The sequence below is a fragment of the Rhinopithecus roxellana genome, chromosome 3, assembly GCF_007565055.1.
Source record: "Rhinopithecus roxellana isolate Shanxi Qingling chromosome 3, ASM756505v1, whole genome shotgun sequence".
Taxonomy (NCBI): Eukaryota; Metazoa; Chordata; class Mammalia; order Primates; family Cercopithecidae; genus Rhinopithecus; species Rhinopithecus roxellana.
Genome location: NC_044551.1, coordinates 969166 through 1041254, shown reverse-complemented (window position 1 = coordinate 1041254; position 72089 = coordinate 969166).

Genomic DNA, 72089 nt, shown 5'->3' with positions numbered 1-72089 from the left:
AATATATTAAAACTATTTCTACATTACTGTAAATATTCATCAGTTTAAACTCTGAAATTCAAGGGTTTTTTGGTCATCCTTTATGTGGGGAAGTAGATGCAACTCATGTAGCTGCAGAATGTCAAAGGTAGGATATTTAAGAGTTCACTAGCCTGATCATATTAATTCATTCATTTCTACATTCATTCAACAAATGAAGGCCCACTGTGTGCTCAGTGCTGGCATCACCATGGTGAGTGAAGTAGACCAGCTCCTTCTCTCCAGAGGTGGATGTTGGGTAAAAGTGACATAACCAGATCTGCATTTTGAAAAGCTCAGCCTCATTTACTTTGAAGTTTTATAGATAATTATATAATTCAGGTAAACTACTGGAATAGAAACTTTTGATTCTAGGAAAATTTAAGGAGTGATATGTATTCAGTGATGAACTATAAGTTTCTGAGAAGCTTTCTAATGTTACAATGGGTTATATTGTTGTTGTGTATTGCTGAAGTTAGAAAAGAATGATACTATAGATACTTCCCCCCAACCCACATTCTTTTTCTAGACTTATTTATTGTTCTGCTGAACGTATAAATTCCAAAATTTTTGATGGCTTAATTAATAGTTAAATAATGCATAAGAATTCAAAAACAGTTGAACTTAATCTTTACTTTGGCACCCCATTCTCCTTGGTAGCTGAAAATTTAATCTTCCAGACTCAAGGGAAACAATCCATGTAGTGATGACCCAGTCAAATGATTTAGTCATTTGCAGGGTTCTGCTCTCCTCCCTTTCTTAGGGGTGGCATCTAAGTTTACAGATGGGGAGGGGTTGGTGGCACTTGCAGAATGGGTTTGAGGAATCCTCTGGTTCTCTGGCCCAGGGTTGGCACTCTGCGAGGTGTTTTTGGCCCTCTGTTCTTTAAAGGCTATTGGCCTCAATCCCTCTGGATTGTGCTACTAGGTCCACATGGTCTGACTTAGTCCATTGGGGCTATTGTAAGTAAGCACCCAAAGTGGATGGTCTATAAATAACAGAAATTTATTTCTCAAAGTTCTGGAAGCTGGGAAGTCTAAGACCAAAGTGCTAGCAAATTTGATATCAGGGGAGGGCCCTCTTCCTGGTTCATAGACAGTGACTTCCTGCTGGCTGTGTCCTCACATGGCAGAAGGAAGAGGAAGTCTCTCTTTGGTCTTTTTTTTTTTTTTTTTTGAGACAGAGTCTTGCTCTTGTCACCCAGGCTGGAGTGCAGTGGTGCGATGTCGACTCACTGCAACCTCCGCCGCCTGGGTTCATGTCATTCTCCTGCCTCAGCCTCCCGGGTAGCTGGGATTACAGGCGCCCGGCACCACGCCCGGCTAATTTTGGTATTTTTAGCAGAGATGGGGTTTCATCATGTTGGTCAGGCCAGTCTTGAACTCCTGACCTGAGGTAATATGCCCACCTTGGCCTCCCAAAGTGCCGGGATTACAGATGTGAGCCACTGAGGCTGGCTTTGGGTCTTTTTTTTTTTTTTTTTGGGACTTAATCCCAGTCATGAGAGTTCTATTCTCCTGACTTAATCACCTCTCAGAGGCCCTACCTTCTACTTCCATCACCTTGGGGGTTAGGATTTCAACATAGAAATTTTGAGGCAATACAAGCATTCAGATCATAGCGTCACCTCCACTTACCAGACCCCCACATTCTGCATTCATCTCGTTCCAATCATGAGACCCCTTCACATCTGTGGCCCTTTCTCTGGCTTTCTATAATCCGGTTGTTGGGGGAAGGGCTCTCCACAGACACCTGACTGGCTCTTTCTGTTTCTTCCCGCTGGACCCTGGGGAATGAATTTGCTGCACAGGCCGTACTGCTCTGGGACCCTGGGATCTCCTCACTCAAGTTACCTGGGGCAGGGCATGGGGGTGGGGCATGGGGAATAGAGCAGGTAACTCTACTGCTATCCTGCTTCATTCTCAACACTCTACTCCCACTCAGAAAGATTTGTAATCTCCCCTCTCCCCAGTGGAGAGAAAATGTTTTTTGAAACCATTATTCATGGATAAGCTTTATATAGTGATTCCTTCGGGGCTTTGGCTCTTGATATTCAAATCCAAGGTTTTAGACCTCAGAAAGCCTTTTACTGTTAAAAAGCCTGGTTTTACAAATCAGAGGGTCTTGGTTTTCAAGAGTTTAAACAATTGTTATTTGGAAATGTGGTTGCTTTATTTGTTCTCACGTCTTTTGCCCTCTTCCTAAACATAAATTGCAGCCTCAAAGTACAGTTTTAATGGAGGAAAAATGGGAGGCAGGGGTTGTAGCGAAGGCTGTAAGAGAAGGAAAGTGAATGGGTGGTGATTAGAAAAATTTACAGGCCAGGCGCAGTGGCTCACACCTGTAATCTCAGCACTTTGGGAGGCTAAGGTGGGAGGATGACTTAAGCCCAGCAGTTTGAGACCAGCCTGGGCAACAAAGGGAGGCCCCATCTCTACAAAAAATTTTTCTAAATTTGCTGGGCATGGCTTCAGTGAGCTATGATCACACCACTGCAGTCCAGTCTGGGCAACAGAGCAAGACACGATCTCAAACCAAACCAAACCAAACCAAATGAAAAACCCCCTCAAATCCCATCGATAGCGTTTCCCATTGCCAACTCTGCTGTGCTTAGAGGTGGAGCTACTTACTAGAACTTCTTTATTTTGTATTTATTCAGGGCGTGCCACACTCTTCAGAACCACTGTGATGTGCCAGTTTGTTTTTGTTTACAACTTTCTTAGCAAGGTCTTTATTGAGGTCAGTTCTGTATCTGACCAAAATTTATAACCTAATTTACCCTGAAAACTATTCTTGCTTCTGCTTTCTATGCCTCTACAGTGGTTTTAAAATTTGCCAAGAGTGAGATCTCACCCTAAAGCTTTTTTCTTGAAAGTGATTCCTAACCCTGAGGAGTGGATGATTTAAATGACTCTTTAAAAATAATTACACAAAATGTAGGATGACATGAGACGTGAACTGCCAGCCATGAAGAGGGGAACACAATGCCAGGATTTGTAAAAATGAGACTTTCTTGATTCAAACAAAATAACCATTACCAGATTACCAATGGGGGGCAAATAACCTGTTATCCCTATTGCATTTCAAGTCATTGGACACTCCACTCAGCTCCCTAATAACTCCACTCTAAAGAAAAACCAAATAGCAACCCTGTCTTGAGCATGCCTGGCTCAGAGTGGGTGTTTAGAAGTATCTGTTGACTGTCTGATGGCTTCTCAAAGAGTGAGCAGAGCTCCTGGAGCTGTGAGCTTTCAGTGGGCATCATCCAACCACCTTGTTTTTCAGGGAAGAACCCAGGAGGCACTTGACATAGGAAGCAGGATATGGGATCTTCTTCTGTGAGACTAGTGTTAGCCAAACCTTGGCACCTGGATAATGTTTTGGAGAGTATAGGAGAGAAAGCCCTGCTCTCCTCATTCTGTGGGACAAACTTTTTCTGGTGTCCCCAAGGATACAGAACCCTTCCCCATTACAGAACCCTATACACAGCCTATCCCTTACCCAGACCCCTATACAGAGCCCTTCCCCATTTAGAACAAGCATGGAGACTGAATGACAAGTTACAAAACCAGCTACGGCCCAGGCTTGCAGCACTTGCTGCCTCTTTCGTTGAGAAACAATGCGGTCTAAAAGAGTAACCCTGAGTTCAGATGTTATCTCTGCTGTTTCTGTAGTGTGTTTTAAATAATAATAGTTTCTAAAAATATTTTCCAAATATGTAAAGTTACATGATCATATTGAATATGTTTCTTCAAATTATATGCTCCTTATCATACATTTGTGAGTTGTCCATCCCATGGGGAATCACTGAATTAGAGTTTTATAATGGACCCCTATGCTCATCTGGAGTGGGAGCACATACTGCAAAATATTATAACATAATCAATCTGAATGTCATTACCATTCATTATCTTTAAACGCATATAGAAGACAGCTATATGCTTGGGGCACTGTCTAGATGGATCCACAGCCTTTGATTTCTGGCACCTTGCAAATCAAGATGGTTCTGCAGTAGTCAGGCATGAAGGAACTGGTATATTGGCAAGATCAGATCGCAGTTAAGACCTTTTCATTGTACACAGCATAGGGAAGGAATACTTGGGATCGTATGGAACATATTGAGTAATGCAGAGAATGAGAATTGGGTGTGGAGATGGGTAGAGGTTAGTTAGTCTGGAAATTCTCAAAGGTGGTGATTGGATTTTGGGAGCTGCTCCAGAGAAGGGAAGGACACAGAGAGGGCTGGTCGAGTCAATTAAGGATAAATCCAAGTTGGGATGGAATAATCAGATAAGTCATGATCGTTGGATCATGACTAATTTCAAAGGTTAGAAGAGCTTTGGAGATCTTCTGATCCTACCAATGAATGAAATATTTTGCATCCATTTTGTTCTGGTTCTAGGCTACAATGAGAAATAAGATACTTTCTGCTCTACAGATGCCATCAGTCCAGCATTTGTGTGTCAGAGTAAGTACAGTGCAGAGTGTAGTGTGTTCAGAGGAGGTGCACAGCTAGATGGAGGGGCAGGCCCTTGGGGAAGCTTCACAGAGAAAGAGACATTTACAGATGAGGAAACTGAGGCCCAGAGAGGCAAAATAAATCGTCCAAAAACACACAACAGAGGAGTAACAGAGCTGAGATCACAACCCAAACCCCCCATCCCTGGGCTATCATCCTTCCAGGAAATATTGCTGGTAGCTATGGGTCTGTCTGAGGAAGGAAAAAAATCAGAAGGGAGCAGGGAGCCATGAACCACACAGGGAGTGGCTCTGGGGTTTCCTGACAACAAATCTTGAGGTCGGGGCTTGGCTTAGGACACAGAAGACCTGCATCCTTAGGATCTCTTAGATAAACCTGAGAATGAAGCCCACAATGGAGAGAGTTGAGAAATGAAATCCTGGTGACTTCATTTGACCTTTGAATCCAGCTATGTCTGAAGCCAGTTCATGGTCTGAAGCCAGTTCTACCCATGTGTGATAAGGAAGCTTACAAACCTGAGTGGCCTCACCCTGGGAGACATTTTTGTATAATGATGATGGACTGGACTAATTATTCATGATTGGATGGGATTCCAGGAATGTGCTAGCCAGCATCTTTTGTAGTGGTATATTGTTTTGACTTAACAGATCTCTGTTAAAAAACCAGGGGGTAGACTATGATATTCTGAAATATATATTTGGTCTTTGTCCAATTTCCTGACATACAGACCTTAAAATCCTTGGAATCTCCAGAATAATAGGAGTATCTTTTGCATAGAGTATCTTTTGCTCTCTTATTAGAGAGCTGGTGTCTGGGAGCCCCTAGATGGCTTCAGGATGGGGGCTGGTCACAGGAAAGACCAAGGCATGGTTAGAACATTGGGACTTTCATCTCCATCCCCAACCTCCATGAAAGGGAGATGGGCAGAAGGTTAAGTTGATCACCAATGACCAGTGATTTAATCAACGGTGCCAGTGTAATGAAGCTTCCATAAAAACCCCAAAGAACTGGGTTTGGAGAGCTTCTTGACAGTTGAATCTGTGGAGGTTCTTGGAGGGTGGTGCTCTTGGAAAGGGAAAAGAAGTTCCACATCTCTTCCCCATACCTCACCTTATGCGTCTCTTCTATCTGGCTATTCATCTGTATCCTTTGCAATATCCTTTATCATAAAATGATAAATGTAAGTAAGTGTCTTCCTGAGTTCTAAGAGCTGCTGTAGCAAATTAATCAAACTCAAGAAGGGAGCTGTGGAAACCCCCAATTTATAGGTGGTTGCTCAGAAGTTCAGGTAAAACAACCCAGGGCTTTTGATTGGCATCTGAAGTCGGGGGCAGTCTTGTGGGACTGAGTCCTCAACCTGAGGGATCTGACACCATCTCCAGGTAGACAATGTCAGAATTGAGTTAAATTAGGGGATACCCAGCTGGGATCAGCTGGAGAATTGCTTGGAGGGGAGGAATCCCCACACATTTTGGAGACCAGAGGTTACACAAGCATTCTGTAATGTGAGGGTAAAGTAAGAGAACCTGAGTTTCTTTGTTCTTCTATCGTCAGACCATGGGATTTGGCTCCATTCAGTCTGAGTTTATGACATACTGCTCCAGAATCTTGATTAGTGCAATTGAACAGACGTGGCTGCCTTGACAGTGTTCCTCTTCCTGGCATTTTTCGTGGGCTGGCTGAAAGGACACTGTGGGAAGTTAATAGTCTCCCTGTGGAGACTGTAGATGTAAAGATGGGGAAAGGAGGTTAGCAAGATGCTGAAGAGGATAAGAGCAACAATTGTTTAAATGTGGTTTTTGAAGACTCTCTGGACCAGAGGTAGCCTCAAGGCAGTCTTCTGGCAAAGTACACTTCAGGAAATCTTGAAAAAACAAGTATGTCACCAAAGCGGTGGAAAATACCCACCCTGTGGTTTTAGGATTTGCTGTTCAAATTGTATGATAGCTAAAAATTCAGAGAGAGAATTAGTTAGGAGTCAGGCTGCCCATACATGCTATTCATGTAATTAGATGATGAGAAGAGAATTCTAAAAGCTTCCAATTCAATTTCCTTCATTTAGGATATTCTTATTTAATTATCTGTGATCCTAAGGGAGCAGCCTGAGAAAGTGTTGAAAATATGGGGAACAAAGTGAAATAAGAAAATCTGAAAGTGATTGTAGTTACTCTAATGTATGTACTTTAGGGTTTTAGTCAGAGAGATTCATAGCCCATTGGGTCCCTTCACATTTCCTTGGTACACTAATAGAATCTGATTTCCTAATGTCAGAATGAGAAATTCTGCATAACATCAGAAACACATATGTTTAGAGAAGCTGGAATGTGACCAAGTGTAAGCTGACTGCCCATCTGGCAGCTGGAAAGATGAACTAATACGACTCTTGAGCCCCAAGTTTGATATGAAATAGCAGGAAGAACTGGACTAGAGAACATGCCTATAGAGGGTGCTCTCACAGGATGTCATGGGAGGAAATCACTGGCTCTGTTGATTCTTTCTGAACAACCCAAGAGGCTTTGTTTAGTGTATCAGATGCTTTTAATTGATTTCAGTAGTTTCATCTCATTTCCTGGGTGATCTAACTGCAGAGTGTGAGAGAGCAGAACAGGATGCCATCGTTGAGAAAAGCATTATTCATGTCACTGGAGAGGAGATTTTTAGACAAAGGAACACCTAGAAACATGCTCTTGAGACCATTATCCTGATGGGTTTGTGAAGAAGTCACCAAGTCTGCAAGTCGGAGGACTTCTCTCCTTTAGCCTGAGAAAACTTGACTTCCAGCATTGCCAGCCTGGTAATAATATGGGAGAAGAGTCCATAATTCCCATGCCAGTGAGTGTCCTCCTTGAATCTGAGTGGCCAATTTCATTATACTGACTCATTTTTGAGCAAGAGATTCCTGAATATGTAATGTGGCACTATCCTTCTTTTCTATTATGTTGAGCTGTATGAAAGTGAAGATAGTCAACCTTCTTTTTCTAAGTTCAGAAATGAAATAGTCCAGTCTAATATGTCAGCAAAACTCAGTAGTGGTGTGAAATATAGGGGTGTCTTATTCTTAATGAGACTATTACAGCCTGTTATTTTCACCTTCTGTTGAGCTCTCTGAAATAAGACAAATTGAAGCTCCCTCTTGATTTCACACAGATAGGGCACCAGCTCTGCCCATTCATGCAGCACCATTAGTCTTCAGTGCCTGCCATGGCCCAGGTCCGCTGGACTTGATTTTCTGCTTCTCTGTTTGGGTAGCCAATGTCAGGTTCAGAGATCATGCTTTTGCTGCATGTCTGCTATTATTAACACAGAGAGCTGTCCAGTCATTCCCCACTTGTTTTTAAAGAGATCACCCTGCTTTCCTTTATCTCTTTTCTTGGCAGGGGGTGGGAGGAAGGTTTTTTTTTTTTTTTTTGTACAAAGCTTTTGCTCATATTTTATCTCAGCATCATCAAAAAATTACATGTGAAATACTCATGTAGCTGAATATTTTTTTCTTTCAAACAGATATTTTCTGGCATTGCTGATGCATATATTGGATATTGTATCACAGCAACACAGCAATGCATATTATTTACTACTTATCCTGTAGCATATTAACTTTGTCCCCATATCTATGCCTCTAGGATAAACATTAGGCAAAGTTTTTCTACATTAAAAAAATGTACGTTTACATTTACATTAAACTAGGAGGTGTTACAAATCAACATAGACAATTATTGAACCATATTGCCCCCCACCCCAAAAAAGTATACCTTTCGCCAGTATAAAAATAAGGTTCAAGTGGATTAAAGAGCTAAATATGAAAATCACAACTTAGAAACTTTTAGAGAAAAAAGAGGGAAGATTAACATTTGAAGACTTTGGAACAGAAAGGAATTTCTTAATTGAAACATAAGGAACATATAACAAAGATTTATACACCTGACTACATTAAAATTAGTAAACTTCTGCATGACAAAGCACTGTAAATAGAGCTAAAAATAAAACTCAGACTGGGAAATTTTTCCGTTTCTAAAATTCCACAAACAATAGGTATCAAAAATATATAAGTGATTTCACACTAACAATTTTAAAAATGGGAAAAAGTATAAAGGGGCAGTTCCGCAGAGAGGAAGGGCAAATGGTGAACAACAGTTGCGAAGACACTCACCCTCATGAACGACCAAGGAAATGCAAATGAACTCAGCAGTAGGTACCATTTCATATCCACCAGACGGACAAACTTCAAAAGGCCTGCTAACACCAAGTGTTTGTCAAGGATCTAGGTAAATAGAAACTCATATTCGTTGTTGGTATGAAGGCAGATTTTGCGGTATTCCTTTGTAGAGCAAATTGGTGATACCCAGTAAGTCCTCTATGACTTAGTTATTTCACTTCTAAGTATGGTTATGCATTGCTTAATGATGGGGATACATTCTGAGAAAGGCGTGGTTAGGTTGTGTGAACATCATAGAGTGTACTCACACAAACCTAGACAGTATAGCCTACTGCACACCTAGGCTATATGGTATCGCCTATTGCTCCCAGGCTATAAACCTGGATAGAGTGGTACTGTACTGAACACTGTAGGCAACTGTAACACAACAGTATTTGTGTACCATTCACATCTAAACATTTTTAGAAAAGGTACAGTGTTACAGTAGATATATGGTATTCTTATTAATTTTTTTGTTTGTGACGGAGGAAATATGGTATTATTTTATAGGCCTAACGTCATATATGTGGTTTGTTGTTGACAAAATGTCATTATGTGGTGTATGACTGTATTTACTCTAAGGGTCTATCACAAAAACTAAAGGAATTCTGTTACAGCAAAACAGTGGAACGGACCAAACTCTCTGGTGACTAGAGCAGAGGCTGGGCAAATTAAGCCTCCTGGGGTCAAATCCAGCCAACTCCCTCTTTGCACAGTTTGTGAATAGTTTTTACATTTTTATTGATTGATTGATTGAGACAGAGACTTGCTGTGTCACCCAGGCTGGAGTTCAGTGGCTCGATCTTGGCTCACTGCAACCTCCACCTCTTGGGTTCAAATAATTCTCCTGCCTCAGCCTCCTGAGTAGCTGGAATTACAGGTGTGTGCCACCATGTCCAGCTAAAACTATGAACAAGGCTAGAATCTAATGACAGCCACACTATAAATTTTTTTCTGAAACATAATTTATTTCTCTGTGGTCATCCCCAGTTTTACCAAAGATAGCCAAAGTAGATAAATTCACTTGCAAATTAAGTTTACTCTCATTAAACTTGGCCTGTTTATATACATAAGTGTAGCAAGAGTAGTGACTGACCATGTAGGCTCTGTTAAAGTTTGCTTTGCTGGAGGTTTTCATAAGGAATCTCAGACTAGATTTTTAAAAGTCTTTTGAGGTTAAGAACCTCATCCAAGGACTTGGCCATCAGACTTCTACAATACCTATAGTTTTGTTGAATTCCTCTCTTCTCAAAGTCCTCAAAATCTTCTGATGTTCCTCGGCCTGCCAGGAAGTGACATCCCTTACTCACCTGTAACTATGTAAGGGAACTATTTATAAGAACTATGTATGCGGGTATCAGGTCAGTTTTTTTTCCCCTAAGAGGCTTTATTGGCACCATAAAGTCAACTTCAGTTCCTTAAGTTGTCTGGTCACATGTGAAAATATGACATTCCAGTCAATGCCTTCATAATATAACCAGTGTTTCCAACTGTATCCTGTACAAGGAGAATAGATTTTTATTAAACTTATATAAATAACTATGTTATTTATATAACATAGTTATTTATGTTAGTCATTAAGTGTTATTTATATAATATAGCTATTTATATAAATGTTATTTATATAAAAATATAATCCCTGGTATCTTATAATCCCCTTTAACAATTTTCCAATGTTAACATCTCTGGGATATGACTTACAGTCAAAGACTTTCTAGGGTCAATAAAAATCAAAGACTTTCTAGGTCTTGGCTGAGCTGGTATCTTAAAGCTGTAGTTTTCAACCCTGGCTAATGCTTTCAATGTTAGAATCATCTGGAACATTAAAAACAATCAGATGCCTTGTCCTCACCTCAGAGATTATATTAAATTGATTGAGATGGGAGAATATGCATCTAAATTTAAAAAGCCCCCAAGAGTTGAAACCATTGTTATTTATAGCCTTTAGTGGAATGAAAAATTATAGTAATCAAAGACCAACTAAGGGTGACTCTTAATAATGTTACTGGACAACTTGGCTTCCAATATTTAGAGAAGTTCAACAGGTGTCCTAGTCCTAGAAGAAAAAGCATTTGGCTTGGAATCAAAAGAGCTATTCTGGCTCCAGCAATTTCTAGTTTTATGACCTTAGGCAAGTGATGTTGTCTCTTCCAGACTTGGTTCCTTCCCTTGTTTAATAGCCATATACCTACTTCACAAGGTTGTTGTAAGAAATAAACGTGATAACGTAATAACATACCTACCACATTTCATGACACCTTTTTGGTGCCTATAAGCAGAGGTTTTCTTCCAAATATAAATTAAATTAAAAGTAGATTTATTGAGCCTGGAAGAAAAACAATAGAGCTAAGTGTGGCTTATTTAAACCTTTTGAATATATTTCTAGTGTTTAGGTACCCAGCTCGTTTACATGATAAAAATAGACACAACAAAAGTATGAGGGCCAGTGTCAGCTTAGTTTCTCATTTTTTTTTTCTCGAAAATTACTTAAAGGAATTGAGTGAAAAGAACCTATGCTAAGAAATACAAATTTACATATCCAAAATGTTTCCAAATCCACCCAGCCAGATTTATAGAAGAAAGGGCTGGTTTTCCTTATAGCCAGTGATCACAAATGCTAATATGAAATGTGGGCAAATTTATATGACAGTACGGTAGGCCCCCCTTATCCCTAAGGTACATTCCAAGACCCCCAGAGAATGCCTGAAATCACAGATAGTACCAAACATTATAGCAGCGGTCACCAACCTTTTTGGCACCAGGGACTGGTTTTGTGGAAGATAATTTTTCCATGGATGGTGGAGTGGTTGCTGCGAGGGGTTGGTTTCAGGATGAAACTGTTCCATCTCGTATCATCAGGAGTTACATTCTTACAAGGAGCGTGCAACCTAGATTCCTCACATGTGCAGTTCATAGTAGGGTTCATGCACCTATGAGAATCCAGTACCGCCTGATCTGACAGGAGGTGGAGCTTAGGCAGTAATGCTCACTGTCCCATTGTTCACCTCCTCCTGTGCAGCCCAGTTCCTAACAGGACACAGACTGGTAAGGGTCCCTAGCCCGGGAGTTGGGGACCCCTGCTATATAGGCTATTATTTTTCCCATACATGCATATCTATGATAAAGTTTAACTTATAAAATAGACACAGTAAGAGATTAACAACAATAAAACAATTAAAACAATATATTATAATAAAAACTTTGTGAACGTGTCCTCTCTCAAAATATCTTATTGTACTGTAAACCTGAGCAACCTCAGCACATGATTTTTTTTCTTTCCTTAAGTCAACAGCTTTCACCTTTTCATTTAAAGGAAGCACTTTACAGTTTCTTTTTGGCATGTCAGAATTGCCAGCATCACTACTCCTGGGCTTTGGGCCATTACTAAGTAAAATAAGGGTTCCTTGAACACAGGCTCTGGGATACCACAACAGTCAATTGGACAACCAGTTGGCTACTAAGCGACTGACAGGCAGGGAGTGTCGGCAGCGTGGATCTGTCGGACAAAGGGACAATTCCTGTCTCAGTCAGGATGGAGAGGGACAGCCCTGAGATTTTATCACACTACTCAGAATAGTACACCATTTAAAACTTATAAATTAATTATTTCTGGAATTTTCCATTGAATATCTTTGGACTGTGGTTGGGCATGGGTAACTGAAATTGCAAAAAGCAAAACTGGATGGGGCAGTGGGGTGACGAGGACTTCTGTACCAACATAGACATTATTCTCCATTTTGGGGTTTGGTAAACAGTGTGCTTTAAATTGCATTAAATTTAATTTCTTTATGTATCATAACCGTTTCCTGTGTTTGCTGAAGAGATATGTAATAGTCCAGCCTTTTTCCACTATGAGAAAAAATATTTTCCAGCTGCATTGCATTTCTGGAAATTGAATCAACTGTAACCACTGGCACCAAATATTTAGCAGTCTGGATGCTAGTGGAGAGAAAAAGGGAGGAGTTTGCACTGCTCTCAAATCGTCTTTGCCACAAGGCAGTTACTATAATGTGATATTCCTGTGCTCTGAATAGCCAAGCTTGCAGCGAAAGCCAACATCCCCAGTGCTCAGAGTCAGACCACAACCTGGAATTGTCATGCCCAGGAGGGCCTTCATCTTGGATGGGTAGGGAAAGCCCTTTTCCATGTATAGCCAATGCTTGATGATCTGCTTCTGTGGATAACTCACTTTATGAATTATTCACAGCAAATTTTAGGCCAAGCCCGGATCCTTTTCTCCCAACTGTCTTGCCACCCACTATGATCCTCTAAACTGTCTCCTCTACTCAGCTGATGTGTGCTGAGGAAATCGGTTTTAACGCCACCATGCTTGCATTTGTCAAATGCCTATCATATGCCAGACTTTTCATTAGGTCAAATCTCTATACAATTTTGTAATGTAAGTGGTATTATCTTATTTTCCAGAGAAGGCAACAAGGATTTAGAGAGTTCAACATACTTGTCTAGGGTCACACACACATTTCAAAGCAGAGTAGAATGACTTCTAGGTTAACCACTCACTTTTGATAACTTGAGTCTTAGAAACTTCTCTATGGGTGAGAGGAATCTGACATGACTTTTACCAATTTAGTGTGGTCAGTTTTAAACCAGTCTCTTTATACATGAAAAGCTAAAGGCATTTAGCAAGTAAATCAAATCCAAGCTGTGTAACAGATACTCTATGATTTTATATTGAGGTTTTAAAAAATAAAATCAGTTTGCTTAAGTGTCTTTATTGCTAGATATTATTACAGGGAGGATTACAAAAGTAGTTAATTTTTTTTGGCCAGGTGTGGTGGCTCCCGCCTGTAGTCCCAGCAGTTTGAGAGGCCGAGGCGGGCAGATCGCCTGAGGTCAAGAGTTCGAGACCAGCCTGGCCAACATGGTGAAACCCCGTCTCTACTAAAAATACAAAAATTAGCCAGGCATGGTGGCATGTGCCTGTAATCCCAGTGACTCGGGAGGCTGAGGCAAGAGGATCGCTTGAACCTGGGAGGCAGAGGTTGCAGTAAGCTGAGATTTCATCACTGCACTCCAGCCTGGGTGACAGAGCAAGATGACTCTCTTGTTAATAGCCCGTTACCTTTGCTCCTTGTCCTACTGTACACCCTCATTTCCATAGCAACAAGACAGCATGCAGAGGGGGCAGCCACTGGCTCTCGAGATAATGCAAATGCAGTGGAAAGTTCCACCTTGAAAGACAATATGCAAATCCTTTTAGCATATGATAAACAACAAAGAAAGTGATGCTTTTTTGGGGAGACAGCTTATTTGGTTTTTGGAATGCGCTCATTTTTCTGACAGCTTCTCTGTCTTGTGCTATCTTTCTGGCCTTACTTTGTTGAGACCAAAATAAAATCATTAAAAAACAAAAATCCAACCTGACATTGCATGTGATTTCATGGCAGATGTAGTGATTTGTGCTTCCAGAGATAGATCTTGAGCAGAACATTTCCAAAGCCTTTTAATTGTGCAATGAATTTGACTCTTTATTAAGTAAACTTGTTACCAGGATATAGCTGAAGAGTGAGTTATTCCTCTGAAATAAAATTTCCTGAGTTTTTTTTTTTTTTCTATTGAGGACCTCTGCTATTATTTTTCCTTGTATCTTGCTAAAAGATTTTTAATATACTCAAATGCTTAAGAGTATGTACTATTAGCCCATATGGCCTTAACTTAGGGAAATAAGATTTCCTTTATAGAATATTAGAAATAATGTGAATCTTTTTGGATCCACATTACTATTTTTGAGTACTTCAAAATTGAGTTTCCCAAGAGGGATATCACTGCTGGAATATTCTGTTTTGAGATAGTCAACTGAATAGAATGAACAACATAGGCGTTTATTTTATATTTTAAAAATTCTAGGCCTGTTTTAAGTATCCACTCTTTGTATAACACAAAGCACAATGTAAACATCATGTATATCTTGTAGGAGTAAAAAGAATACAGAAATGGTGCTCCTGTAAAGTTGGGGGAAATATCAGCTCACTTTGTGGCCAAATATAGTCACTCTTCACACCTATTCATTGCTATCATTTATAGGGATTGTTCTTAGATATCTTTCCACTGTTTCAAAATTTCAAGTGATCAAGGATCATAGAATCCATCTTTAAAATTGTCTAAAGGTAAGAATTAGACACCGTAACACCTCCTTTTAGGCATGCATATAGTGTAGCTGTCACATGTCAGCTGATTGCTCTCGAGTAACACCCTTCTCTTCGAGTGTTTTCGCATACAGCCTCCGTGGAATCATGCTTGCACGTGGGATTTTCACTCATAAGGCCCTGAGCCTTCTCCTCGAAGTCACTCACTGCATGCTTTGCTCTACTGAATGAGGCCAATGGCCAGAAGATCTCAAGCTGTGGGTCTCTGGCCACTGCAGCAGAATAACCTGGAGTACCTGGTACCTGTTAAAAATGCAGAGCCTCAAATCCAGGCCTATGGACCCATTTCTGGGGAGGAGGCATGATAATCTGAATTTTTGGTAGGCTCCCTAATTATTATTGTTATTCCTGATGCTTAAGAAAGTTTGAGAACTGGCTCTCAGCTAAGGAATGTTGAGGGTGGGGGCTGTCTGGTACTAAGAAAGCCTTCAGGTCCCCATATGCACAAGCAGCCATTAACACCTGCTCTTCTGTCTTCCCTGGTCACTGCGCCAACCCCTGTGTGGCCCCTGCACCTGAACCCATCATCTCCCTCCTCACCAGGTCTTAAACCCTTCTGGTTTCTTCTTGTAAGTGTTTTCCTTAAGTGTATAGAGAAATGATGTAATGTGTGAAGCAAATTAAATTGTGCATTACAAATTAAATCATTCCTTGACTTAGGAATGGGTGTGTGTGTTGGGGGACAAGCTGATGTGAGGGAGTGGGAGAGTTTTGTGCTTTCGTGCCAGGGCTCTGCCCTCATAGGATGACCTTGATCACACTGGTTCTTCCTGAATGGTGGGGGTGAAGGTGGGAGTGCAACAGCCAGGGATATTCCATGCAGGTGCTGATATGAAAACATTTCCATTTCCGTTCTTCATTTCATAGCTTTCATTTTGCACAGTTTGCAGCTAGAATCACACATGATGAAGAGTTTTTCTGGTTATGAAAAAACAGAAAAAAAGTGAGATGCACACTTAACTGGATATGATTTCAGGGCAGTATGGTTATCTCTCTAGTGGTTTGGTTCAGATCTATAAAAACCGTAGCTTGCATTTCCTGAGAATAAACCAAGTTGTGGCTATGGAAAAGTGACCCAGAACCATTGATGGATATATGGAGAAACCTATTTGGGTAAAAATAAATTCACCGACAATCCACAAGTGGATAATTTTGAGCTGATCTGATTTCTATGTAACCAACTAATGTATCTGAGGTAACATGAGATAAATAAAAGGGAAAACAATGGATATGCTGCTGGCAGGAAGTTCCAAACTGAGGCCTGTCTCTGAGAATCACAGGTGAGACATTGTTACAGAGTTCCCTGAGGTCCGGGAATGTAGAGAGTCACACTGAGTGTGTGATATGGATGTATGGTAGTCACCTTTATTTTCTCTAGGTCTAGGCTGGTCCTGGATTCCCAGGCCTGGTACCTAGAGTGATATCGAGTAAGTCAGCACCCTCACCAGCCCAGGTTTGAAAACTGACAAAAGCTCTACCTTCACTTCTGTGCATTCCTAGCCATCCTGTGCCAGAATTGAAATTGCTCTGGAAAATTCAGGGTCTCTAATAAGTGATTGGCAAGGCAGCACTTTTTCTGATACCACAGGGAATAAGGGCTTCCCAGATTGACCAGTTAACACATAGCAGAGCTCACACCTTGTAAGAAGGGAAATTAGCAGGGAAATATTACTGATACTTAGGGGACAGGCAAGACCCAGGATGCAGGACTGATGGCAGCTAAATCCAGGTAGGGGAGGAGACAGCTAAATCCAGGTAGGGGAGGAGACAGTGGGAGAGCACCGGGTCTCTGTAGATGGGGAGGGCCATATGGAAAATGTGGAAAGTAAAAATGAGGGCAAGAAATGATAGTAGTAATCTTGTTATTTGCAAATGATGTATGGCTTTTCATAGCCATATGTTCTTTTGATCATTCTGATATGGTAGGGGGGCAGGGAAGTGATGGGTAGAGAAAGGCGGGGTCCCTGAGGAGGGCTCCACCCTGGGGCCTGTGCCCACAGACCTAAGTGAGAACAGGCACTCCTGTGTTCACGCCCAAATGTTGCATTTTCCAAGACCACTCTGGCCCGTCATGCCCTGCGTCCTGTGTCCATATAAACCTGAGACCTTAGTGGGCAGAAAAACAAGCGGCTGGACATTGAGAGGAGCAGAGGAACAGAGAGGCAGAGAGTGGCGGAGAGTGGCGGGGCGGCACAGCAGAGAAAGAGAGAAGAGGAGGGACGTCTGGACACCAAGAGGAGTTCAGCTGGGCAGTCAGAGAAGAGTTCGGCTACTGGGGACTTGACTCCAGGGGAAGATCACCTTCCCACTCTATCCTCTCCTTCCTTCTCCCCATCCATTTCGCTGAGAGCCACCTCCATTACTCAATAAGACCTTGCACTCATCCTTCCAGCCCACGTGTGATCCAATTCTTCTGATACAATGGGCAAGAACTCAGGCTGTCACACTGGTCCCCTGCCCTAGCAATAAGGCAGAGGGTCTATTGAGCTGATTAACACAAGCTGTCTGCAGATGGCAAAGCTGAAAGAGCACACTGTAACACACGCTCACGTGACACTTGGGCTTCGGGAGTCGCAGACACCCACCCCTAGATGCAGCCATGGGGCCAGAGCCCAAAAACACTCCCCGTGGCCTCTGCACCTGCCATCTGCATGTTTCCCCTACGGTGTTTTTTTTTTTTTTATACTTTAAGTTCTAGGGTACATGTGCACAATGTGCAGGTTTGTTACATGTGTATACATGTGCCATGTTGGTGTGCTGCACCCATCAACTCGTCGTTTACATTAGGTATATCTCCTAATGCTATCCCTCCCCCCTCCCCCCTACCCACAATATGCCCTGGTGTGTGATGTTCCCCTTCCTGTGTCCAAGTGATCTCATTGTTCAATTCCCACCTATGAGTGAGAACATGCGGTATTTGGTTTTCTGTTCTTGCGATAATTTGCTGAGAATGATGGTTTCCAGCTACATCCATGTCCCTACAAAGGACATGAACTCATCCTTTTTTATGGCTGCATAGTATTCCATGGTGTATATGTGTCACTCCCCTAGGGGTTTGAGTGGTGGGGCAGTGAGCCACACCTCTGTCTAACGTCCTGTGATGGGGATAAGGGAACCTTTCAATTCCAGGAGCCCTCAAAGTTTGAGAGTGGTTGTTATCCCCATTTTACAGCTGAAGATACTGAGCCCCAGAGAGGTAGTGACTAGCTAGGACTAGGACGCGTATTTTTGTTTCTTGTTCCATTCTTAAATCTATATCTGTGTCTTCCACTCTGTGATTTTGACTAATAGACTGAAAATAACCTCAAACTAACTCTACCTACTTTATAATTTTGCCCATGATTAGCCTGATCAGGGAATGAGAGGTTAGAGAAGGAGGCATACTTAACAGACTGGACATTTTGCCTAGGTTGACTTCTGCTAAATGATGTTCATGACTGATGGTGTTTTGTTAGGCTAAACTGCATAATGGTTCTTTAATGTGGGTTAGACAAGACCACCCAATTCACTTTTAACTGATGAAGCTGAAACCAAATCTTTAGAAATGAAAGGCATATGCATTAGCCTTGATAATAGATTTCCAGATGGCTGGAGTCATACCTCTGTCTCTGTCTTTGGCCAGTGATATTGACCAATAAACTGCTTTATGTCATTAGATCATGAGATACAGTGAGAGTGAATGTTACATGTAGATAATAGCCTTTATTCAGGATCTTTTATGAAACCATTTAATGTATAATCTTTGCTTAAAGCTCCCAGAGGGGAAATGTTCTGAGAAACCTTTCTAGGGTGAAAGTTTTTTACGTGATTTTTTTTGAGAGGATAACACATACTAAAATTAAGCAAGGTGTACTTAGAAGAAGGAAAAAGGTGAAGGCATTTGTGAGTGGTTTTGAACAATGCTTGTAGCAAACAGCACTGCCTTTCCAAGCATCCTCTCCACAGATGTAATTTTGAAAGCAGTGTTATGAGTGACACACAAAAAGTAGAAGAATATCCTTATGTAACTGTCATTTGCTCGTGGAGAAGCATGATTATTTTCAACTCTGCTTTATGTAATGTAAATGTGTGTCTCCGAGAAGGTTATTCTCTCCTGTGAATTAATGTAGTCCATCTCAGAAGGGGTGATGAGTTGCCTGCAAGTAAATTTTGACATCCTGGGATGTTTCTTTGACATTGAATTTCGGGAGATTGATCTGGTTAAGGCTGGTAATTGTGCCTCCTTCCTTGTGGGCTGTGTGCATATTTGCATGGGAGGGAAATGAATGCAAAGGCAGATGCAGAGTGCTCGCAGCACTTGGGAGTTGGCAGATGAACTCTTTTAGTGGTTGTTTTTTAAAAGTTGCTTTGAGTGGTCTGGGGAATACATTAATTTAATATCCTCTTCATATTCAGAATATGTAACACTGTTGTGAGAAATAAAACCCCAAGGTGAACAAGATTGAAAGTGAAGGCAGCACTCTAAGGAGGAAGCAAGCTGACTTGAATGGTGATGTAAACAGCCTTGGAGGCAGGAAAATGAAAAGTGCATCCCAGATATTTGTGTGTCTGTCACACTGGTGCTAGCAAGGGTGCAGAGATGTAAGAGATTTTACATCTTTACTGAGTCTGCAGCAAGAATCAGAATTGAAGGGCAAATGTGAGCAATGAGACAGTTTGTGGGTTTCCAAGAAAGATAGGGTGACAAAAATTGCCTATCACTCCCATTTCAATACTTGTCATGCTGATCTGAAGAATAACATAACTGATCTAAAATTAGGACAAAGTAAAAAATTTTGATAATGCATGGCTCTTGATTTCACAGCTTTCTCTTGCACAGTTTGTAGCTAGAATCATACATCATGAAGACTTTTTCTGGTTATAAGATAATAGCATCGAAATATTACAAATAACTGTGCGAACTTTCTTTTAAATTTTGTTATCCATATAATTTAGACATGGATAAGTTTATGTAGTCATGGATGTTCTCTTAACCTCTCTTGTTTAATGGTTTTTATTTACAATATGGACAAAGCATCATTCATTCCTTCAACTCAATAAATATTCATTGAGTGCTTACTATGTGCAATGCTCTGTTCTGAGTGCTTTTTCAGGCTTATTTCCTCTAATTCACACAAGCCTTAGGTCAATTCTCCAGAAATCAGACACTGAGGTGGAGACATATGATGTACATGCACAAAGTTTGTTGGTGAATGCCTTTGTGATCAACACCTGTGGGGAGTAAAGGCAGTGAGACTGGGAGGCAGTGGGAGAGGAAGGAATTACACTAAGATGTCACTGAAGCAAAGGTCTCAGCAGATCCCACTGGGTGCTTGAGCTGGGAAGGCCTTCGAGAGATGTATCTTCTTTTAATTTATCTTTTTTTTTTTTTTTTGAGACTGAGTCTTGCTCGGTTGCCCAGGGTGGAGTACAGTGGCACAATCTTGGCTCACTGCAACCTTTGCCTCCCAGGTTCAAGCAATTCTGATGCCTCAGCCTCCGGAGTAGCTGGGATTACAGGTGTGCGCCACCACGCCTGGCTAAGTTTTGCATTTTTAGTAGAGATGGGGTTTCACCATGTTGGCCAGGCTGGCCTCAAACTCCTGAACTCATGATCTGCCCACCTCAGCCTCCCAAAGTGCTGGGATTACAGGCATGAGCCACCTCACCCACCTGAGAGTTGTATCTTCCTGAGGCAAAGAGAGTAGGCTTTTATACATCCCCATTCCCCACCCACACACCCCATCAATGGTCATTAGATATAGATGCCCCCAGCAGAAGGTGTTACCCTGGGGAAGACAATTTCTCATCAGCTGAGGGCCATCACCTGTCAATATTTCTAGCAGTTGGGGATAGATGCAACAGCACTGAAGTGGGACTGTCTGGGCAGCCCCCCATAGCATTCAAGAAGCCCAAGGTCACACAGGTAGTAAGTTGAGGTGTCATGATGAACCCCAGGCAGTCTGATGACTCTCATGCATCTGTGTTGTACTCATAAGAGTAGACTAATATCCTGTAACCAAGACCCTCTACACACACACACTGAAATCCAGGTGCTTAAAGAATAAGAAGTTGATTTTTAATGGCTCACATTTTGAGCTGCTGTTTTGTCTCCTCCAAATCGCTGCAAACCAGATAAACTAGTACACAAAAAAGATAATTTTGAAGAGAGAAAAGTGCTCTGAAGAAAATGAAATGTATTAATGTTGAGTTAATATATTGATGGCACTTTCACTTTCTGCCACCACCAGCTATCACACACACCATGTGTGTATGGTGGAGACCACTAGTTCTCCCATTCTCCTACCTGGGCACACAGCTGATGTCCTTACCCAGTTTCACTTGTAGTGATATGGGCCATTTCCCAGCCTGGCAAACAGAGCCTCTATACGTCCTTCTCCATGCTCCTTCCTTATGCCTGTGGGCTTTAGTGGCCAGAGTAGTCTCGGAAGCTGGTACAGAGTTATGGCTGCTGTGGTCCTGGCTCTCTCAGTGATTCCATGGAGCAGAGAGCCCTTGACCTAGAGTCTTCACCCTGGACTGCTACATGAGATAATAAATGTATTCTTTAAGCCCCTGGATTTTAGTGTGTCTGTGTAGCGGTATTTGTTATAGGATCTTAGTTTAGTCTCATGAGTACTGTGTAGGAATTTATTTAAAATACTTTAGTATAAGCTGTATAAGGTATGAGTAGTTATTACTAGGGTGGCATGATAATTTTATTTGTTGTCAACTTGGCTGGGACACAGTACACAGATATTGACTGAACATTGTTCTGGATGTTTCTGTAAAGGTGTTTCTGAATGAGATTAAAGTTTTAAAAGGTGGATTTTGAGTAAAGCAGATTAGTATACATAATGTGGATGGACTCCATCCACTCAGTTGAAGGCCTTCAGAGAACAAAGACTGACATCTTCCATCCAAGAAAGAATTTTGCTGGCAGATTGCCTTTGAGCTGCGTCTGTAACATCATCTCTTCCTGGTTCATCAGCAGACTGCTTTTGGACTTGAACTCTAGCTCTTTCTTGAGTCTCCAGCCTGCTGGCCTACCCCATCAGATTTTGAACTCTCCAAGCTTCTGCAATTACATGAGCCAATTCTTTAAAATAAACCTCTCTCTGTCTCTCCGCATACATGGCACACATGCGCATGCCTCTTGGTTCTGTTTCTCTGGTAATCTCTGACTAATACAGGTAGTTGTTATCATTCAAAGCACCCAAGTGAGGGCTTTCTACTTCAGAGACAGATACAGCATCTTCATAAGATGTTATAGAAATCTATTCAAAAAGGTTTATTAATTAGCATAAAGAATAATATAAATACTTTTTAAAATTGGTGATACAGAGTATATTAAAAAATGCTTGGCTGGCTAAAGAGATTTTTCAGACACCATTGCCCTTATCAGTATGACTTACGAGAATCTGTGAGGCACAATAGCATTAGTCAGAGCTCTATTGGGCCAGGCCACATGTCCCCCTGCCCCACAGAGGACTCTACTGAGCCTGATCCAACTAGGAGTCTAGCTGATTCTTCTGTTAGAGTTTCCTTGTGCCTACCTCTGAGTGAACCTCTCATGCAAGGAGTGTGATGATGAGCCTGAGGACAAAGAAGAGAGACCTTACCCAGCTTTAAGGGACTGGCTGTACTGGCTATTTTTTTGTGTTTGTTAACTAATCAATATCATATAGGTGGCCCAATTTGATGTGAAAGTTGCTTTCATTCTAACCTAATGTATCTTTTTTCACTTTTCCTCTCTGAAGGCTGTCACTGTTTACCTAAAGAACTGACCATTGTTGAGTGACGAGCTTGACTTAGATCAGTTTCCCCAGGAAGGAATTGAAGGAATTAAGGTAGCGTAGAGCAGCATGGGCAAGAACATGGACGGTGGCTTTAAAGGACCTGGATTTGGGTCCCAGATCTGCTGCTTGTTAGTTGTATAGTCTTGGTCAACACCTTCTTCCTTCTCACAGTTTCTTTATCAAGTAGAGTCATCCTTCAGTTTCCACACGGGATTGGTTCCAGGACCCTCATGGATACCAAAATATGTGGATACTCAAGTCCCTTATATAAAATAGTATTTGCATATAACCTACATATATCCTCCTATATATTTTAAATAATCTCTAGATTATTTATGATACCTAATACAATGTAAATAACATGTAAATGGTTGCTATATTGTATTTTTAATTTGTATTATGTTTACTGTTGTATTATTTTTAATTATTATTTTTTCCAAATATTTTTGATTTGCTCTTGATTGAATCTGTAGATGTGCAGCTTACAGATGTGAAGGATTGATTGTATGTATCTGTTGCCAGGGGCTGTTGGGAAGATCACATGAGCTAGTGTCCATGACATTCTTAACATAGTGCCTAAATAAGTGTCCACAATAAGCACGAATATTACTACTGTTAAAGAGTGGTTCTGTATATTGGAGGCTTTTAGATAAATGAAGTTAAATCTTTTAAGCATTGCTACAAAAAGTAAACAGTTTTCATAGATACATTTCTTGCTTGGCTTCTTAATAAAGAGAGTGAACATTGAGAAAACAATCCTATTCTACGTTTATATAAATGTTTACATATTCTATGTAAAAGTCCAGGTGTTTACTCCTAGGTATGAAGAGACAGCAATAAGCTAATTCTTTGAATTACCTTGAACAACATTTTCTGAGCTGTTTTGAGAGTTGTCACTGGCTGGGTGCAGTGGCTTACACCTGTAATCCCAGCACTTTGAGAGGCCGAGGCGGGTAAATCACTTGATGTCAGGAGTTTGAGACCAGCCTGGTCAATATGATGAAACCCCATCTCTACTAAAAATACAAAAATTAGCTGGACATGGTGGTGCGCACCTGTAATTCCAGCTACTAGGGAGGCTAAGGCAGAAGAATTGCTTGAACCTGGGGGGTGGAGGTTGCAGTGAGCCAAGATCATGCCACTGCTCTCTAGCCTGGGCAACAGAGTGAGACTGCCTCAAAAAAAAAAAAAAAAAAAAAAAAAAAAGAGAGAGAGAGAATTGTTACTACGATTTTGGCGACCTGAGTGTTCTGTGTTCAAATAAGTTTGAGAAATACTGGCGTATTCATCTGTTTAGGCTGCCACAAGAGAAACACTGTCTGGGTGGCTTAAACAATATAAATTTATTTTATTTATTTTTTATCTGAAAAATTCAAGATCAAGGTACAGGCAGGGTTGGTTTCTGGTGAGGCCTCTTTTCCTGGCTTGAAGATGGCCACCTTCTTGCTGTGTCCTCGCGTGGCCTTTCCTCTGTGTGTGCACACTCCTGGTGTCTCTTCTTCTTATATGGACTCCAGTCCTGTTGGATTAGAGCCTTACCCTTAAGACCTTACTTAACCATTATTAGCCTCCTTAAGGGCCCTATCTACAAATAGTCACATTGAGGGTTAGGACTTCAACCAATACACTTTGGGAAGATGCAATTCAGTCCATGACAAGTGAGTATGAAACAAAGATAAATGTTTGTTACAGGATTTTATTGTCCTAAAGAGACTCTCCAAGAGGACATATGTTATATAGTGTTTCCCAAAGGTATTTTTCTTTGAGATTGCATTTTAATGTTTAAGAGTCACTTATTACAGATTTGGGAAAAACTAAACTATTGTGCTAATCCTGAGTGTGTGCCTTGGTGTGTGCTCAGAGAAGGTTGGGGCAGGCAGGACTGTTGGTTTCTGTGCAAAATATCCTAGTTTATCCTCACCTTCCAGTATTGGTTTTGATACTGGTTTTTATAGCCATCCCCACCAGGGCAGTGAGATGCCACTTTCTTTGCAATAGTGAGTATGTTGATCACAGCCTATCTTCTGTCATCTTGGCTGTTTTGGTTGCTACTCATGGTCAGATGCCTTTCATGGCTCCCCTGGAAAGCTGAGGGTGTACGACATCTAAATATTAATAAACGGTACACCATTGTATTTAGAAAGCAGTTCTTTCTCTCCCTGAAAAAAATGGTAATACTAAAATATTATGCTCTTGGATTGACATTGCTGTAATGTGATGTGCTCATTTGTATTCATGCAGAGCTTCAAAACAACTATCCTAGCCTGCAGATTCTCCTAATTAAATAGCTGGAAAAAGCATCTACCATTATCTCATTTGAACTTACTGTAATTGCTTATTTCCTCCACTGCTGCTTCTTTTTAATGTATAAATAAAGCTTTAGGATTTTAATTTCCCTGTGACTCTTCTTTACCCATAAATACTACCCTTCTTGACATTTTTTTCATCAGTTCATGTAAAATAAAAGTTTATTGCATTATCTTTTAGATGCAATGTCAAAAGGCAAATTGCTGTAATTCCCCATTATTAAGGAATTATTATTAATAAATATTGTGATTCATTGCTACAAAACATTAAAGCATATAATTTTCTCCTCTGTTAAGCTTCATTATTTAATACATGTGAAGCTTCCATATTATTTGGTGGTAGTATTTAGAAACACCATTCTCTGGAGGCAGGATATGTTTTAGAAATGTGGCCTCTGTAGTTGTAAAAACCACTTATTAGCTGTCAGAACTTGCATGATTTATTGAAATCTAAAGGTATCATTTTATGGATCTATAACATGAGGCTATCTTATAATTTTTTTTGGATTTGTGTAGTTGCAAGGATGATAAACTCATTCAAAGGAGTCTTAAAGGGAGGTTTTCTCCAAGAACGTAGTATCCATTGATCATTAATTGACTGAATGATTGATTCATTCAAAAATCTTGAGCACCCAATATATACCACAAGTACTGTTCTAGACACTGGAACTAGTGTCATGAACGAAAACAGGCAAAGTGCCTGCTCTCTCAGCGCTTAGCAGACGGGAGATGGATGGCATCTGCCAGGTGGTGATGAGCACTACAAAGATAATGAGGCAGGGTATGGGCAGGGCTGCTGCTACCCTTCATAACATTTTTGTGCAAATTAGGTACTTTACTGCTGAAAGATGTCTTAATTAATACACAAATCTTTGATGACTATGATGTGAATGGTGCCCCTGGAGTTGTGCGGTGCATATCCTGAAAGCCACATGGCAGCCCTTCAAGTGACAGAACCACTGCAGCAAAAGTATTATTTTGCATAATGTAGTCAGGGAAGCCTTCTCTCATAGGGTGATATTTGAATAGGGATTTGAATGAATTAGAGAAAGAGCCTTAGAGACATTTAGGGGACAAGCATCCCAGGTGGAAGAAACAATAAGTTCAAAGACCCTAAGGTGGGTGTGTGATTGGTGTGTTCAAGGAGCAGTGAGGGCACCCAGGGTAGCTGGATGTGAGTACGCAGCAGGGACTGGTATGAAATGAGAGCTGAGAGCTGAGGGTGGGAAGGGGAGTGGGAGAGGGGTGGGCAGTGGGGCCACATCCTGTAGGGCCTCATAAGCCAAGATAAGAACTTGATATTCTGAGGGAGATCAAAAGCAATGAGACGGTTTTAAGCAGAAATGACGCGATCTGATTTGTGTTGGAGGCAAGCAGGGAGGCTAATTAGCAGATCATCCATGTAAATCAAGTGAGAGACATTATGGCCATGGTTTAGACTGGAGGGGTAGTAGTGCAGGTGGTGAAAAAGTAGTGGGACTTTGTATGTATTTCATAGCTAAAAGCCAACAGAGTTTGCCAACAAATAAAATAGGAGCATGCGTGACAGAGGAGTTTGGAAAGACACCCATGTTTTTGATCTGAGTGACTGCTAGGAAGGGTGGCCATTTACTGAATGGGGAAGACGTCAAGAGGAGCAGGCTTAAGTGGAAGATCAAGAGTCTGGTTTCCAACACATAGAAACGCCTGTTGGAAATCCAGATGGAGACCATGAACAGATGGTTAGATGTAGGGGTCTGCAGATCAGGGAAGAAGACATTGGAACTAATGGAAACCAGGAACAACACAATACTGAGAGGGGCTCCACGGGACGAGAGTTGAAGGTTTACTCTATAGTTAAATCTACTTTCGGGACTTCAGGGGCAGAAGTGTTTTTCACACTGGGGCTCCCACACCACTAGGATCCAGTATGCTGATGTGTCATCTCTCTTCCCAAAGCAGCTGAAGCTTTCTTTTTAAACTTTTAGCTCAAATTTCTAAGAGAGGAATTCTATGGAGCCCAGCTTATCTTTTACCCTTAGGACACAAATTGCTGACTGGTCATGGATCTGCTGCCTTTTGCTGAGGAGCCCATTCCCTGTCCAGTGAGCCGTGACTGCTGTTGCAACTGAGATCACAGGGTAGAAATATGGCTGCCTAGAAATATGGTGTGGACTGGGCAGTAATTCTTAGGAAGGGAGTGGCTGATAGGCAGGAAATGGCTGAGATCTCCTGAATAAATTCTGTGTTACAGAGCTGTTATGAGACTAGAAGGGAATAACATGAGAAAATGCCTTGCTGAGTTTCAAACATTTTAATTCATGACTAGAGGGAAAACAGTGAAGCAAAAGTGACACACGTTTTCATGCTTGAGGTATACCATCTATGATTAGGTTGTAATTTGGGGGGAAGAGGCACTTAGAGTTCTGCCTGGCATCCCATTTGCTGTTTATCTTGCAAACATTTCATTCTTGAAATTCAGTTCAGAAGCGACCTTCCCAGGAAGGCTTTCCTGAGCACTCCATTAGCTGACACTATTTCTGGGTCATAAGTACCTCCTCCCCACACCAGAGGGTTTATAATGTTTTAAAAATTAAAAATGTATTTTTCAGGCCAGGCGTGGTGGCTCATGCCTGTAATCCTAGCACTTTGGGAGGCCTAGGTGGGCAGATTGCTTGAGCCTAGGCGTTCAAGACCAACCTGTACAACACTGGTGAAACCTTGTCTCTATTAAAAAAAAAAAAAAGTATTTTCAGCTTATAAAAGGACTCATGTTCATTGTATTAATTTGGAAAATACAGACAAATATAAAGAAGTAAAAAGAAAAAAGGTACCCATAATCCCATTACCCAGAGATGGCAACTGTGTGACATTGTACACTACTTCTCCCACTCTTCCAAAGGAGATAGAGAAATCACTCACGTCTGCACAGACTTACAGGGCCATATCTTACTGCTATTCTAAACTTTATTTAACCATTTGTCTATTTGGAGTGTTTAAATTGTTTCCAGTTTTTGCAATGATAAATTATGCTACGATGAACTTTTTGTATATAAACCTATTCACATTTGTGATTATTTCATTAGAGAAGATTTCTTGATGTAAAAATTGCTGAGTTAAAGTGTATGTACTTAAACGTTTAAACATATATTTCAAAATTGTTTTCCAGAAAGACAACCCAATTTACCTTACTAAGCAGCAGTTTATGAAAGTAGACATCTCTCTACACTTTTACTAGTACTTAATAGTGGTATCTCATTGTAGTTTTAATTTGCATACCTATGATAATTAGTAACTGGTAATTAGTAAGGTTATTTTCTAATGTTTATTAACCAGATGTATTTTCTCGAGAATTATCTAATTGCATATCTCTATCTTGCATTGGTTGCTACTGTTTTTCCCATTAATTTATAGCAACTCTTTACATATTAAGAATATTAAACCTTTATCACCTTGTTTGAAAATTGATTTTCCTCTATTGTTTGATTTTAATTTTACCTAGAATATTTTCTGGTAGACAGATGTTTACATCATTTTATGTGCTCAAATGCAAATATCTACTTGTTAAATATGGGTGTTAAATATGTGAGTGTTTATGATACAACTCTTCATAAATAAAACAAATTTTAAGTCACACCTGCTCATTAAAGGTTTCTTTCATTTATACTTAGAAAGCTATTGCATTTTCCCACTATTTCATGAAAAATTCATTTCTTTTCTCTTAGTTTGCTTCATATAGTGCTGTAATTAACACGTCTATTTTCCTACTAGACTATGAATTAGAACTTTGAATCTCTGAATCCATAATGTCTAGTAGATCCCATTAAATGCTTATTGTATAAATGAAAAAATAATCTCTTGGGGAGGAAGGATCATAAGAAGGATATGTGAGGTTGCAACCTGAGTGTTGGCTACATCCTCATCCTGAGGCTGTGGGAATGATACAACTTAAAAATAGAACTTCTCAGCAGGCATGACTTGACACAGATTTCATGGTAGACTTACTGAATCAGTCAGAATATTTGAGACCCCACAGTGAATATATACCAATCCCTTCCTTAAATGCATCCCTTTCCCAGGGTTAAATAGCATGAGCACCTTTGTTGATGATGCTGCCAAACAAATCAACCGTAAGGAAGACAAATATCACAGTGGACACTCCCATTGCCAAACTCCCACGTTACTTAAGAATGGAAGCTAATTGTTTGACATGACATCTTATCTTGCATCAATAAAGACTTGTGGGATTAGGCTTGTCTTCTGAAAAGAGGGTGAATTCCTTAAGGGACCTGGCCATGTTAATTTTACCCTATTATCTACAGTGTCCAGCAAATTGCTGAATGCATCATAGATGCTCTATAAATACCAAGGGATTATAATTGTCTTTCTTTAGTAGATTGCTATTCTTAGCAATTTTGCATAAAACAGGAGGACTTTTAAAAAATGTTTTCAGTGAAAAAATGATATATGTATATTTTTAGACTTGGGGTCTTGCTGTGTTTCCCAGGCTAAAGTGCATCAGCTATTCACATTTGCAATCATAGTGTACTACAGGCTCAAGCAATCCTCCTGCCTCAGCCTCCTGAGTAGCTGTTACTACAGGCGTCTACCACCTCACCAAGTGAAATGGGGAAACCACTGAGCCTGTCAAAGGTCATACTGAGCAGATGATAACAGCACCATGAAAAGCACCCAGCCCTTGGTAAGTTCACAAACCTTCATTCCATATCCCGTGTTGAACTGCCTGCCCTGCCTACCTCTGTGCCTGGCTTTTTTATTTAACCTAATGCTTTTTTTATATTCAGTTGAGAGTACATTTTCTAAATATAATGTTAAATCTCAATGGAATACACAAGCTATTTTTAAAGCCTCATTTTGAATTCTTTTTTTTTTTTTTTTTTTTGAGACAGAGTCTCACCCTGTCGCCCAGGCTGGAGTACAATGGTGTGATCTTGGCTCACTGCAACCTCTGCCTCCCAGGTTCAAGGGATTCTCGTGCCTCAGCCTTCTGAGTAGCTAGGATTACAGGGGTGTGCCACCACACCCGGCCAATTTTTGTATTTTTAGTAGAGAGGGGGTTTCACTATGTTGCCAGACTGATCTCAAACTCCTGACCTCAGGTGATCCACCTGCCTCGGCCTCCCAAAGTGCTGGGATTATAGGTGTGAACCACTATACTTGGCCTCATTTTGAATTCTTATTTTAAAATACTGTCTATAAACATTTGGAATTTTATTTTTTAAAAAACAACCATGACTCTCTTGGTTCTTCACAACTGATACCAAGCATGCTTACGAGGTGGCCCTGGGGGCCCCTGGACCTTTGATGGAACAGATGAGAGGAAGAAGAGGCAGACAGCAATTCATGTTGCAGCTTACCTTGCTACTTTGTGTCACAGATAAGATAGCTGTGTCTCCCTTAAATCTGTAAAACAGCTTTTTTTGGGTAAGCACTGCATCTTGCTATCTTTTTCTGCTCCAGGCTGGAGACAGATAACAGAACATTACAACAGACTGGAAAAATTAGGCAACACAGTGTGAGTAAAGCAATTTGGCAAAGCTAAGTAAAATGAGAAGGAAAGCTCTGTGATCTGGCAGTGTTGAGTGACTGGCTGTTGTACGAAAGAGGTCTGACTTCCATGGGTCAGAAAAAGTCCCGGACAGCACTATGTAGCTGCTTGAAAAGAGATTTTACTGTGAAATTAACAACTAGCTTTGTTGGATGATTATACAAAAAAAAAAAAAAAGAAAGCAAGTAATATATGCTTACCTACTAGCATGAGGTCCCAATAGAGAGCACTGAGATATTCCTTGTTGACATCCTGTGCAGTTATTTACTTTTCCCAACAGCTGTTGTTTTCTTCGCTTTTCTATTTTCAGCCACAGGTGTAACTTTTTATGACCTTTTCTTCCATTTTTTATTTTTATTTTTTATTGTGGTAAAATACACATGATCTAAAATTTACCATTCTGATGATTTTTTTTTTTTTTTTTTTAGATAAGAGTCTCGCTCTGTCACCCAGGCTGGAGTGCAGTGGTGCATTCTCGGCTCACTGCAACCTCTGCCTCCTGGGTTCAAGTGATTCTCCTGCCTCAGCCTCCCAAGTAGCTGGGATCACAGGCACCGGCACAACACCTGGCTAATTTTGTATTTTTAGTAGAGACGGGGTTTTGCCACGCTGGCCAGGCTAGGTCTCGAACTCCTGACCACAGATGATCCACCTGCCTCGTTTTAAGTGTCCTGTTCAGTGATATTGAGTATGGTAAGTCCTCACTTAACGTTGTTGATAGGTTCTTGGAAACTATGACTTTAAGTGAAATGACCTATAATGTAGCCAGTTTAACATAAGTTAATTGATATAAACAAGAGTTAAGTTTCTAAATCATATTTCTGGTCACAAAAACATCACCAAACTTCTAATATTAAACACTTCTAATAGTAAATGTTGAAACAAATGTGAGCTATACATACATTTAAGAAAGAAAGATTAAAAGCAAGCAAAAATTATATATCCAATTTTTGGTGAATTGGTGAGTGATGGCAGTCGGAGCGATGGTGGGTTACATCAAGGTATAAATGTTTGCAAATCAAAAATTGTCTGGAGTACCTCCTATCACCACGCAGTTCAAAAACAAGAACAAATAAGGCAGGCTTGCTGAATGCTTTTGTACAGCATTGTTTATTGTAGTTCATTTGTATGATTATCATATAAATTATAATTTTCTATTTTATAATAATTTGTAATCATTCATTCATTCATTCTTTCTCCAACCTGATTATTTCAGTTCAGGATCACGGGTGGCCGGAGCCTATCCCAGCAGCTCAGGGCACAGGGCGGGAACTGACCTTGGACAGGATGCCCTCCCATTGCGGGGTGCACTCACACCCACACCCACTCATGCTGGGATCATTTAGACATACCAATAAACCTAACGTGCATATTTTCTGGACATGGGGAGGAGGCTGGAGTACCTGAGAAAACCCACACAGGTGCATGTGCAGACTCCACAGACAGTGGCCGTAGCCAGTAATCAATATTTTCCTCATCAACATTATAAGGAAATGACTTTGATCAAAATGATATTATTCAAGAACCTCCTGAATTATATCAGTCAGATTTCTCCAGAGAGACAGAACCAGTAGAAGATCTGGAAGGGGCTTATTAGGGGGAACTGACTCGTAACAATCACAGAGGGTGAGAAGTTCCACCACAGGCCGAATGCAAACTGGAGAACCAGAGAAGCCGGCAGCATGGCTCCACCCAAGTCCAAAGCCTCAGAACTGGGGAAGCCGATGGTGCAGCTCCAAGTCAGTCCTGACGGCCCTGGGAGACTGCTGGTCAGTCCCAGAGTGCAAAGATGGAGGAACCTGAGTGTGATGTCCAAGGGCAGGAGAAAAAGCGTCTTACTCCTGAAGGGAGTGAAAAAGCAGACAGGATGACTTCCCTGTCCTCTGCCTCTTGGTTCCAGCCAGGCCCCCAGCCAAAGTTATGGTAGGCAGGTCTTCCTCTCAGTCCAAACCCTCCCACTTCAATCTCCTCTGGAAACATCCTCACAGGCGCCCTAGAAGCAACACTTCACCCGCCACCTGGGCATCCTTCAATCCAGTCCAGGTGAAACCTAAAATTTACCCTCACAAGTACATTCACGGTTTAGCTGGATATTCTGACACTAGAGTTTTCTCCTCAAGATTTTTTGTTGTAGGCCCGTGAGGCAACTGGAGAGTGAACAGATTGGCACTTGGCATTGTATAAATTAGCCTGAAACTTATATTTGTGTTTAAAAATTTTGGACTAACTCAATTTGGATTTTATTTTTAAAGGGTATTGTTGTTGGTGTTGGTGTTGGTGGTGGTGGTGACAGTTGTACAGCCAAAAATCAAACCTGGCTTTGTTATCAAATATGATGTTAAGGGAACTTCATTCATGTGACAATTCAGTTAAAACATCTTTGGAACCTCAGGAATCAAATGTTTGTCAGAAAATAAAGCTGGTTTTCCAAATTGGTGTTCGTTCCTGGGCTGGGATCAATTTCCTGCTCATCTGATGTGTCTCCTAAAAACAGTGAGTGAAAACACATTGTCCTCCTATACCTCCCATGTTGGTCCTGGGGACCAGTCACAGGATTTTAGGAAAGTTATATTCTGTCCTGTACCATGGTTCCTTCTGCAGATAATAGTAGCATTTTTCACATTACTGAAGAGCTGAAAGGAATCATGAGATCTATGAGACTGGCACAATAGAATTTTTAAAATTTCATGTGTGCTAAACCTGCTTTGTTCTTATAAAGTATCTTGTACACCAAGAGTTTCCAATACTTTCTGGATGGGGTGTGTGTGTGTGTGAGTGTGTGTGTAAGGTTTTTGTGAATGTATGTCATTGCTTTAACGATCCATTTTCCCCTGTTTACTTAACTCCTAGTAGGAACACAGGTATTAAAACAAATGAAGCTGATATTCTTCACTGCTTGCTTGGTAGGAATTCTGTCCTGCCCTATGTGAATGATTATTTGCAAAACAATCTTACAGTTGAGAAATAAAAAGAAGAGCCAGGTAAGCCCCTGGACAGAGCTGTTTGTTGTTTCAGCAAGACATTTCAGAAGGTGTAGATTTCATTTTCCTGTCTCCCATTCTTGTTACTTTCCCCTTTCCTCTCTTCCTTCTTTCCTCCTTTCTTTCTCTGGTGTGGAACATCCTGCCTAGTTAATGTTGTCTTTCTTTGGTTAAGTATCAATCTACTTTTTGGTTACACCAATCACACAGGTAACCGTTTCCTTGATTGGAGGTGTATTTATGGGTAAGATCTGAAAAGGGCTGCTCTGTTGGATGCTCTGTTTATTACATTTGCTGAGCTATAGCTAATACATGGAATTCTGCTTTTTGCATCTTGTTTAAATATTGCAGTTTGTGCTCCATAATATCCTGCACTTAAAGAACATGATTACTGCTAATTATCATTTAGAAAATTGTTTTTGCTTGATTAGAGATCTTAGCTATGTGTACTGAAATCTAGTGGGTCTTCATTACGTACAGTATTTTCTATTCTATGCTTGCTTAAATATTAATATATGGAAATTTAGCTTCATCTGTCCTACCTTTTGATGTCAGAAGCATAATCAGCATAATTGGCTTAGATTGTTTTTTCTCCTGTTTGTATTTCATATTACCTAATGTCATTAGTGAGTTGACTACTGAGTGGGTAATCTGCATTTCAGAACTGCTTCTAGAGCACATTATTACCATTGATTTTGATTATTTTAATTCCCATTCACCCCAGGCAGGCCCTCAAGCTGTGCCATATTATTCAAAGAACTGCTTTCTTCCATTCTGGGAGCAAGCCTGCTTCTGAAAGCCCATCAGCATTCTTATAAATACTGATGTTTTTGCTTTGTCTAGGGGGCAACTTGATTTTCATAATATATGGGTGAGGATGGGTAGGTAGCTCAGAACTTGTGTGCCTTTATTCTGAATGGCAGGTAACATGGTAGTCCCTGTTATGTATTTAGGATCTTGTATGGTAGAAAATAGAGTTAAACATGGAGGAGATTCTAAGTTCTTCACATAGAAACATTCTGATCCATGCCATCTAAGAGTAAAATACTAACACTTTCATGGTAATGTTGAGCTGGTGCCCATGAGGAAGCAGTGCCTGATCCTGCCTGCTTTCAGAGACTGAGCTGGATAACTGACCAGGTTCCACAGGGAGCCTGGCCCCTGGGCTCCCCATCCCTAGGACTCCTGTGTAATCTAACTGCTGGTACACAACAACTGCACCTCTCCTTCTCTTCCTAAGGCTTGCAGGTCTGCCTTTTGCCCCTGGAAAATAACGGCTGGACTGACTTAGGGATTGGGATCCAACTTCCTTTTGGTTTTTGAGTGTATTCCAAAACTAACTGTAAAAAGAACCCCACATTAAAGTCTAAGTTTGGCTATGGTCAGCCACAGATTCTGCTAACCCTCTGGCTGGGATACATACACTCAGTTTTCCTGGTGGTGGTGATTAAAGTCATTTGTAGTTGTACAGAATCTTGAATGTTATGGCTATAAGAGAATTTAACAGCACCAGTATTCTACTTCTGTCTTTTTATAGACAAGAAAACAGAGGCCTGGAGAGGTGAATAATTGGCTGAGGTCACACAGCTACCAAGTGGCAGAGCTGAGTGGTAAAGAGTTCCCTCTGTTCAGACAGAGCTCTTTACTTCTTAATGGTACCTTGTTACTAGATGACATAGTGTAACAGCATATTGTACATACCTGCTGACCACCACGGTCAGTGTGGGTGATTGACAGCTTTATATGTGTATATGTAGCCCAATGTGTTTTTCAGGCCAGAGACTTTTATGAGGGAAATGAGAATACAAAAATAATATAATTAAAAGCACTTGTATATGTGTCTACACACAAGTGTATGTTAAGGGGATCAGCAGGGTTTTAAACCTGCTAAATTCTAATTCTGCCTGAATGTGACCTGAATCAGCAAATTAAAAAGTTGTGTTATGGTTTTCCAAAAGAAGTAGAACCAATAGGAGATATATATATATACACACACACACACACACACACATATATATACACACACACATATATATATATATCTCCTAAATATATGTATATGTTTATAGAAAAAAAGATTTATTATGAGGGATTAACTCATGCAATTATGGGGGCTGGGAAGATCTGCTGTCTGGAAGCTGGAGGGCCAGGAAAGCCAGTGGCGTAGTTTCAGTACCAATCCAAAGGCCTGAGAATGAGGGGTACCAGTGCTATAACTTCCAGACCGAGTCTAAAGGCCCAGAACCCAGAGTGCCAAGGTCTACAGACAGGAGCGGATGGATGTCCCAGCCCAGGCAAAGAGAGTAAATTTGCCCATCCTCTGCGTTTTTGTTCTACTCAGACCCTCAACAGACTGGATGATGTCCACCCACCTTGGTGAGGGCAATCTTATTTACCCAGTCTACTGGTTCAAATGCCAATCTCTTCCAAAAACCCCCTCACAGACACACCCGGATATAATATTTTACCAGCTATCTGGGCACCTCTTAGCCTCGTCAAGTTGACACATACAATTCACCATCACAAGAGTCTCCCTTCTCTTTCTCCTGTTAGGACAAGCTCTTGGTTCCTGTCGTGCTGGAGAAACACAGTAGACTGGTGCTCCTAGAAGGGACCACATGAGTGAGATCCAACCCCTGGTTAGCACTTTTCTTCACTAATTTGAACCAAGGATTTGGAAGGGGAGGCAGCTTTCTTGGGGAGACCGGAGGGGGGAGAATTGGGTAGGACTTTTCTGTTTGAAGTTTCTGTAGTGATTAGTTTAGAACCTACCAAGGTGTAATTCCTGATGAATATTATTACTGAAGAGATTCTTAATTATCAAAGAGGTTTTAAAATGTTTTAACCAAGAAGCCTCCAGGGTGAATATTTTAGAATATGTGACATTAGTTAGCGTCCCTAACCAGCAGTTCTTCTAACAGTTGCTTTAAGTTAATTTGGCCTCGTCAAAGGAGGCAAATAAAATTGAACCCGACAATATTTTACTGCACGTGTCTAGAAACAAAAATCTTAATCCTAAACAATTATTTCCTGATGTTTCCTTTTTGGGTCAGGACTCTCCTTGTTCTAATTTGTTGGTTTCTGGTATAGGGATGTGGGCTAATAACTTCCCTTCACAATTGTGTGTGAGAACCAGGTCCTCTGGTACACCTAAAATACACCCGCATCACACCACCTTCCTTTACGATTAGTTGAAAATGCAAGGCAAGTGGCTCAGTTGGCACTGAGTAAATCTTGGACCAGCTGGACATTTGGAGACTGAATTTTTGTGTGAGTTGCCATGAGAACTTTCAAACTGAGTGGACTTGGATACTTAACAGACTAATTTACTTAAATGAAAAGGTCCAAAGGATAGACTTGGCTAGCATTTTCTTGATTTTTGAATTTCACTGACTGATAAAATTTCTAAAGTGATTTTGGAGACCAGCATAGGATTATTAACATTTGTTCTTTGCCAAATAAGAGCATTTACAAAGTACCAAAGCACCACCTACTATGAACAACTTACTATGGTGTCCTATTTTCATTTCACCAAAGACTGATAAAAACTGGCATTTGACAAATACTGAGCCAAGTGACCTTGCAAAGTTCCCTCTAGCTATAGCATTGGCTTGCATTTAACTTATAATCCACTGTGACCCAAAGATCCTTTTCTTCCTTATTCATTTTTTCCCCTTCTAAGTAACTCCTTTTTTGCTTGAATCATCTTTCTTTCCCCCTGTCACCTGTCCCACCTGCTCCTGCTGGCTCTTCCTCCTCTCTTGTTCTCCATTGTTTCCCAGGAACTTTCTCAAGGGTTGTGTCTCACCACACTGGGGTATCCCTGTTTAAGGGGCTGGTTTCCCTGTCTACTGGGCAGTGTTCTCAAACCTAGTGAGCATGCTTTTCTGTAAAATATTTATGCCATAGATTAAAATGGAAAATATCTTTGTTTTGCTGACATTGACCTATTCGTAGCTACTTCTTGGATATAATTCTCCAACTACCTATGTACCTACCAATAGTTTTGTGTTCTGAATATTTTTCTTATTAGTTACTCTTGTGTTATGCAAGACTTAATCAAAAAAATCTTTTTTGAATCAAGATCTATTATGTCATTTGCTTCTCTTCAATCTACTGGGCCTATTACTCTGTCATAGAAATAGATTAATGAGCTGAAAATTTCACCAGAGCTTGTTTTCTCATGAAATTTGCTGATCTGTCTGCTTTTGTTTGGGCCAAAATTTACAGTAACTGTAACTCTGGTTGTTTTTCAACATTTGGCTTTCCAGTTTCAATAAAATATTTCCAAAGTGTGCAAGAGTGAAAGGAAATAAAAACTATTTTCATAAATTATACAAATAAACCTGTTTTTGATACTCATAAAATCAGCTGGTTTGGCTTTTGGATAAAGGTTAAGTTAGTGCATTCCTCATTCAAATGACTTCTAGGGAACTATTTTATACAGTTAATATGAAACAAAACACACTTCTTTAGTGAGTTATAGTCTTATATTCCAATCATCATGAAATATAAAGTATAGCAGGTATATAGTGGCATTTCAACTTAATTTATTTGCCCAGGTTTGAATGAGAAGACTAGATATCTTTTGGCTAATGAAAAAGAATACTAGGCCAGGAACAGTGGCTCATGCCTGTAATCCCAGCAGTTTGGGAGGCTGAGTTGGCAGATCACTTGAGTCCAGGAGTTAGAAACCAGCCTGGGTAACATGGGAGAAACCCTGTCACTACAACAACAACAAAAAAATACACACACAAAAAATTAGCCAGGTGTGGTAGCACATGCCTGTAGTTCTAGCTAGTTGGGAGGCTGAGGTAGGAGGATCATTTGAGCCTGGCCGTAAGCCAAGATCACACCACTATGCTCCAGCCTGGGTGACAGATCATGTCTCAAGGAAACAAACAAACAAATCACAAAAAAACTACACAAATTCTTTAAACTTCAGATAGATATTTCTTTTATTCTGTCTGTAAAAAATGTCATAAAAGCCTCAGTTCATCAGGCACCATCATTTCTTAAAAACATTCTGACAGACATTTTTTCAGAGATATCTTTGCTATCTATGGAGTATTTAGGATCTTGTATGGTAGAAAATAGAGTTAAACATGGAGGAGATTCTTAGTTCTTCACATAGAAACATTCTGATCCATGTCCATCCAAGAGTAAAATACCAACACTTTCATGGTAATGTTGAGCTCCTGGCTTAGCAGTTTGGATCTGAGCAGCAGGAGTTCCAGGAGAGCATGCTGATTTTTTAAGTTCATATGGGTTATGTGTTTAAAGCATTGAGTGTGTATTGGCTGCTGTGTATGGCTCTGCCCTACCTCAGCAGTAGTGTAGTGGACGAAGTCCTTGTTATGGTTTGGATTTGTGTCCCCACCCAAATCTCATGTCGAGTTGTAATCCCCACATGTCAGGGGAGGAACCTGGTGGGAGGTGATTGGATCATAGGGGTGAATTTCCCCATTGATGTTTTCTGTGATATTGAGTGGGTTCTCATGAGATCTGGTTGTTTAAAAGTGTGTGGCATTTCCCTTTCTCTCTCTCTCTCTCTCTCTCTCTCTCTCTCTCTCTCTCTCTCTCTTGCTCCCCCATGTAAGACACGCTTACTCAGTCTTAGGTAGTTCTTTATAGAAGTGTGAGAATGGACTAATACAGCACTGAATTTGCAATCCCTGGGTTCAAGTCCTGACAGCTCCTTACTAACTACTGACTTAAGAAGGTTCCTCTCTGAGCTATGGTCCCTTCATCAGGAGAATGGCAATACTTTATTCAAAGGGTTATCATGAAGATTAAATGACATAATGTGGATGAAAATATTTGATAAACTGTGGAGTTCTATATAATATCACATATTACAGTTGTGTTAACCCTGTTAGAAGCAGGTGTGGCTAAGAATTGATAGGGTTTAACTACACACATTCCTACCCTCGACATTCTCACCTATCAATGTATGGCAAGTCTGCCCCACCCCTCCTTTTCTGCCCTGCTAAGTTGAATTGATAGCAGTTACAGGGCATCAGTCTTATCATGAAATCATATTAGGTCTTGTAATGTCACCGAAGGGACTCCAAGTCAGGATAGGTACAGGCCTAGGGTTCCAGAGGGTTGATAATTATTTTTACTCCAAATTGTGAGCTGATATATTTTTCAAGAACCAGAGGTAAGAAAGACTCAAAAGCAAGAACATGTCACCTGGTTGAAGGTGGAAGAGAGAAAATAACACCCTTGCGGCATCTGAGCATGAAGCCCTGACAGAATGGGGGGCATGTGAAGACCTATGCTTTGTTCTTGGCACTAAAGAGCCAGTCTCTTGGGCTCCTTGGCAGGAATGAACTGTAGCATCTGTTGGAGCAGAGAGAATATTTAAATGGAGTTAGTTTCAATTTCTCAGTTTCTTGTCACTAGGGCTGGGTAAGCCAGTAGTGCTCTATGTTTTCAGAAAGCTTTGACTTATTTTTCAAGCATTTTGGGTTTGGCTAAATTTTACATTTGTTTTGTCAGCTTTCTTTTCTTAATTATTAATATTAAACCCATGTGCATGAATCTGAATGGAAATTTAATAGCCATTTTTATATTTGTTTACACTTAGTTCATCCAAAAACTGTGTTGACTAAAAACTGTTATATCTTATAAGAATTCCTTGAAATTCATGAGAATTTCTCTTTATTTATTTATTTTAATTATTATTATACTTTAAGTTCTAGGGTACATGTGCATAACATGCAGGTTTGTTACATATGTATACCTGTGCCATGTTGGTGTGCTGCACCCATCAACTCGTCAGCACCCATCAACTCGTCATTTACATCAGGTATAACTCCCAATGCAATCCCTCCCCACTCCCCCCTCCCCATGATAGGCCCCAGTGTGTGATGTTCCCCTTCCCGAGTCCAAGTGATCTCATTGTTCAGTTCCCACCTATGAGTGAGAACATGCGGTGTTTGGTTTTCTGTTCTTGCGATAGTTTGCTGAGAATGATGGTTTCCAGCTGCATCCATGTCCCTACAAAGGACACAAACTCATCCTTTTTTATGGCTGCATAGTATTCCATGGTGTATATGTGCCACATTTTCCCAATCCAGTCTGTCACTGATGGACATTTGCGTTGATTCCAAGTCTTTGCTATTGTGAATAGTGCCGCAATAAACATACGTGTGCATGTGTCTTTATAGCAGCATGATTTATAATCCTTTGGGTATATACCCAGTAATGGGATGGCTGGGTCATATGGTACTTCTAGTTCTAGATCCTTGAGGAATCGCCATACTGTTTTCCATAATGGCTGAACTAGTTTACAATCCCACCAACAGTGTAAAAGTGTCCCTATTTCTCCACATCCTCTCCAGCACCTGTTGTTTCCTGACTTTTTAATGATTGCCATTCTAACTGGTGTGAGATGGTATCTCATCGTGGTTTTGATTTGCATTTCTCTGATGGCCAGTGATGATGAGCATTTTTTCATGTCTCTGTTGGCTGTATGCATGTCTTCTTTTGAGAAATGTCTGTTCATATCCTTTGCCCACTTTTTGATGGGGTTGTTTTTTTCTTGTAAATTTGTTTGAGTTCTTTGTAGGTTCTGGATATTAGCCCTTTGACAGATGAGTAGATTGCAAAAATTTTCTCCCATTCTGTAGGTTGCCTGTTCACTCTGATGGTAGTTTCTTTTGCTGTGCAGAAGCTCTTTAGTTTAATTAGATCCCATTTGTCAATTTTGGCTTTTGTTGCTGTCGCTTTTGGTGTTTTAGACATGAGGTCCTTGCCCATGCCTATGTCCTGTATGGTATTACCTAGGTTTTCTTCTAGGGTTTTAGACCAATAGCAGGCTCTGAAATTGAGGCAACAATTAATAGCCTACCAACCAAAAAAAGTCCAGGACCAGATGGATTCACAGCTGAATTCTACCAGAGGTACAAGGAGGAGCTGGTACCATTCTTTCTGAAACTATTCCAATCAATTGAAAAAGAGGGAATCCTCCCTAACTCATTTTATGAGGCCAACATCATCCTGATACCAAAGCAGAGACACAACAAAAAAAGAGAATTTTAGACCAATATCCCTGATGAACATCCATGCAAAAATCCTCAATAAAATACTGGCAAACCGGATCCAGCAGCACATCAAAAAGCTTATCCACCATGATCAAGTGGGCTTCATCCCTGGGATGCAAGGCTGGTTCAACATACACAAATCAATAAACGTAATCCAGCATATAAACAGAACCAAAAACAAAAACCACATGATTATCTCAATAGATGCAGAAAAGGCCTTTGACAAAATTCAACAGCCCTTCATGCTAAAAATGCTCAATAAATTCGGTATTGATGAAACATATCTCAAAATAATAAGAGCTATTTATGACAAACCCACAGCCAATATCATACTGAATGGGCAAAAAGTGGAAAAATTCCCTTTGAAAACTGGCACAAGACAGGGATGCCCTCTCTCACCATTCCTATTCAACATAGTGTTGGAAGTTCTGGCTAGGGCAATCAGGCAAGAGAAAGAAATCAAGGGTATTCAGTTAGGAAAAGAAGAAGTCAAATTGTCCCTGTTTGCAGATGACATGATTGTGTATTTAGAAAACCCCATTGTCTCAGCCCAAAATCTCCTTAAGCTGATAAGAAACTTCAGCAAAGTCTCAGGATACAAAATTAATGTGCAAAAATCACAAGCATTCTTATACACCAGTAACAGACAAACAGAAAGCCAAATCATAAATGAAATTCCATTCACAATTGCTTCAAAGAGAATAAAATACCTAGGAATCCAACTTACAAGGGATGTAAAGGACCTCTTCAAGGAGAACTACAAACCACTGCTCAGTGAAATCAAACAGGACACAAACAAATGGAAGAGCATACCATGCTCATGGATAGGAAGAATCAATATTGTGAAAATGGCCATACTGCCCAAGGTAATTTATAGATTCAATGCCATCCCCATCAAGCTACCAATGAGTTTCTTCACAGAATTGGAAAAAACTGCTTTAAAGTTCATATGGAACCAAAAAAGAGCCCGCATTGCCAAGACAATCCTACGTCAAAAGAACAAAGCTGGAGGCATCACGCTACCTGACTTCAAACTATACTACAAGGCTACAGTAACCAAAACAGCATGGTACTGGTACCAAAACAGAGCTATAGACCAATGGAACAGAACAGAGTCCTCAGAAATAATACCACACATCTACAGCCATCTGATCTTTGACAAATCTGAGAAAAACAAGAAATGGGGAAAGGATTCCCTATTTAATAAATGGTGCTGGGAAAACTGGCTAGCCATAAGTAGAAAGCTGAAACTGGATCCTTTCCTTACTCCTTATATGAAAATTAATTCAAGATGGATTAGAGACTTAAATGTTAGATAATTTCTTTTTATAATATGTCACACTAATTAGACTCCTTATGTCCTCACTCCCTATACACAAAAAATTGGATTTGGGGATGGTTATGATGGAATCCCAACTCCAAATCCGTGATTCTTGTGACAGGGTCTGAACAATAAAAGTGAGTTTTCACCATCTTTTTCACAGTTGACTTTGAGGCAGTTGTTTTGGTAAACCCCCAAATGAATTTTTTTCTTTTATTTTCTTTGTAAGACAAGGTCTCACTTTGTCACCCAGGCTGAGGTGCAGTGGTGCGATCACACCTCACTGCAGCCTTGACCTCTCCGGCTCAAGCAATCCTCCCATGTCAGCCACCCAAATAGCTGGGACAACAGGTGCACACCATCATGCCCTGCTAATTTTTGTATTTTTTTTTTCTTTTTTTTTTGAGACAGAGTCTCACTCTGTCACCCAGGCTTGGAGTGCAATGGCATGATCTCGGCTCACTGCAACCTCCGCCTCCTGGGTTCAAGCGATTCTTCTGCCTCAGTCTCCTGAGTAGCTGGGATTACAGGTGCGCGCCACCATGCCCAGCTAATTTTTGTGTTTTTAGTAGAGACGGGGTTTCACCATTTTGGTCAGGCTGGTCTCGAACTCCTGACCTCATGATCTGCCTGCCTCAGCCTCCCAAAGTGCTAGGATTACAGGTGTGAGCCACTGTGCCTGGCTAATTTTTGTATTTTTTGTAGAGATGGTGTTTCACCATATTGTTCAGTCTGCTCTCAAACTCCTGGGCTCAAACCACCTGCCTGCCTCAGCCTCCCAAAGTGCTAGGATTACAGGCATGAGCCACTGCACCCGGCCTCCAAATGAACTTTTGACAAAGCACATGCTCTTTTAGAAAACGTTATTCCCCATCCCTAGGTCTTTCACACAGTTGTCAGACCTATGAAAAAGTAATTTCCGTGACCCAGCATGTTTCCCCCAAGTACAGCACACAAATTGGCTCTGGGGAGTAGGAGATGAGTAAAAAGTAACGGTAATTTCCAAATAATTCTTATCTTCTCCTTGCCCAGTAACCCATCTGTGTCTTTCTTAGGTTTTCTATGGTACTAACTACACCAGCAATGTTGATATAAAGGAAAATGCATTATTTTGTTAATGATAGAATCATGGTGTTATTTTGTTATGGTCACAAGGTACTATTCTATTCATAACAGTTTGTTCTTAGATGACAGCTGGAGTTGGACCTGGAGTTACTAATATTAGAGGTGGGGGTGGGAGAGGAAGGAGGTTTAGTGATTGTCCAGTTCTGGGCAGAGAGACCTTTATTACCAGAAGGTCTAAAATAATAAATGAAACAAATATAAACCTGGCCATATGGTAGATATGTAAATGAATTTGAATTAATAAATTTAACCTTAAAGATTAAGCATTTTTATGCCTAAAGAATTATAAGCATTAAATTGAATTAAATAGCCAGAAAAATAGTACAGTTGTTTATTCTTAGGTTTTTCTCTCCTGCCCTTTGTCCACAGAACAGAACTGTGTCTCCTTGAACTGAGAATTAATTTTGCACTTTATCTCAGTTAATACAATTTTAAATGTAAATATTGTACTTTAATGAGCATAAGATTGGAGGGTGGAAAAGGGATCCAAAATCATTAGATAGTTGGTCATAATTTATGAAGTTGTTTGCCTTAGAAGGTGCACTGTTTACTTTTTTATTTTTCTTTTGATAGAGGGAGGGTCTCACTATGTTGTTCAGGCTGGTCTCGAACTCCTAGCCTTAGCAGATCCTCCCCCTTGGCCTCATAAAGTGCTGGGATTACAGGTGTGAGCCACTGCATCCAACCTGTTTTTATTTTGTAATTAAACCTTCTATTTTGAGATAATAATAGATTTACATGCAGTTGTAATAAATAATAACAGAAAGAAAGGGCATTATCAAGGTGGCTGACCAGAGGCACCCAGCACTCATCTCCTCCAAAGGCAAAACAACACATAGATAACTGCATATCAAATAGACTGTCTAGGGGAGAACAGTGGAATTCAGCAATGAAGTGACAAACACCCTCCCTGTGGCTCTTAATATCATCTGTTTCTTTACTGTGTCTTTCTATTTTCTTCACAAAACTTTTATGTTTCATTTGCTTCAACTGTGTTTGTAATTGCTCATTGACGCATTTTATGATGGCTGCCTTAAAAATCTTTGTCAGATAAAGCTCTTTGACAGAGGTGTTCGATATCTCTGTCTACCCAGTGTTGGCATCTTTTTATTGTCTTTTTAAATTCAGTTTAAGAACTTCCTGATTCTTGGTATCATGAGTGATTTTTGATGGAAACCTGGACATGTTGGGTCTTATGCTATGAGACTGTGAATTTTAAACCTTGTGTTTTGTCTGGCTTCCTCTGCCACCACTCAAACAGGGAGAGGAGAAGAAGCACCTCATTATCAGTCAATGGGAAGAGAAGTTGCTATAGTTTGGATGTTTGTTTCCCCAAACTTCATGTTGAAATTTGACCTGAATGCTGGAGGTGGTTTCCCTACTGGGAAGTGTTTGGGTCATGGGGGTGGATCCCTCATGAATAGACTGATGCTCTCCGCAGGATGGGGAGGTGAGTGAGTTCTCCCTCTGTTAGTTCCTGAGAGAGTTGTTTGTTAAAAATAGCCTGACACTTCTCTCCTCTCTTTCACTTCCTCTCTCACCATGGGATCTCTGCACATGTTGACTCTACTTTGCCTCCTACCATGAGTGGAAGCAGCCTGAGGCTCTCAGCAGAAACAGATGCTGGCATCATGCTTCCTGTACAGCCTGCATAATCATGAGGCAAATAAACCTCTTTTCTGTATGAATTACCCAGCTTCAGGTAATTTTTTATAGAAACACAAACACACTAAGACAGAAGTCTGGGTTCCTCACAGGCGTCTATTAACACTTGTAGGGGGTCTCCTTGTGTTAGTCCATTTTGCATTGCTATAAAGGAATACCTGAGGCTGGGTAATTTATTAAGAAAAAGAGTTTATTTGGCTCATGGTTCTGCGGGTTGTACGAGCATGGTGCTGGTATCTGCTCAGCTTCTAGTGAGGCTTCAGGAAGCTTTTACTCATCACGGAAGGTGAAGGGGGAGCAGGCATGTCACATGGCGAGACAGGGAGTCAGAGAGAGAGGGGAGGAGATGCCAGGCTCTTTTTGACAACCAGCTCTCGAATGAACTAATAGAGGTGACAGCTCACTCATATCCACAGGGGTGGCACCAAGCCATTCATGAAGGATCCACCCCCATGATCCAATACCTCCAACTAGGCTCCACCTCCAACACTGGGGATCACATTTCAACATGAGATTTAGAGGGGGCAAACATCTAAGCCATATCCCTCCTCATAACGGCTGGGCAGGGCTGGGAGCTCCAGCACCCCACCTGGCTTCTCTGACACTGCCTGGCTGGGAGGGGTAGTAGGCATGCTTTGTTATTCCTCCCTATGTGCCTTCCACTGACAGCACAGGAGGGGAGGTAGCCTTGTTACCACTTGTGACAATGGTAATGATGAGCATCTTGCCTCTCCACCAGGTCTACGACAGTAGTCTATCGGGGAAAGAGGAATGCCTTACTGTTGCCGAGTGAGGGTAGTAGTTCAAGTTCTCCATGTGGTCTCTATATTTTGGAGTAAGGGAGGGACATGTTAAAAATCAGCAGGGAAGAAAGTCCTGGCTCCCTTCTTAGTGCATGCTTGTTCTTAGTCTGCTTTGTGTTGCTATAACAGAATATACAGACTGGGTAATTTATAAAGAAAATAAATTTATTTTTCACAATTTTAGGGGCTGGGAAATCCTCATAGGGGACCTTGAGTGGCCAGCATCTGGTGAGGGTTTCCTTATTAAACCATCCCATGATGGGAGGGCAAAGAGAGAGCAAAGAAAAGCAAGACCAGGAACTTGCAGCTTCAAGCCCATTGATAATCAGCATTAATCTATTTGTGAGGTTGGAGCTCTCATGACCTAGACGCCTCCCATTGGGCCCCAACTCCCAATACTGTTGGATTGGGGATTAAATTTCCCACACCACCTGGAATGTGTGGATTCAAGCTATAGCAGCACCGCATAACAGCCTCCAGAGGGTAAAAATCTAGGCTTTCCCTAAGCCTTTGTTGGCATGGCTGAAGCGGGGGACATACTTTTTCTGTGGTTTTATCAGGGCAGTTATTGTCTAAAAGTCTTCTGTCTTACAAGGCTGTCTGATTCCTAGTCTTTTGGCTAAAGTGAGCAAGCTTTTGTTGGGGTTTTGTTTTTGCTTTTGTTTTTTGCCTGTGATCAATGGCATTTATGGTTGCCAGCTTTTTTATCTCCAAGTCTTGGATATATGAGGCAAAAAGACATCCACGGAAACTTCCCACCATTTTGTTTTTTCAGTCTCCCAACAGTTCCTGACAGTTCTGTCTTCTTTTCACCTTTTAGAGTCTTCTGTTTGTTTTATATGTAACGGCCAGGCTTTTTTGTTGTACTTAGTGGGAGGAATAGGGAAAAGTATATCTACTCCACCTTCCCATGTTTACATTTTAAACAGAAAGGGAGAGATGAAATTGATGTCAGGGAAAAAAGTATGGTTTTCTTCCTCTTGATTGGGAAACACAAGTTTTGTTTGTTTTTAACTGTCATTATTGAGTCAAACATTTAATAAAACTGTTATTGCCTTCCAAACTCCCTCTACAGCTACAAAAGCTTGCATGTTTTGTTTTGCACCAAGGTTGGTCATTTGTAGCTTTGCACATTTCAGCCAGCGCTAGCAGAGGAAAACACTGGAAGATATTGTCATAGCCTTTGGGAAGGCTCATATTTTCTGACAGCTCCCATTTCTTCTGCCGTCTGTGTCTTCACCCTTCATAGACATTGTAGTTTATCAGCAATTTTGTTTTATCTCCCAGCACAGGAAAAGATTTTACTTGGCAACACATTTATCATGAATAACCTTTCAGGTCCATTAAAAATGATTATTATCGCCAAAGCTCTATTTTGAAGACCGTTTTTTAACTCTGCTATTAGGTTTGCCTTGAAAACTTGCATTTACACATTCACACACACATACACACATGTGGAGGCTCCAATGTAAAAACTGGCTGTTAGCATTCACATTTTATTGAACCAATAAATTGTGAGTTTAACATTTTAGTCAAATTGAATGCCAAGTGTTTCATTTCAGGCTCTAGTGTCCATATTGACAGGACTTTAAATCTACTACGTGTGCATCTGGAGCTTGTTAGATGTTTATAGTTTGAATGGAGCCAAATGTCAATGGCACCTTTGGTCTATGGAGAGACCCAGTGGAGCAGGCAGTTACTCTGCCTCTGTGAGGTAGGAACAGGCACCAAAGGGCCAGCTCCTCGTGGATTCACAGTGTGCAAGAAAGGCCTTGGCCAATAGGAGATTGGTTGGGTTTATAGTTACATGTTTCCTCATAATTCATCACCGAGGCACAAGAAATATGCTCACAGAGACATGCATGAGAGGTTCTACGATGGGAAGACAAGCATAGTCTCCCTGGATAACACTGTCTAATAGAATTTAATATGATGATGGAGTGTTCTGTATCTGTGCTGTTCAATATGCAGCCACTAACCACGTGTGGCTACTGAGTATCTGAAATGTACCTAGTGAAATTTGTACCTAGTGCAATGGAATTTTTATTTATTTAATTTTAACTAGTTAAAAATTTAATTTTAACAGGCATATGTGACTATTGGTTGCTGTTTTGAACAACCTAACCATAAAGCCAAGCAGATGTGAAGAAATACTAGAATTAAGTATTTTTTTTGTACCCATAATTACTCAGAGTGATGATATTTTATTCCATCCATCCGTCCACCTCTGAAGTGTACATTAAGCATTTCTATGGCAAGGCATCATGATAACTGTGGAAGACACACAGACACTCACTATTCTAAGCCCTCTTCCTGTTTCAAAATGTCCTATTCAAATAAATTTCTCTAGACCCAGAACAACTCATCATGGAAACACACAACTGTGGCATTGGCATACCCATTTACATTTCACAGATGAGGGAATTAAGGTCCAGAGAGGTTAAGTGTGTGTGATGATTTTCTAACAAAGACATATATTTGGAATACCTCCTGATACATTTCTCCTTAGTATTCTGTTTCTCCTCCTTCACCCATAGCCTTTCTTCTTTTAAAGTTGAGTGTGAGTTTTGTTGGCCTGGGAGGGAGATGAAGGGGACAGCCTGGAATACAGGGATTTAGTGCATCTCCTGGGTTCCGTCCTGGCAGTGGCACCTTCCAAGGTAAATAATGTCCACTGCTCACTTTCCCAGCCTCCTTCGTAGCTTGACATGGGCAGGACAGTCAGTTCAGACCAAAGTGACCTGAGGACACATTGCTGAGAGCTTTTGTGAAATAGGTCCTTCCTGATGAAAAGAGGGTCTCATGAGCAGAAACTTCTTTTTTTTTTTTTCTATCCTTATTTGGATACTGAAAAGGGAGGCCTTGCTGCCACAGCCACTCTGTAGCCATTGATGAATCTCAGATCTATTATGCCAAGTCGAAGAAGCCAAGGCTACATAATGGATGATTCCATGTATCTGTCATTCTTGCACAGGCAGACCCTAGGAAAGCTTGAGGAGGACTGGCCTACGCAACAGTTTCCTTTAACTGCTGCCCTGAGTTCTATTCCCACTTAGATTTATAGCCAAGACGTCCCAATGTCCTTCGTGGGAGCCATCACTACTCACCTTTCACTAAAAGGACTCCCAGGCTGCATTAGGAAGGCAGAATGAGCTCATACCTGATTAATCAAAGAATAACTTTTTAGCTCTCTCTCTATGGTAAATAAAAAGCATTCTCAGAAATTTAATACAAAGCTTTCTTTCTTTTTTTTAAATCTTTGAACAATCGAGCTTGTAATTTTTCTTCCCAATATGTTCCAAATCTCTCTGACTGCTGGAGAAATTGGATAACGATTCCCTTCTCTCCTCATTTTATCACATATTGTTTTGTTCCAAATAGTTGGAAACAGCTGGATTTTTCATTAATCTGTGGGAAACTTGGAAATTGCCAAAGGCTGGCGACCAGCTTAGATGTGTGAAATGCGACATTGAGTTCCGGAAGAGACAGCACTGCAGCTCACACGGTATTGGTTCACAGCCTCCTGCGGAGGGATGTTTGGCAGGAGGGGGTATCGTGTTTATCGGGGTGGTCATGCTCTCATTTCTGGGAGAGAAAGTGAGGTCTCAGCTCCCATGCTGGCACCTGAATAATTAGGCCAATCTTCATGTTGGCGTGAGAATAACTAACCCATGTTGACATCGTAACCTAGTACTGGTGGGAAGGACTCAATATTGTTGGAAAGTACATTTCATCACAGGGAGAATAATCAGTTATTCTTGGCACTGCTGAGTTTGTTCTGAAATTGAGGCTAACTCACAAGGAAGATAAGTACACTTCTCCACCCCCTCCTTCTTCTGTAATGCTTTACGCTCTACGAATTTATCAGCTCATGACACGGTATGGTCATGATTACTAGGTATATTGATTTGAGAGTCTATGTGATCCTGTTGAGTTGTCTGGAAATTCAGTAATTCTATTATCTAAGAATATTTCCAAAGATGACAAGAGGCTACACAATCTATTTTAAATGTAGGTGACCATTTTCCTGCTCTATCAAGAAAGGATAATAGTGTAAAGTTGAGAAATCAGACAGAAACGGTTAATTGAATGTTCCCCTGTCTTTGAGGTGGTATTCAAACAAACTCTAACCAAGGCCCCATACCTTTCTGTCCCTATCTTTTTTTTTTTTTTTTTTTTTTTTTTCCTGAGACGGAGTCTTACTCACTGTTGCTCAGGCTGGAGTGCAGTGGCGTGATCTGGGCTCACTGCAACTTCTGCCTCCCAGGTTCAAGCGATTCTTCTGTCTCAGCCTCCTGAGTAGCTGGGTTTATAAGCATGCACCATTATGCCCGGCTAATTTTTGTATTTTTCGTTGAGATGGGGTTTCACCATGTTACCTGGGCTGGTGTTGAACTCCTGACCTCAAGTGATCCTCCTGCCTTGGCCTCCCAAAGTGCTGAGATTACAGGCGTGAGCAACCGTGCCGGGCCACTATCATAGATATGAATTTGTTTCTTTTTTTTTCTTTTCTGAAATTCAAGCCACTTTTAAAAAGATAGGAATTTATTAGAAAGATATGGCATATATCATAGAAGCTGGGGGCAAGCATCTGGAGGGACATGTACAGTTGGATAATTACTCTGTCTCACTGGGGCCACGTTTTCTCTCATCTCTGACTCTCCCTGCTGGCCTATTCCTTCTGCCTCTTACCAGAAAACTCCCCTTTATTTTCTTCTGAACTCACATGGTTGCCCCAACTGCAACTTTATATCATTTCCCAGTTTCAGCATGCAAGAGAGATGGGCAAGACCCCTAAAGCCCCTTAAGACACCCTCTATTTCCAAGTGCAGTTTTTTTGGGGCCTAGGCTTGACTTGGTTGCTCACTTCTGATTTAAATGACATGACTTGAGGCCAGAGTCCCAGGGCCTGCTGTTCAATCAGAGGGGTAGGGTGATCACACTGTCTAAAAGAGACATGGCAGGCAGGCAAATTGACCACCAGCAAACTCGCTACACTTCCCTGTAAATATTACAGTTACCAATATAAAGTACTAAATGAAAAGAATATTAAACACTGTTCAGAAGGAAAAATAGATTCTAATACAGCTTTGCTTTCTACCCCAGCAGCCGAAACAGACTGAGTGAATCAGGAGGGATCTGCATGACTGCATCAGGTGACCCCAGAAAGAAGGGACCCCGGAGTCTGTCTCTATCATCATTGACTCTGCATTCACTCACAAAGTTGAATTCATCAAATAAGCTAAACCCGTTTAGTATGGCCATGGTATTCCTGATGATCAGGGTCTGTAGTGCTTGGGAAATTATTATCACCTAAGTTCAGGTGACTAACTGGCAGTCAATGTGCTGCTTTTAAGCTAGCATGGACCTTCCGTAAACTGACAAGGAGCGTCTCCTTGTACAGAAAGGGAATGGAGACAGACTTAAGAAAGCTGTTTTACAACTTAGAATCTGTCCGAGTGAACTTGCCTCTTTCAATAAATTTGTTGAAATAGCCTCGTTGTTTCTTTTCATTTCAAAACATTAGCCTCTTCATTCATATGTTTTCTTTTCCATTTGCACCTTTTCCCTGTTTTGAATCTGTATCATGCATTTGACAGAATAGGGGCTGCCTTTCCTTAACAGGTGTCCTTATTTGTCTGTCTATCTGCTCACATAGGTTGCTGTATCACCAAGGAGGTAAATTTTGTTCTCCCACCTTTCTCTAGAGACAGAATGGGGTTAAGAATCAGCCCATCCAGAGAGGCCAGATCCATCCAGCTGAGTGACAGAAGTTTGATGGTGGTAGGAAAGAATGTCACCGGTCAAGGGGAGAAGTTGGAGTTCAAGGATGGCAACGTGTGTAGGAAGCAGCAGTGGTGCAGTTTTGGGGAGAATAAGTGGAAACAGACTGAGTAGACTCAAGGAGGAGATTTAGAAGACAAAAATTAGATAGAACAGGTGTTCCCTAACCAGGGAAGGGTCCCTGACGTAGAGCAGGGTGCTTCTAGGGAATGTATAGGCTGCGTATAATCGCCTAATGCAGAATCCACCCTTTTAACCTTTTGGTTTTCCTTCTATGTGTTATGAATTTATTAAAGGAGTGTTCTCTGGAGGAACTGGTATGGGAGTGGGAGAAGTGTGATAGGGAAGAGGAAGACAGGAAAGAGTGCAATTTCAGGAAAATTTCCTTGGAGAGTGACTTCAACCTGATCATGAAAGGAACTTGCAGGTCAGTTTGTTCAGCCCAAGTTGACCCAGAGCGTTGGGCCTAGAGTGTGCCCAACCCAAGGCCAGGAATTCAGGCGTCCATACTCCTAACCCCTCCGTCATTGGCTAAGGGCTTTCCTTATAAAGTTCTAGTTTTTTTTTTTTTTTTTTTTGACAGAGTCTTGCTCTGTTGCCCAGGCTGGAATACAGTGGCACGATCTTGGCTCACTGCAACTTTCACCTCCTGGGTTCAAGTGATTCTTCTGCCTCAGTCCCCTGAGTGGCTGGGACTACAGTTGCACACCACCACGCCCTGCTAATTTTTATATTTTTGGTAGAGATGGAGTTTCACCATATTGGCCAGACTGGTCTTGAACTCCTGACCTTGTGATCCATCTGCTTCGGCCTCCCAAAGTGTTGGGATTACAGATATGAGCCATTGCGCCCAGCCTCTAGCTTGTTTTTAAGTCCACTGTAGAATCAGAGAGAACTGTCTATGAAAAAGCCACTTTGTCCAAGTAAGTGCTTTGGTCCTTAAAACCTGTTGACACAGGTTACATGGTTATTTCCTATGACTGGCCAATTCATTCATTCATTCAGCAAACTTCCATGGAGTGCCTGCTATGCATGAGAATTGTGCCAGGCACTGGTGATACAAAAACAAATCAATATTGTCTCTTTTCCAAGTACCTGAGTAGTCAAAGAAATCCCAAATTCTTATAATCACGGAGTTGTGAGAGCAAGATTCCCTTCTTATTATAGAAGTGCAGCTTTCTTGCCCACTGATTAAATTGTCACACAAAATCATCAGAGAACTGAATTGTCTCTTTTCTAGACTGTTTTTTAAATAGAGTGATATTTTCTTAGCCATCTTAATATACTTAAATTAACCTCAGACCTGAAGGACAAGTTCTCTAAAAATATCAAGCTTTGGCTGGGCGCGATGGCTCACGTCTGTAATCCCAGCACTTTGGGAGGGTGAGGTAGGCTGATCACTTGAGGTCAGGAGTTTGAGACCAGCCTGGGCAACATGGTGAAACCCCAGCTCTACTAAAAATACAAAAATCATCCGGGCATTGTAGCACACTGCCTATAGTCCCAGCTACTCGGGAGGCTGAGGCAGGAGAATCACTTGAACCCAGGAGGTGGAGGTTGTAGTGAGCCAAGATTGTGCCACTGCACTCCAGCCTTGGTGACAGAGTGAGAAAAAGAAAAAAAAAATCAAGCTTTGGGGAAAAAAAGAAGATATTAATTCTATATTTTGTTTAGTATAGCAATTCTCATAAAGTAATCTTTTTTTTTGATTGTTTTGAAGAATGGAATTTTTCTGCTGGATATTTCTGAATTGCCCTAATGTCTAATTTAAATAGGTATATTGGTAGATCAGTAGACAAAGAAATACATACTTAGTGAGCACTTACTATACATCAGGTACTATACTGGATACCAAGGACGTATTTAACGCTACAGAAGACCCCCTGGAGGGTCCTTGTTAAGATTAGATTTGGAAAAAGGCTTGTGAAAGTTTCCAGCTAATTTTAAAAAATGAAGTGTGTGTGTGTGTGTGTGTGTGTGTGTGTGTGAAAACCTATCAACAAAGCTGCTTTTGGGCTCTGTGTGTCTTCTACTGTCTTATCCCCACTATGAATTCCTTTCAGTTGCAAACTCACAGTTGCTAATGCTATCAGCACACCACTCGGATCCCTTCACTCTGACCACTCCTGTGCACATCTGCCCAAATTCCAGCCTGCCAGCCTCAGGGTTTCTTTACCTAAGAGTGTTGCTACTGGGGACTATGGGGCGGTAAGAATGAGATGCTAGTAAGAGTTGTATCGTATCCATACCAAGGCACAAGGAACGCTGGCATTCCTCACCACAAGACTCTAAAGCAGAAAGGATTCTTAAAGTGCAGCTAGCAGATGGTGGCTGTAGATAGGGCAGGGCACTCCTTCCTTCTTCTGGGCTCCAAAAGAACATTTTCCATAATATCATGTGAAGGTCCAGGGTAGGGAAGAGAGACGACTGCTGAAAATACTGACAAATTCATTCTATACCCAATGTCATAAAAAAATAAGAGAAAGCAGAATAAATTTTGCTTTGGACAACAGACAGAAGGTTACTAAAATCAAGCCTGCACATACTTTATTGAGTTTTTCAGGGCAAGGTGTGGTGAGAGAGATTGTGAAAAATTGGTGCTAAGCTATTTTTAAGATTGTAACCAGCCCTTTAATCTTTAAAAGATACTAATGATTATGGAAATGCCAAGAACAGCCCGAAAGAAAATGCTGACCACTAGGCACAGTGTCTTTGGGTCCCTTCCAGGCCAAACCTGAGGGCACTGAAGGGGGTTGAGGGAATGGCATCTTAATATACTTAAAATAACTATTATCCTGAACTTGGTGTCTTCAAATCGAATAAAGATGAGTACAGCAAGGGAATAAACAATCAGATTAGTCAAGCAACCTAGATACAGTCTTTGCCTCTGACTATGAGACACAGAAACCTCTGTGTATTGTGGGTGAAATCAATCAGAGTCTGGTGGCATTGTCAGCTGGAGTCAGCTCTGTGTCCAAACTTAGACTGTATGTCTAGAATCTGTGTCTTAATGTAAATTGGCTTATGGCTCCGTCTCCCTCGGGCATAAGCTTCCATCGTCCAGATGGCAGGGTGACCCCGGTGGAAATAAACATATGGTAGGCTCTATCTGTCGCTCACAGAGGAAGAATAAATACACTGTTTGTAAGAGCCAATTAAACAGGAGTCAGTGCCACAAACAGTGGACATCGCTGACAATAGATTAACAGGAAAGTAAAACTTTGGAGTAAGGGCTATCGATAACTGGGGAGGAAAAAGCCTATCATTGGGATGCTGCATGTTAGTAGAAGGTGGGGGGAAAGGAGGGATGTAACAGGCGGTATCAAGGACTGGATATGAATTGTGCTTCGAAATTCTTCTATGGGAGAATTGTTGGCAATTGTTGACAATTCCCCCATAGAAGACAGAATAGCTACTTGTCTTGTGGCTTTCGGTCAACTTCCGTATTATTTGGAGAGTGATTGGCTTAGTTGGGGCTTCCCCAGGAGAAGATGCTAAGTCAAAGATCAAAGTGCAAAGAGTTAATTTAGGGAACAACGGTCGGTCGGAGAGTGGGGAAGTGAGACAGGAAAGTGAGAAGGTAGGCATTAAGGAGAGTGTCATCAAGCCAGCTACCACCCTGAGGGACTGGGAGTCAATCCCTCTGGGGAAGATCTGGCAGTCAGTGTGGAAAACACTCACTCAAAGTCATCCCACCTGAGGGGCAAGGGAGCACCAACTCTTTTTAGTCATGAGTTGAAGACTATTCATGAGGACATTAATTCCACAATACTTTGCTTGTCTCCAAAGCAGCAGAGTGGGCTTAGGCAAAAAGAAAACACTCTTAAGTAAAGAAAGACTCATGCTGGCAGTTGAAATTTTGGTAGATGTGCTCAGAAATTTGGGTAGATGTGGTCAGGGCAAGTGGATACGGGTGGTGTGCTGATAGCATTAGCAACTCTGGTTTTGCAACTGAAAGGAATTTATGGTGGGGATAGGACAGCAGAGGACATACACTCATATATTTATATATATATAATGTATATATGCATTTATTTGTTGCGGAAATGATACCTGAATGGTTGGAAATTGGCACAGAGAAGAATAGGAAAAGGTTACGGTTCTGTTTAAGAAAAAATAAGTAGTACTTAAGACGAAATAAGTTTCTTTCTTCCTGTTTCATCTGTACTGCTTTCACCCTTTTGGAAATGGGATGTAGCACATGGAAGATGTTGTTCTTATGACTAAATATTATTTGAAGATAAAAATGCTAACAGGAATTATTTGGCAACGTGGAACTTGCTCTAAGCCTACCTGAAACTTGTGATACATTTTGTGATAACATCATAGGCCACAAAAATCATGAAACCATGCCCATGAACTAGAGGTCATGCCTATTATAGTTTTATTAGGCAACTTGCTACACTGAATTATAAAGAAGAATATTTATTTATTGGGTTTACTTTATGAGCCATTTGCTATAAAGGAGAGTCTAACGAGCATCTTCCCTTGGTGTTGATTGTGTTCTTCTTTTCCCCACAACATAAATGAGCATAAAACAACGTATTTTCCAATCTCACAGTAGGCAGAAAGCGAGGCAGAGAGGGCTGCACGGAGCAGAGTATCTTCAATTGTTTTATTAGGGGCTATGGAAATATTCATTCCATTAGGAGGTGTGTTTGAGTCAATGCCTCATTTCCCTTCTGTGAGGAACAGAAATACAATGGTGCCATGTCGTAGTGCAGGGCCCCGGTCAGTGGCCAGTGAGATATTCCTTGCTACAAGGAAGATTAACTGTGTCACAAATATATTAATCCATTTAAAAATACGGATGCAAATAGGAGAAAAGGAAACGCATAGGAGATAAAAATCTGAAAAAATTGAGGGCCACATAAACTATTGTTGATATAACAAGAACTAAAGGTATGCTTGGGTGACCAAGACTTATGTAAAGACCAAAGCTGGTGACCAGCACTGCTCACAAAGATGAGTGCTTAGCTCTGAATGGCACTTTCAGGCTGGTTCTATCCATTATGAAATAAAATATGTGGCATTATTTTGTAAATTTAGAATATATAGAATGCAATTTTATAATCAAGAATCAAATAGTTTGAATGGGAAAACTGTTAAAAATTTTAACTTTATGCCAGTGGCATCTTGGAAAGGCAGCCTGGGAAAGTGGCTCTGCAGCTCCATAACCTCTTCGTCCTTCTGTTTCCTTCTCTGTAAGGTGGAGATATCATAGAGCTATTTGTAAAATATTTAACAATGTCTGTCACATAGTAAACCCTACAAGTACTTGTAGAATACAATACAAAAACCTTGATGGAAGCCCTTTTATTATGCTCCTTCTGTATCTCGGAGAGTTTTCCAAACATTTAAATTTAACAAGTATGTATTGAGCACTCACCTGGACTGGACATGCGCCAGGTACTGGTCAGAATGAATTTTCATGGTCTCTGCCCTTCTGGGCACTCATGAGCTAGCTCACAGCCTTTTCTTTTGTTACTTAGATTTTTAAAATACTTTGCAACAGTGATAAACGTATGAAAAAGTATGAAGTGCAATAGAAATAAAGTTTTTTTCTTGACACATGTGAGAGTAAGTTGTCATGGAATGCCCATCGTTCCAGAGTACTTTAGAGTGTCCTTCCTACAGATAAAAATATTCTCCTCCATAACCACAGTACAATCTCTAAAATCATGACAGTCACAGGGGCACATTATTACCATCTAATCTTCCAACTCCATTCAAGTTTCAACACCTGTCCTTGCAACGTTTTCTATAGTGAAAGGGTCCAGGTTGAGATTACATGTTGAATTATGTTGTGATATCTCTTGAGTCTCATTGAGTCTAGACTACCACATCCTCAGTCTTCCCTTGATTTTCATGACCTTCACAAGTTTGAAATACTGGCCAGATATTTTGTAGAATGTGCTTCAATTTGGGTTTGTCTGATGTTCTTTCGTGATTAGATTCAGATTGTGCCTTTTTTTGGCAGAAATAAGAGAGGAGTGATTCTGTGTTCTATTCATTGTGTCTTATCAGATAGCACAAGATTTTACATTGTTCTCGGTTGATGATGGTCATTGTGATCACTTGATTAGGATAGTGTCTGCCAGGCTTTCCCACTGCAAAGCTATTCTTTTCTCTTTGTAATTTATAAGCATTTTGTTGGGGAGGTATTTTGAAACTATGTAAATACTCTGTTCCTCATCAAGCTTTCAATTTGTTTGTTTATTCATTTCAGAATAGACTATTTTATTCAATGGGTTATAATCTGTTGCTATTATAATTTTTTGATGCTCAAATTATCCCTGATTTGGCCAGTGGAGACTAGTGAAGTGGGTCTCTGTGTCCCTTTGGCATTTCTACCTCACTCTTGTTTATTTTATTTTTTTTTTCTTAAAAATTACACTTTAAGTTCTGAGAAACATGTGCAGAACATGCAGGTTTGTTACATAGGTATACGTGTGCCATGGTGGTTTGCTGCACCCATCAACCCATCATCTACATTAGGTATTTCTCCTAATTCTATCCATCCCCTAACCCCCTACTCCCCAATAGGCCCTGGTGTGTGATGTTCCCCTCCCTGTGTCCATGTGTTTTCATTGTTCAGCTCCCACTTATGAGTGAGAATATGTGGTGTTTGGTTTTCTGTTCCTGTGTTAGTTTGCTGAAAATGATGGCTTCCAGCTTCATCCTTTGTCCCTGCAAAGGACATGAACTCATCCTTTTCTTATGGCTGCATAGTATTCCACGATGTATATGTGCCACATTTTCTTCATCCAGTCTATCATCGATGGGCATTTGGGTTTGTTCCAAGTCTTTCCTATTGTTAATAGTGCTACAATAAACATACATATATATGTCTTTATAGTAGAATGATTTATAATCCTTTATATATACCCAGTAATGGGATTGCTGGGTCAAATGGTATTTATGGTTCTAGATTCTTAAGGAATTGCCACACTGTCTTCCACAATAGTTGAACTAATTTACACTCCCACCAACAGTGTAAAAGCCTTCCTATTTCTTCACATCTTCTTCAGCATCTGTTGTTTCCTGATTTTTTAGTGATTATCATTCTAACTGGCATGGGATGGTATCTCATTGTGGTTTTGATTTGCATTTCTCTAATGAAGAGTGATTATGAGCTTTCTTTCATGTTTGCGGGCTGCATAAATGTCTTCTTTTGAGAAGTGTCTGTTCATATCCTTCACCCACTTTTTGATGGGGCTGTTTTTTTCTTGTAAATTTGTTTAAGTTCTTTGTAGATTCTGGATATTAGCCCTTTGTCAGATGAATAGATGGCAAAATTTTTCTCCCATCCTGTAGGTTGCCTATTCACTCTGATGGTAGTTTCTATTGCTATGCAGAAGCTCTTTAGTTTAATTAGATCCCATTTGTCAATTTTGGCTTTTGTTGCCATTGTTTTTGGTGTTTTAGTAATGGAGTCTTTGCCCATGCCTATGTCCTGAATGGTGTTGCCCAGATTTTCTCCTAGGGTTTTCATGGTTTTAGGTTTTACATTTAAGTCTTCAATCCATCTTGAATTAATTTTTGTATAAGGTGTAAGGAAGGGGTCCAGTTTCAGTTTTCTGCATATGGCTAGCCAGTTTTCCCAATACCATTTATTAAGTAGGGAATCCTTTCCCCATTGCTTGTTTTTGTCAGGTTTGTTGAAGATCAGATGGTTGTAGATGTGTGGCACTATTTCTGAGGCCTCTGTTCTGTTCCATTGGTCTATATATCTGTTTTGGTACCAACACCATGCTGTTTTGGTTACTGTAGCTTTGTAGTATACTTTGAAGTCAGGTAGCGTGATGCCTCCAACTTTGTTCTTTTTGCTTAGGATTGTCTTGACTATACGGGTTCTTTTTTTGTTCCATATGAAATTTAAAGTAGTTTTTTCTAATTCTGTGAAGAAAGTCAGTGGTAGCTTGTTGGGGATAGCATTGAATCTATAAATTACTTTGGGTGGTATGGCCATTTTCACTATATTGATTCTTTCTATCCATGAGCATGAATGTTTTTCCATTTGTTTGTGTCCTTTCTTGTTTCCTTGAGCAGTGGTTTGTAGATCTCCTTGAAGAGGCCTTCCATATCCCTTCTAAGTTGGATTCCTAGGTATTTTATCCTCTTCATAGCAATCGTGAATGGGAGTTCACTCATGATTTGGCCCTTGGTTCGTCTATTATTGTTGTATAGGAATGCTTGTGATTTTTGCACATTGATTTTGTATCCTGAGACTTTGCTGAAGTTGCTTATCAGCTTAAGGAGACTTGGGGTTGAGACGATGGGGTTTTCTAAATATACAATCATGTTATCTGCAAACAGGGCCAATTTGACTTCCTCTCTTCCTTTTTGAATACCCTTGATTTCTTTCTCTTGCCTGATTGGCCTGGCCAGAACTTCCAATACTATGTTGAATAGGAGTGGTGAGAGACGGCATCCTTATCTTGTGCCGGTTTTCAAAGGAAATGCTTCCAGCTTATGCCCATTTAGTATGATATTGGCTGTGGGTTTGTCATAAATAGCTCTTATTATTTTGAGATATGTCCCATCAATACCTAGTTTATTGAGAGTTTTTAGCATGAAGGGCTGTTGAATTTTATCAAAGGCCTTTTCTGCATCTATTGAGAAAATCATATGTTTTTTGTCATTGGTTCTGTTTGCACCCTCCCAATACTAAACCAGGAAGAAATCAAATCCCTGAATAGACCAATAACAGTTCTGAAATTGAGGCAGTAAACAATAGCCTACCAACCAAAATATAGCTCAGGACCAGCTGGATTCACAGCCAAATTCTACCAGAGGTACAAAGAGGGGCTAGTACCGTTCTTTCAAAATTGATTCCAAATAATAGAAAAAGAGGGACTCCTCCCTAACACATTTTATGAGGCCAGCATTGTCCTGATACCAAAACCTGGCAGAGACACAACAAAAAAAGAAAAATTCAGGCCAATGTCCCTGATGAACATTGATGCAAAAATCCTCAATAAGAGACTGGCAGACCGAATCCAGCAGCACATCAAAAAGCTTATTCAACACGATCAAGTTGGCTTCATCCCTGGGATGCAAGGCTGGTTCAACATATGCAAATCAATAAACGTAATTCATCACATAAACTCTTGTCTATTTCTACCTCATCTTCCTTGCTTTTTGGCATGATGAGAAATTGTACTCATCTTACACTTTCTTCCAGGTTTGAAATCAGCTGTTTCTCTAAGTAGGCTGATTTCCTTTAGTGGAGAAGAGTATTTAGAATACTGTGAATATCTGGGCACTAGGTGTGCTCATTGCCACTGTGATGTCATTGCTCCCATGTCCTAGCCATGGACAGAACTATATTTATTTCTATATTTATGTATGTATATTGAAAACTATTCATTCACATCAATATCCAATTCCAATCCAACAATACACAGGGTTCATTCTAGTTTTCTCCCTTTTTGTTATCCCTAAAATATCTGCTTAACCTCCTATATGTAACCTGTCTCCCAGCCCTGTGCTGCCCCTCCTCCTTGCATCACCTCTTCTATTGTAGCTGCCTGGGCTCTGACACCTCATACTCCCAGCTCCTTCCTTGCTGCATTTGTGCTCTGGCTTATACCTCCCTGTGGATACCCCACTTACCTGGCTTGGGCTCCAAACTCCATGCCAGGCCGCCATCCCACGTGAACCCGTTTCTCACCCTGCTCAGGCTTTCTGTCAGTCATTTTCAATCTGACTCGGAGCAGATTTTTAAAAGACTCCTCTTGGGTAGATACAGAACAAGTTTAAGCAACTAAACTCTGAAGAAAAAAAAAAAAAACCCAAGCTCAAACCTGTTTAATAACATATATTACATTTTAAAATATGTAGATTAGAATACTAAAATAAAGTTTGTTGATTTTCTTCTCTTACACTTTAACCCTTTAAATTAAAACAAATGCTAGGGCTTAACTGGGATATGTAGTAGTGGGCTGATGGGGAAGGAAGTGAAGATGATGCTGCCTTCTGGGCTGGCATCTACATAATGATTATGCAAGACTAGGGTGAAGGAGGCAATGCAGAACAAGGACAGAAGAGGCAGCCTCTTTTCTGCCCTTATTTTATGATTTGTAATCTTAACTTGAGAACCAGATGTTCTGATTAAGGAATGAATGAGGACTGGGGACATAGCCAAGGTTTCAAAAAGAGGCAATGGACAAAAGATGCTTCTGGTAGACCAGGTGACGTCAGAGAGAAAACTAATCCAATTTGATGTAAGTGAATTTCCTCCTGAACCAGGATAGCAGGAAATGTAATCTTTCAGGAAAGATAGAGTTGGAGATTTCATTTTCTACTTATCACTTTTCCCATGCTAGAGAAACACTTTTACTACAAAGGAGCAGCCAAGGAGGTGTTTCCTGTAGGGTGAACAGATTTGCAGAGTGGGCTGCTGCTACTCCCTTGACAAGGAACCTCTGTGTGGGGCAGCCCATCTGGGGATTTAAATCGTTCTCTGGTCCTTGCCTGCTGGGTTGCAGGCCCTTAGTAATGGGGATTGGGGGTGGGGCACTCCTTAGTTCCTATGGCTAAATGAGTGCATATAGCAGGATTGTCCCAAGCTTTGTTTAATGGCATTTCAATGGGGGAAAATGAAGATCCCAGAACAAAATCTCAAATTGTTCTTGCTTTATCCTCCTCCTAAATGTGTGTATTTCTGAGCCGAAAGGCAAAGGAAGTAAAACTCCACCCACCTCTTCCCCATCTGACCATGTCAGATCCCAAGCATTTGTCTGTGCTCTAATTAAAGAGAAGCAGATTCTCGATTTCACCCCAGCTCTTGTCAGTACAGAGAGCTCTTAACTTTCCACATGGAAGTAGGGACATGTAATTTTGAGGAGAAGTGCTGATTTTTATTGGGCACGACTTAACTCAAGCTGCATCCCTGTTTTTTTTTTTTTTTCTTTTTAAGAATAATCACTTCAAAATGATTAATGATGCCTGAAGCCTGACCAGTCTTACTTCCTGCGGTGAAATGTGGAACTTTTGTGCATGTCTGGGTTTGTAGGAGGGTGTGCACCAAACTCTAGCAAGAGATAGTTTCCCATACTGTACAAACAGTTGGGTCATTGTTCAGAAAAGCTGACTCTCTGAAGGAAACGTGCTACAGAGTGGTACCATATCCACAGTGGGGAGGGCAGGGCTTTGCTTCAGTTACGGAAGGGAAGTAAACTCATTTCCTTCTTAAGGTGCCAGAACAAGAGAGTTGCTGGGTCAGCGGGAGCCTCATTCTGGCTTTTTTGTTGTTGGTGGTGGTAGGAGTTACCAACAATGAGGATGATGTCTTTGAAAACAGGTGGAATTTTTGAAGGGTCACAATAGAGGAATAGGTAGAACAAAGAGTCACATCCTGCTGGGATGCAACCATTCTACTGGACCTCTAGGCTGATCTGGGGGAACAGACTCCTCAGGGAAGTATCCGGCCCTTCCAACGTTTCCTAGGAGCAGCCCTAGCCTGACTGCTGACCTCGTCATTGTGGACCCAGAACTGGTCTGCAGCAACTGCATTTAGCATTTTTGTGAATCCTGTTTGGAAAAGAGCATGGATGATGCTTATTTAGGAAAGCTAAAACTAAATACAGAATACTATTGATAGATTTTTTTTTTACAGGATTTTGGAAGTCTAATAATTGTGTCATGTATATGTTCTCCTACCTCCTTCCCCATTCCTCCATGCTATCCTTTGCGTTAATATTCTGCGAAGGGTGATTTGGCAAAATAGAAGAGCAGACTGTCAGCTTTTCTTTTCTGGAGCTCTGAGGACGCTCTATAGTGATCTTTCCCTCAATAAGTTGTTTTATAGAGAAGCTGAACTTTCCACTAAGGCAGAGTGCATGGGATAAACGACTAGCTTAAGAGAGACAAAGTCAGGAAGGGGAAAGGGATACTAGCAGAGCTCTGAGTGCTGAGGTTGGTGCGAGCCAGTGTGTGCCTGTGAGAATGCACACGTGTGGGCAAGCCTTCTCTCTTCTGAACAAATTCATCCCAATGGGTCTCCATTTCCTCAGGACCCATAACATCACCGACGTATGGGAGGGCTTTGAAGAACAGTGGGTGATAGCTGCAAAGAAATATTAAGGAATGAATTATTACTTCATGATTATCTTCTATTAGAAAAGCCACATGTGAGACAGAACAAACAAACAATTCCTCCCCAACCCCCCAAAATACAAAAAGTCTACACTGGCTGCTCCCAAGCTGAGCTGTTTTAGGTTACGTTGTGTAAACCAGGCTCTCGATTGCAGAACTGCATTGGCATCAACTGTGTTAGAAACTGTAAGTAATTTTGGGCACAGTGCCCAAGGGGTTGGAGCCAGGAGGACTGATCTTTATGTTAACAGGCAGAGCACCTGCCTGAGAAATCTGGGAACACAGGTTTTCTTCCCACGACGCCTTCTTCATGCGAATTAATCCATTAGCTGGTATGTGTGTCAGTTCATTTAGAAGCATGTGTGCTGACCATTGGCTTCTGACTGTAAAATATGGTCTTGAGGGAGAAAATGATTAATTGCCTGCTTTAAATTGTGTGTGTGTGTGTGTATGCGTATGTGTATGTGTTTGATGACAGTCACTGTTAGTATGCATGTGTCTATAAAACTAAAGGCAAACTAAAGGCAAATAACCATTAAGACATTGAAATGCGTGAATAAGAAAATATAAAGGAAATAGGGCTGTGAACGTCTCAAATAGGTCTTTACTATAATAAACTATTTTTTGGGGGGGGGGGTCTCTGCCTGTATCTTACTTTTAAAATGCTATATGTATTAGTAACCTCTTCATTCTCATCAATGTGATAAGAATGTAGGAATGGGATTACTTGATCCCCTGTAGAAATCCAGAGTAACAGACTAGATAATATAGTTTCCAAAATACAAAATGTAGGCCATTTACGGTTCTGAACTATTTTCCCAAATAAAGATACGGAAATAAGAAACAAAACAAAATTGCCATTGTTTCATTATAAAAAGGGCATTTTAACACAGAAAGCAGAAGTACATAGTCTCGATAAAGTGCAAAGCCTTGAGTTGAAGATATGTAATGTGATGAAAGGTCACTGCACTGCTTTTATCTTTCTCATTTTGCCGTGGATGGACATTTGGGAACCCCTCCTTTTTATTGGCACGCTGCATTAGAAATGTCATTATAGCAGTGGTGCTCAGAATTCAAGTGAAGATAAATGGGAACAGGGATGGCCAGTTTGAAGGCCAGTTTGCCCAGGATGGAGGTATGACAACACTCAGTAAGTGCCTAAGGCACTGCTAAGTACTTTATGCACATTGCTTCATTTAATTGCTGTCTAGTTTCCAGAAACCGGCCTGAGGATTCTAGTTTCTATTGACACATGGTCTGTAGGCAAGCTACAGAGAGCTTTTGGAGAGTGGCTGTGACTAGCACTTTTAGAAAATTAACAATTGAGGAGTTGAGAAAACAAATTATTGCTGAGACAAAGAGGGTCGATGAGATGCTGGAAGAGGAAAATGGATCAGCTCAAAACTTAAAAATAAGGCCGTCAGATGCTGCAAAGGGGGAAAGGAGAGTGGGGAATGAGGAGCAGTCAGTAAGCTACGTGATGAGGAAATAATCGAGGTCAATAAAGCAGATCCAGGGGTAGGCTGGCAACAGAAATCAGCTTGCGTATGGTGCAGACTGGGTTACGGGAAGTTTGATTAGATAGCTGTTCCAGAAGACAGCAGAATGATCATTTTTTCTTTTTAATTTCTTTTTTTAATAGAAAGATTTGGACATTCTTTCAATCACTCAACAAACATTTATTGGGTGTCTACTAGTAAGGACTGTGCTAAGTGCTGAGGATTTAGACTTAAAAGGAGCAACCTCTGCTCTTAAAGAGCTCTCAGTCTGGGAACTTTTCGAGGAAGTCTGAGGTGAACAGACAAGGCTAATGTCGTGTTAAAAGCTCTGGGAGAGGAAAACCTGGGTCTCTTGCCATGCAGGGCAGAGAGTATTAATGATGCAGGAATTTTTTTGGCCCCTTTATCGGACTTGCAATAGTGGTGCTCCATTTACCAGGCCCACTGTGCTTAACCTTTTGCAGGAGGGAGTGCATGAGCAAATGAGTGCAGGATCTGGCTGGATGCTTTGGGTGCTGGCAGGAGCAGGTTCCATGTGGCCACATGGTGGTGCCCAGGTGGGGGTGCCTGTGATCCCTGAAGCCCCAGAGGACGTGTTACAATGCTCTCTTAGCTCTGCCATCTGTGGACAGCAGTGTGTTATCAGCTCAGTGGGCCCCTTGCCTCATCACGTGGGGTGGCTGTCCTCTGCTAGCAAGGGCAAAGGGCCAGTGTGACAACCTTTGTTGAGTACCCACACTTGGTGGGTCCTGAGCTCTCGTCCAGTGACCAAGAAGAATTAGGCTGCATGGACACTTGAAGAATGGTAGAGGCAGAGACTTTTTTTTTTTTTTAGTGATGGAAGTGGCTGTCAGTGGAGAGAGGAGCTGGAGAGGGGACAGGATGGGCAGGTAATCTTCAGAGAATTTTTTTTTTTTAGTGATGGAAGTGGCTGTCAGTGGAGAGAGGAGCTGGAGAGGGGACAGGATGGGCAGGTAATCTTCCCTGAAGTCTGGTCTGGTTGTCTCCATATGGCTCTTCTCTGAAGTTAAGCTGTCTCTCCTCTGAAGTCCAGCCATTCCTCTGAAGTCAAGTCACCTTTCTCCAGTCAAGACACTTCTCCCTCTCTACTACTGAGTCTGGGGTCTTTAGAGGCACAGGATAGGAGGTGGGGCAGGCCATAGGTAGTTTTGGAAAAGGCAAAATTCGATTGGTAAAAATACATTATTCAGAAAGAACCAGCTGGGTGCAGTGGCTCACACCTATAATCCCAGCACTCTGGAAGGCCCGGGGTGGGTGGATCACCAGAAAGAACCAATCAGGAGAGAGTGGGCAAACAGGGATAGAAGTTTCCACTTTGGGCTGTGGGTTTCAGGCTTTTTGGCTTGATGGTGGGGTTTCACCAGGGACCCACCCTTGTCTGCCTCTATCATTAACTTTCACTGAAGATGGCCAGTGGTTGGGAACAGCATCACAGAGGTCAATGTTGAGCTAGGCTTTGAGGGATGATTAGGAGTTTTCTGGCAAAAAATGAAGGAATGGCCTTTCAGGCAGAGAAAACAGTAGGTGCAAAGGAATGGGGGGATCTCAGTGAGCTTCCTGGCTGGAGTAGAGAACACTATAAGTGTAGCATTGACACAGGAGGCACTCATGAGTTGCATTGCACACTATGCTGAGTAGTCTGGATTTCAACGTACCAGTAGATCAAGGGGAAGCAGCCAGCTGAGCAAAGGCAGAATATCCAAACAAGAGGGGATGTCACTGAGGGGAAGGGAGAGGAGCTGAATAAGGGTAAAAGTGTTTTTGAGGTGGGAAGGAGGAATGTGAAGGGAGTTGGTGAGGGACAGTGTTGGTGTCCTCTAGGCACAGTAGCTGTTGAGGCCATCTGGCTGTGAGGAAGAGATGAAGTTGGGAGGGGATTTGGAGGAGGGTCCTGGGGAATTCTAAAGAGAAGTAAAAGGATTGCCATATTGTCATTATTTGAGATTCACAAAGACTTTCATTAGATATGTAACTGATTCTCATTGACGTCATTGCCCCTACATCTGTTGTTCTGCTTTTAAATGAAGTGTGATATTTCTTTCCAATATCCATTTTCTGCAAAGATATCAAGTGCCAGGCATGGTTGTTCTGAACAAGAGCCAAGGTGTATTGATTACATATTCTCTGTCCTCTTGTTGAAACTTGTTTATATTTCACAGAGTCAGACATCAACCATCAGGAAGGACTCTTTATGAAACACCAATCAGGACTACTGGTGGGAGCTTTTTAATAAAGAGGAAAATTAGGACAAGTATTTGAACTCATTAATGTGTATCATTAATGAGTAAATTTCTACCAAAATTTTTTTAATCTGAAAGAGAAGAAGGGCAGAATAGTGTGGCTAGGGTAAAGAGCACTGGTTCTGGAGTCCAGAGGCTGTGGTTTTTGACCAGGTCATACCATTAATAATATGTGTAAGCTTGGGTGAAACTTCTTCTTGGTTCCAGTTTAGATTACATTCCAGTTTAGATTCCATTTTTCCTTTTTTCCCCTCACACACCACAGTGATATAAATACAATTATGATAGGAGACTGTAGACTTCCAACACATGATTTTATAGATACCAAGAAATAATTTCAGGAAATAACTCTGAATTCTATTCCTATACCTAACTTACAAAGTGAAATTGATTACTGTGTGTTTTATCAGTTTGTGAAAAGTTGAGTCTGCTTGTGGGATTCCACCATAAGAGAAAAGGGACTAGGGTATGAGAAGATCAGCATGTCAGAATCAGAGTCATTTGCCATGGGAACATTTTGGAGAAAGTAGAAATGGTAAAAGAAGCAGAGGTGGTATAGAAGACCTCTGATGTTTGATGTTATCCACATAATTTTAACATGTAATTTAGATGATTTGTGGCTAGTTTTCAGAAGATAAAGATTTATGAGTTCTTTCTTTGATAAAAATAAAAGGGGGAGATGAAGAAAAAAAAAAACCTTTTCACAGGGATAATAATGATATAACCTATTTACACAAAGGATTTTTTTTTAAAGGAATTAACTACATGGTAGACAGAATAATGCCACCTTCCAGCCCCTTACTCCCCCTACCTCACTGCCCCTGCCAAGATAGCCATGTCCTGATCCCTGGAACCTGTGAATATTTTACCTTACAGGTCAAAGGGACTTTGCAGATGTGATCAAGTTAAAGATCTTGAGATGGGAGATTGGAGATTGATCACAGATTATTTGGGTGGGCCAAATGTAAGCATCTTATAAGGATCCTTCTAAAAGGAAGGTAGGAGTGTCAGAATCAGAAGATGATGAGAGCAGGGGAGAGAAGGAGGTGTGATGGTAGAAGCAGAGGTCAGAGTGACGCCATCACTGGATGGAGGCCCTGAACCAAGGCAGCAGATGGCCTCCAGAAACTGACAAAAGGCACGAAATCTCTGCAGGTCCTTCTGAAGGAATGCAGTCCTGTCGGCACTGGACACCTTGATTTTAGTTCCTTAAGATCTATTTTTGGACTTCTGACCCCCAGAAGTCTAAGATAATAAAGGTGTATTGTTTTAAGTCATTTAAGCAGCAAGAGGAAACTAACACAAACATATTGAGTGGTCCTGATCCTCTGGGTTACATATCGCTCTTGCATTACAAACTTCTCTGTGCCTTTAATTCACGTCAAACTTCTTTCTCTTGTAGCGCTGGCCATTCTTTTGTGTAACTGTCCCTTTAATTTTTTGTTTCCTCACTAGATGTAAGCTCCCTGAGGGCAGGGAATTGGCCCTTTTTGTGTCTCAGTTCCGGGTGCAGAACTGAGTATAACATAAGAACACAATCATGGATTAATAATGTGAACTGATCAAATCAATGCCAGATGAAGGATTTTCAAATGGATGAAAAGGATTACATGGATCAAAGGGAATCGTGTCTGCTGCTCGGGCTTGGTAAGATCTTGGTGTCACTCTTTGAAGATACCAACTGAAGGTGAAAATGGCTTGTGAGGGAATGTTAGGAAGTGTCCTTTTATCTTAGAACTTCTTGGTTCCAGCCATTTTCTTTTCTCCTTTTCTTCCCTTACACTGAAATCTGGCACGAACAGTGGGCTCCTGTGGTTGACTGAAACTGAATGGGCTGTGAGGCCCTCTGAGATGACCAGCTTAGGCAAAGTCTTTGCCAAGTCTTGTTGAGTTCATACAGCCTATTTGCTGGAATGATCCCCACGTGTGCCAATCCACCTTTAGTGCTCTGTGCTGGGTCTCTTGGGACTACAGGCCTTCTGGAGACTCCATTTAACATCTGCTCTCTAGGCCTGGGCTTTGATCCAGCCTTCAGATGCTCATTGATCTCCGGGGCAAGGAGAGTCTTTTCTGTCTGGATGCTGGTTGCACCTCTTCAGTTTGTGGCCAAGTTCTTGTGAGACTTGTCATCTCCATGGGAGATATTTTAACAGAAACTGGGTTCTTACTAGGGATCTGCTTGCTATCTTTCCTGTCTGGCCTTGGCCAAGTTTCCCTAGAGGCTGCACTGTAAATTCCGTAATTTTGGCTACTTTATATCAGCAACTCTTGGGTTCCTGTGCCTCAGGATCCTAAAGAAGGCCTGGTCCTCACTCCTACACAAATCTTGTTTGTCCTTTACCTGGGAACCTCTATTTCATTTTTTCTCTTACTGTCCATCCTGGATATCTTTGTTTATCAAAGGAGCTCCCTTCGGTCTTCCCCAGCAGCCATGGGTGGTCCTGAGACTTCTTTCTCCACCTAACCTGGCCATCTTTTCTCCTGCTACTGAATTGCTAGTTCATCCCATACATTCTCACGGTGAAGATAGCCTCCATCTTTTTTCAAAGAAGCCCCAGACATTTAAAAATTTATAAAATAAAGAAGTATTAAAGAAAGAACACGAGTGTGTTCAGGCTGCAACTCTTGTCTTGCAACTCTACTGATTTGCCAGAGTTGGCTTAGTGAATGGAGATGGGGGGCTGCCCACTCTCTCTGTCACCAGACTAACGACAACCCTCAAAAATGCATTCTAGGTTGAAAGAATGGTCATCTTTGGATAGAGGAAGGCATTTCAATGAAGAAAATTAGAATAACATGGGGGGCATATACCCCCAAAAATTGAAAGCAGGGACTTGGCAGATATCTGTACACCCAGGTTCATAGCAGGATTATTCACAACAACCAAAGGTGGAAAGAATCCAAATGTCCATCAACAGACATGGATAACAATGTTTAAATGGATAAACAAAATGTAATACAATAAAATATTACTCATCCTTAAAAAGGAATGAAATTTTGATACATACTACGTTGTGGATTAACCTTGAAGACATTATGCTAACTAAAGTTAGCCAGACATGAAGAGACAAATATTGTGTGAGTTTACTTATATGAGACACTCAGAATAGTCAAATCCTTAGAGACAAGAATTAGAATGGTAGTTACCAGGGGCTGGAGGAGGGGAGAATGTGAAGTTATTATTTCATAGGTGCAGAGTTTTAGTTTGGGAAGATTAAAAAGTTCTGGAGATAAGTGGTGGTGATAGTTGCATAATGATGTGAATGTACTTAATGCCACTTAGTTGTACACTTAAAAGTGATTAAAATGGGCTGGTCATGGTGGTTCATGCCTGTAATCCCAGCACTTTGGGAAGCCAGTGTGAAAGGATCACTTGAGCCCAGGAATTTGAGACCAGTCTGGGCAACATAGCAAGACCCCATCTCTAGAAAAAATAAAAAATCAGCTGGCTGTGTGGCGTGCCTCTGTGTTGGGAGGCTGAGGCAGGAGGAGCACTTGAGCCCAGTAGGCCAAGGCTGCAATAAGCTGTGGTTGTGCCACTGTACTCCAGCCTGGGCAACAGAGTGAGACCCTGTCTTAAAAAAAACAAAACAAAACAGGTTTAAGTGGTAAAAATTATGCTATGTATATTTTACCACAATAAGGCATATATTATAAGTATATCATGGAAACTGCAGTTTGGTGGTTTTTCCACTCCTCATATTCACTTTTTGGTCAAGAATCTGCATTAAAAAATCAAAAGATGTGCAGAAATTATTGGAGGAGATTGTCTATTAATGTAGTTTTCACTTGTGTGTCTTCTTTCCAAGTAATGGTGAGAAAATCTTATTTAAACAGCACTTAAGGACATTCTCCTACTAAGTAATTTTTTCCTGTGACTTTTGCACACTAATATACAAAAGAAAACATGCTTAATGAATCAAATGTGTATTTGCAAAAGTTACCCAATAAGCTTGCTGATGGTGGCAACTATTTGTAGTTGTGCTGGGTAACCCAGATTTTGCAATT